The sequence below is a fragment of the Rhodamnia argentea genome, chromosome 10 (assembly GCF_020921035.1).
Source record: "Rhodamnia argentea isolate NSW1041297 chromosome 10, ASM2092103v1, whole genome shotgun sequence".
Lineage (NCBI taxonomy): Eukaryota > Viridiplantae > Streptophyta > Magnoliopsida > Myrtales > Myrtaceae > Rhodamnia > Rhodamnia argentea.
The window spans coordinates 13552289-13613236 of NC_063159.1; the positions used below are offsets into that span (position 1 = coordinate 13552289).

The 60948-nt window shown below is 41.6% G+C and overlaps 8 protein-coding genes and 1 long non-coding RNA gene across 16 annotated transcripts in view; 4 read left to right on the top strand and 5 right to left on the bottom strand.

Annotated features, from left to right (window-relative positions):
* LOC115732988 (metal tolerance protein C2) overlaps positions 1–2574 on the bottom strand; it is a 7300-nt gene extending 4726 nt beyond the window's left edge. For all 4 annotated transcript variants that reach the window (XR_004014436.2, XM_030663672.2, XM_030663675.2 and 1 more), the window contains exons 1-5: positions 1904–2574; positions 1462–1570; positions 1117–1156; positions 653–729; positions 83–171 (exon numbers count right to left, since the gene is read on the bottom strand). Coding sequence is in view for 3 of the 4 variants with exons in the window: in XM_030663672.2 (XP_030519532.1) it covers positions 83–171; positions 653–729; positions 1117–1156; positions 1462–1570; positions 1904–2300 (712 nt within the window). In the remaining variant the exon portion in view is untranslated. The remainder of the gene's footprint in view (positions 1–82; positions 172–652; positions 730–1116; positions 1157–1461; positions 1571–1903) is intronic.
* A 1499-nt stretch (positions 2575–4073) lies between these two features.
* Positions 4074–9042, bottom strand: LOC115731345 (probable protein phosphatase 2C 25). The gene is made up of 4 exons (XM_030662003.2): positions 8245–9042; positions 6903–7267; positions 4683–4919; positions 4074–4593 (listed from the first exon to the last, which is right to left on the bottom strand). Exons 1-4 carry the CDS (start codon positions 8561–8563, stop codon positions 4324–4326), a joined length of 1191 nt encoding a protein of 396 aa, XP_030517863.1. The 5' UTR covers positions 8564–9042; the 3' UTR covers positions 4074–4323.
* Positions 9043–12243: 3201 nt separating this feature from the next.
* Positions 12244–13017, bottom strand: LOC115732336. The gene is made up of 2 exons (XM_030662975.2): positions 12570–13017; positions 12244–12455 (listed from the first exon to the last, which is right to left on the bottom strand). Exons 1-2 carry the CDS (start codon positions 12885–12887, stop codon positions 12357–12359), a joined length of 417 nt encoding a protein of 138 aa, XP_030518835.2. The 5' UTR covers positions 12888–13017; the 3' UTR covers positions 12244–12356.
* Positions 13018–17035: 4018 nt separating this feature from the next.
* LOC115732691 (probable plastid-lipid-associated protein 13, chloroplastic) lies at positions 17036–22265 on the top strand. Of its 4 annotated transcripts, none has more exons than XM_030663378.2 (8): positions 17036–17390; positions 18394–18515; positions 18589–18672; positions 18840–18936; positions 20390–20639; positions 21378–21430; positions 21813–21908; positions 21996–22265. In XM_030663378.2, the coding sequence occupies exons 1-7, from the start codon at positions 17145–17147 to the stop codon at positions 21903–21905; spliced, it is 945 nt and encodes a 314-aa protein (XP_030519238.2). In that variant the 5' UTR covers positions 17036–17144; the 3' UTR covers positions 21906–21908; positions 21996–22265. The 4 variants fall into 4 exon arrangements, with proteins under 4 accessions (XP_030519238.2, XP_048142093.1, XP_030519241.2 ...); XM_048286136.1 differs by having other exon boundaries at positions 22011–22265; XM_030663381.2 differs by having other exon boundaries at positions 22026–22265.
* Positions 22266–25242: 2977 nt separating this feature from the next.
* Positions 25243–26378, bottom strand: LOC115732711 (VQ motif-containing protein 18-like). Its single transcript, XM_048270953.1, has 2 exons — positions 25765–26378; positions 25243–25282 (listed from the first exon to the last, which is right to left on the bottom strand). Exon 1 carries the CDS (start codon positions 26341–26343, stop codon positions 25807–25809), a length of 537 nt encoding a protein of 178 aa, XP_048126910.1. The 5' UTR covers positions 26344–26378; the 3' UTR covers positions 25243–25282; positions 25765–25806.
* Positions 26379–32633: 6255 nt separating this feature from the next.
* On the top strand, positions 32634–33263 carry LOC125312584. Its single transcript, XR_007196623.1, has 2 exons — positions 32634–32827; positions 32976–33263. It is a non-coding gene; the product is annotated as an uncharacterized LOC125312584 (long non-coding RNA).
* Positions 32960–37269, bottom strand: LOC115731216 (delta(12)-fatty-acid desaturase FAD2-like). The gene is made up of 2 exons (XM_030661858.2): positions 37134–37269; positions 32960–34429 (listed from the first exon to the last, which is right to left on the bottom strand). Exon 2 carries the CDS (start codon positions 34416–34418, stop codon positions 33267–33269), a length of 1152 nt encoding a protein of 383 aa, XP_030517718.1. The 5' UTR covers positions 34419–34429; positions 37134–37269; the 3' UTR covers positions 32960–33266.
* A 9418-nt stretch (positions 37270–46687) lies between these two features.
* On the top strand, positions 46688–50430 carry LOC115731058 (enoyl-[acyl-carrier-protein] reductase [NADH], chloroplastic-like). 2 transcript variants are annotated; one of them, XM_030661682.2, is made up of 13 exons: positions 46688–46964; positions 47132–47449; positions 47644–47753; positions 47851–47906; positions 47991–48075; positions 48161–48208; positions 48798–48872; positions 48959–49070; positions 49219–49270; positions 49347–49398; positions 49535–49592; positions 49682–49780; positions 49971–50430. In XM_030661682.2, exons 2-13 carry the CDS (start codon positions 47173–47175, stop codon positions 50120–50122), a joined length of 1176 nt encoding a protein of 391 aa, XP_030517542.1. In that variant the 5' UTR covers positions 46688–46964; positions 47132–47172; the 3' UTR covers positions 50123–50430. The 2 variants fall into 2 exon arrangements, with proteins under 2 accessions (XP_030517542.1, XP_030517547.1); XM_030661687.2 differs by having other exon boundaries at positions 46689–46880.
* A 2010-nt stretch (positions 50431–52440) lies between these two features.
* Positions 52441–54081, top strand: LOC115731070. Its single transcript, XM_048286127.1, has 2 exons — positions 52441–53807; positions 53858–54081. The coding sequence occupies exon 1, from the start codon at positions 52684–52686 to the stop codon at positions 53788–53790; it is 1107 nt and encodes a 368-aa protein (XP_048142084.1). The 5' UTR covers positions 52441–52683; the 3' UTR covers positions 53791–53807; positions 53858–54081.
* The last annotated feature ends 6867 nt before the right edge of the window (positions 54082–60948 follow it).

Here is a 60948-nt window from a genome sequence, read left to right on the forward strand (position 1 = left end):
TCATGCATACTAGATAAGCATTTCCATTCAAATTATAAAAGTGAAAGGGAAAAAAACCAGTATAGCGACTAAGCAGACTCACCTATATTAATACGAGCATAGTTTCTGAAAAACCATACGCCAATAAGATTCACTGATAAGTTGGTAACCGCCGAAACTATCAAGTAGTGCCTACAACCACAAGCAAGACAGAAGATAGATGATGCCATTAGAAAAGAGTATGTATAACATTACAATTTCAGTTGCACTTTAGTCAGTATGAAGAGATCACAAAAGGATGTATGCATATTTGATAATATTAAACTGTGACATATGACAAGGGAAAAGCTGAACCCAATCCAGGCGATCAAATTTCAGTCATGCACCCACAAGACGGACAAACTGAGCACCAATGATAAATAGAACCTAAATGACCTTTCAGCCTTTCTCCATATATCTTACTCTTAGTTAATACTTGAATGAGGGAGACTTCAACAGAAACATCAGCTATAATTAAGGAATTTGAGTTTGAACTAAATCACACTGTAACGACCTCTTTTTGTCTTCTCTTCCTGTGTATTTTTTCAATTTAAATATTCAGCAATTGCAACAAGAAGGTTCTGTCCAATTACGCTATCAGATTTCCCAAAAAAAAATAAAATAGAGAACTCACTTGTGCTCAGATTCATCTTGGATGAAGGCATGAAGGGCTTCCACAGCAAGGGAAAATGACATGAACAAAAGAAAGAGCTGTCTAAACAAGCAGCAGAAATCACATGTTAGTTTATCTAACATAATCAGCTCCAGGAAATGGTAGATGATGTGATAGAAGATGATTGCAGTAAGATCAGGGAAAGAAAGGGAAGAACAATCACATAAAAGGGCAAACCAGAACAGGCCGCATTTTCTAGTATAGACAAGTGGTTACACCTAAGGGTGCTTAACAGGAAATACGTTCTCTCACATGTTCTCCAAAACTGGTTGTTCAGATAGCAAAGTTATGGTGTCGGATATCTTCTCTCCTTCATTGAAGGGGAGAAGGGTGGCTGGCAACTTCAGCTTAAAATAGGTTCCCAGAAGAAGGGCTAAACTAGCTACACAACATGAACTTTAGTAAGGAAATGGTGGCAAACTTACGGCATTAGTAAATGCAGACAAAACTTCTAGCCTCTTGTACCTGCAAGAAGCAAAACAATGATCAGTCAAGCCCGTACATTTTTTTAAAAACATGAAAGGTTTATCTAATTGATTTCTCAATCGGGAAGAAAAACATGAGGCTGAGAAAGAAACCAAAGGGCCTCACACTCGAGAATTTTTGGTAAATAATCATTTCATCAATTCATCCAGAATTACGTCGAAGTAACCTTCACATTGTGAAGTGAACTCAGCCCGCTCACTAATAACATAGAAGACACGAATTCAGCCAGCTCTAGGGGTTTTAGATACATCTAGTCAGTGACGGTAAAGTCCAACATTACTCACCCATAAGTGTAATATCGGTCAGGCTTCTTGCGAGATGCAGCCATTGCAAACAACGAAAAGGTTAAGAGTCCACAGCCAAACGTCAGATGAAATGCATCGGAAACCAAACCTGAGAAATTATCAAAGACACAATTGAAGAAGCAAAATCTGTATTCGAAAATTAGCTTCCTAAATCATCAAACTAGTGTTCTAAATAGGCACACTTGCATAACATGAAGTCTTAATACATTGCACGGAGCTTCAATCAGGAACTAAAAATCGAATCAATCAAAATAAGAACATGGCTAGATAGTTAAAAGATAAGTGATGAAAAAAGAAAGCAGTGAGCAAAATAACCAAATCATTTCTAAGTATTGATCAAAGTAAAGCAAACATATCGCCATGTCAAACAATTTTTAGGTATATACTCAAAGCAGATGTCAACAAGAGACAATGCCATTACCTACGTGGCCTGTGAAAAGGCCGATAGCCAATTCGGCCGTCGAATACGCCACATTAAGCGAAATCAACCAAAACGTCCTCTTCATGTGCCTATTTCCAGACCTTACAACGTTGAAGAAGGACACCACCGAAAGCAACCCGCTCGTCCGCCTACTCGACCCCTTCCCCTCTCCTCCTACCTCGCCCTCGCCCAACGAATGAAACCCCGCGGGTATCTCGACGCTCGATGCGCTCCGCGCAAGCAGGGGCTTCGCCGAATCGTCGTGATGGATGGAGATTGGGGTGTGGGGCTCCCAGGACTGGCGGAACGAGGGCTGGCGCGAGTAGGCGAGCCTGCGATCGCTCGCGCCTAGTCCGAACTCGCCATTCCGCTCATTCTGACGCCTGTTTCCCTCCATATCCTACGCAAGTCCTGAGATCGGCCGTCCCCGAGGACCGGTGGATTCCGAAACCCCGGCTCTTAAAGGCTTCCAGATTTCATTGGCGGATGATGATGACCACGGAAGCGCGAAAACCCTAAGAGTTCCCCGAGCATAGAGCGATGCCTGGAGCTTTCGCGTGTGTGAGTTACGCTCAGCGGAAGGGACGAAAGAGAAGAGGGGACGTCATCGTAGACTTCGAGTCAAAGTAAACGCCGGGCTCTGCTCTGCTCTGCTCCGCTCTGCGACCTCTCTCTCTCTTCCCTCGTTTTGTTTTCGTTTCTACCTTGTTCCTAATAAACGGCGGGCTAATGGTTTTATTTTTTGTTTCATAATTGAATGGTTATATAGAAAACACAAACAAACACAATTTATCATCTTGAAAGCATACCACTTTCCTTTTCTTTCATTATTCGAAATCTTGGAGTTATAAGATCACAAATCTCGTCAATTTAAGAACTTTCTTTAGATTCGATAACGTCGCATATCACTACCGCTTATAATGATCTCCTCAGATTTTTTTTAATTTCATAATGTGCTTACTTTTGATAAACAATAAGACTATTGTTTTGAGCAGAGAAATATGAGTAGGTTTTTGTATTATATCATACAAAAAATGCATTGTTTCTTTCTTTCAGTAATGTATAACTATTAGGTTTCCTGTTGATTTTAGAAAAATAGATAATGAATAAATACAAATGAAATGATGAGCTGCAACCAATTATTAATTTCACGTCTAACTAAACTACAAACTCATCAAATTATTATGATGCTTATAAGTGAGAAAGGAATGACTATAATGAAATCATCATCCTGTTTGTTTAGGATTGAGAAAATATCTTCACTTGATATCGAAGTTTGTAATTATCTAATGAAACCTTTACATTTGGTTTGGTAGGGTAAATTCCCTGACTAAAGCCTTGGCAGAACGCCAGAAAAATCAACCTCGACAAGTTATCCTAATAGCACGATTTTAAATGAGAGAAAGAAGTGAGGGATCCTCTTTTCAGATTCTGACTAGGGTTCACATATTGAACAACATCAGTTTTACCACGCACGTCAGAACCCAGCTCCCAAATTCAAAGCACAAAGTCACAAACCCTACATGCTGGAATTCGAACCCACCTTAGCCATTGGCATGGTAAATCAGGCACAAACCAGAAGACCAGAAGGCATGCTTGCTGCAATATGAGGATGGACCCAAGGGTGGATGAAGTGTAAAAGTTGAGTCAAACCCCTCGGGTGCAGCTAACGATGCCATCGAGCCCGTGTCACTGACCTATTACTACAGGATCCATTCAATCAATCAAGACAACATATGTTCACAAACTTAGTTGCTGACCAACCCAGCCATTCGCTTAGTTGGCTGGCAGAGAGGGAGCAGCGCATTGCCAACGCAACCAAGGCCAGCCATATAAACAAACATGAGATCTAGGAGTCAAAATGAGAACTGGGCTCTAACTTGACAATAGAGAGGCAAAAGCAATGTAACTTGACTTTTAACTGCTGACCAGCAGAAAGGATGAGGGCTGAAACGTCAAACCTCAAGGCACGACTATCTTTGGTTACCTATGATTACAAATGGGTAAGGTAAATAGCCCACCGAGAACTTGAAATTTCTGCAGGGTTCAACTTTTTATTGAAAGGAAAACCCTGAAAATTGGCTATCTTGACTTGAAATGAGATACAGGAGTGCAAACTGATAGTGGTCACATGCAACTTTTGAAGGATTTCAATAGCAAGAAAGGACAATTTAAAACAATGTAGACTGAAGAACTTCAGTTATGTAAAGATCAATTTATGAGAGTGGACTTAGAAGTAGCTTGCTCACAAGTATCAACATAATCCCATACATGCATAGTGACCGAATCCATCTCAAATAAGCTTGAAAGGAAGAGTAAAACAGACAGAGAGATCTCATTGTTGAAAAAACATGGGATTTATTCAAAATGAAGAACATGCCTTCAACCAGCTTGACCATGCAAGTTAACTTATAAAACCTTCAGATAATGGACCTCGCATTTGCATCAATCCCTTGGAGGATATTGAAATTTGATGGTCCGACAGTGTCGAGAAAGCCCCTGACTGACAGCTCTGGAACTGATACCTTTTGCCCTAGCATCTCATGATCCAGGAAGATGACAACAACAGTAATGTCATCGTGAAAAAAGCGTCTGATTCCCTTTTCGACCTTCTTAAGATCAGCATATCTCATCTCCCTCTTCCTGGCTGCTTCATTTAAAGCGGCTTTTAAAAGTCTTCGAGCAATTCCCTATAATAACAAGAAGAGCAAAGGAAGGTGACAATGTCAATATGGGTGTAAATCTTAAAATGAAGAACCATAATAGATAATCAACATACTGCTCTAGGGTTATTATGCACAATCTCAACAGCTTCCTGATTGGAAAGGTGTTCCCAGAGACCATCAGATGCAAATATGAGAAATTTGTCACTAGGTCTTAGAGTTCTCAAACATAAGGTCGGTTCTGCTGTAAGCACGGGCCTACGAAGGGGCTCAGCAAGGTGAAACCGTGGAAATGAAGGATCAAGAGAGAACTCGGGCCTCTTCAAGTACGCATCTCCTATAGATCTGGATACCTGACAAAATTTCACAGAAAATAAGAGACGTGAACTCTTGAAACAAAAGTGATAATCAGCACTTAATTAAGTGCACATACATAATGAGTATACTATAAACAGAATTCCTTCAAAAGAAAAAAAAATCGAGCCAGATGCCACTGCAAGAAAGTTCATTCGTTATGCTGAGGAAGAGAGAGGCGCGAGAAAAAAACCAAAAAATAGATGGCATTTCCATTTCAACAAGACTAAACGGATACTCATGCTATTTCATTTATATAAATCTATTACATGCCTAAAAAAAAAAGAAAAGTATTAAAACAACCTATTTTAGAAGCAATGATGTTTCTACCCGGTGAATCTTTTGACTGTCTCTATTATAGAAACTTTAGCCCAAGACTCCATCATTACCAGAAGATAAAGAGGCAGCCTGAGTACATCGATGATAATTTGCTTAATTTAGTCAAAGAAAGCCATTAGTCATTTTTCTATCGTCTGTCATCTTTTAAACAATATGCAGAACCCAAAACCACATATTGCTATTAAGAATGACACTTGATAGATGACGATAGTCATCATCATTGAAATATCCTATGGTAGCCAAGCAACAAATATGGTTAGAAGGAAGCTATTGAGCAAATTTATGCATCATTAAAGCTTTTGTGAAGCTGTTTTAGGCTGGCTACTAGCTAAAAAGTTTAATCTAGTTTCAACTGGATACTTTGTTGGGATTTCAATATTAAGGAGGTCAAATTTGTCTCCATTTGCAAACCTCCACTTGGCCCTTTGCCACCAAGTACAGCAACACATTAAAAAAAAAATTGAATAAGTAAACTGAGGAATGCAACCAAACTCTTTTTTTCTCTAGTCAAAGGGGGGAAAACAGAGAAAGGAGCATGGTAATGCCCTCTTCCAATGAAACCTCCTCAAGAGAGAATGTTCAATGTATAACCAAAAATTCCAAAGAGAAACTTGTCTTCCAAATAAACCTATCTACCTCAATCACCAACACATACTTCATCACATCTAGCAGCCAAATTTTTAATGCCATCAGGCAACAGTGAACATCAAATGCAAATCTCATGCCAATCACTCTCTTCAAATGAATCACGGTCAGGTTCATGCAATTGTACAATCTTTGTCCAGTACATTAGTTGCTATTCAATTCCAAACCACAGCGACCATGCACTGTGAAACAATAACTGCAAATGATCACGACCACTTTTGTCAATCTGCCATCACTTCAGAAAAACACACCCCAAGTTTCCCTCACCGTACTTCCCTAAGCACTATACGTCACATTAATCACGTTCACACAAGAAATCCCTCCAGAAGAGAATACCCAGTATTTCAGTTGAAACACTCCAAGAATGTTTTCCTTTCTTCTGATAAGTAAGAATGTTAAAGTACAAAACGTCCTTACCCTTGACAATACACCTCAAGATCATCACCACAAGGACAAGAAAAGGACAATAACAGAAAGATTTTATCATGTGAGTTCTAAATTCCAATTTTATTGGTCCTTAAAATCATTGGGTTAGTATCCCATCCCTATAGACCACAGCAATCATCTACTTATTCTCTTCAAGTAGTTAGGTTGCCCACCATGACATACAATTGAATGCTGCTACTTGAATTCAACCACTTCAATCCTTGGACAGTTACGAACAGTAGAGACACGATAGAAGAGTTTGGGGAAAAGGAAGAGAGGAGGGGGGTAAGGCGACCAGTGAAATGGGACAAAAATGAACAGAAGATGCCGCCAGGAAAAATTTATAAAAAAAAAGGGTACGAGGGCCCACAACAACATGCATGCAGAATGATCCAGTGTCAATCAAAAAACTGCTAAGTTGAATTTCAAATCTTTCACATAATTAAGAGGAACATGTCCTTCAAAGAGAATATGAGATTGCTAATTCCTACACCCAATAATTCTGTATGATCACGCACAGCTCTCTGGATAGCGTTTTGCATAATACACTATATAGTACACAAGAAGCAAACCTGAATAATGCCTTTGATACGCCATACCCCATGCTTCATGACTACAATGTGTGAATCATCTGGATGCAAGGATCTGAGTTCTTGTCTAACTTCCTCCATACTAGCATTATGGTCTCTAGTCAATTGCTCGGCCACTATCTTATTTGACCTACCTAAGGAACCTACTACTGCACGAGAATCACCGACATTAGCAACATATAACGTCCCCTGCCATATGACTCCAACAAGACAGCAAGACCCAGTTGCTGCAATTAAAGGTTTTATTCCACATGTCCTGCGCACTAGAGTAAGGAATCCTTCTTCAGTGGCAGAGAAAGCACTTCTAATCAAATCTTCAGACATGGATCCACGTTCACGAGCAAGTCCTGTAAGTAAGTGGCATGCAATGTGATGCTAGCATAGACTCGTAATCACTGGAATACAGTCATTAGCCTAAATGAAATTCGATGCCCAATATATGAGCCAGAGAATAGCTGTGCTTTGAACTCTTTTTGGTGTGTCACGATTGCTAAACAACCCGAGCTTACAAGAAACTTATACCCAACCCTGGGATTTGAGATCAAAGTCAATTTCGAGCTGAAACTCGGCTTTTAAATGCTATGTACTCCAACCATAAATCGAGAATAACTAAAATGCAAAATATAAGTTTTCAGAAGCTATTTGTCCAAGGAAAGAGTCCACACTCCAATCAACAGAACATCGTGCAGTCATGCTAGAGCCAAGATGAAGGTGAATGGATTCAATTCATTGTAAATATCCAGTTTGGATTCGTCATTTTCACCAAAGCGGCAATTCAAAAGTAAAAGCAAATGGAATTCCACTTTAGACCAGAAGAAGGCTAGTGACAAAAAAGCTAAACTAACCTCCGTCTAGTTTTTTGACTATCCAGTGATTTCAATGACAACAGTTTTTCCTCCAACCTAGAGAAAAGGATTCCCATTCCTACCCTCAAACACACTCTATAGGATTTGCGAGCTGGTGAAACTGCATCATCTTTCACCAGCGTGACTTGCCAAGATTTCTATATCTATTCCATCGATTGATTGAAAACACAATCATAGCTTTAGCAAGATTAGTGCCAGATATAAACAGGAAATATGAAAACAACGACATAGAAAAGCCGCTGCTACCAAGATTGGCAAATCGAAAACAAGCTAACCAATAGCATCCAAAATTACTAGAATATTGCGCAGCGCTGATTCCTAAAACGAACGATTCACCACAAATCCCCGGAAGTTATTGATTGATTTTTCTCTTAAAAAGACCTTCAAATTCGTCAAACGCGCAAACTCAATCCCCATGCCACACGACCAAGAAACCGAAAAAGAAGGAAAACACTAACTCATCAGGTGGAGGAAGAGATGATCACAGATGAACCGTGAAGCGTCGGGGCCACCATGCCCATCGTAGACTCCCACAAAAGTGGCGTGGCGGCCAGTCTCCACCTGGCTTTGGTCTTCGAGCACTTCATTGGCCTGGACAACCGCGAAGGAGAACTCTCCGCAGGAGTGCTTCTCCAGGTCCTTGCACCAAAGCAAAGAGTCTTGGAGCGTGGGGTCGGCCTTCTCGTCATCGCCGCCGCAATCATCCTTGTTCATACGGACATATCGACTGACCGGTCTCCAGCAAGCAGACGCTATCCTTCCCAGCCACGAGAACATCCCTCATTTCCCTCTCGAAAACCCTAAAAACCTCAAAACGGGCGGGTAACGGGGAAGATTTTCCGCGAGCGGATCCGAACCGGAGCGAGGAATCAAGCCGTCCAGGAGGATTCCGGAGGAGCGGGGAAGGTCCGGGAAATCGAACCGGAGCGACGTTCCGGAGAAGGAAGAGAGAATCGCCGAACCGGAAGCCCAGAAGGACGGCTAGCGAGGCGAGAGTTGACTCTGCAACCGATGCATCGGAGGAAAAGAGAGAGAGAGACAGAGAGAGAGTGCGGATCGAATTGACGGTCGGTGCAGTATCGAGAGGAGGTGAAGGTGATGAAGAAGAGAACAGAGGACGCGAGAATGGAGAGAGGTGTGCCCTGCAGAGTCCAGAGAGAAAAACTGGAGTGGCTGCGAACTTTCAGTGGAGAGAGATTTTGCAATGGCGCGGGTAGAGAGAGAGAGAGAGAGAAAGGGGGGAAGAGGTGGGAAGGGGAAAGAAAAGTTGACGAAGCGCGTGAGCGATGCTCGCCTTTTTTTTTTTTTTTTTTGGCCTTTCTTTTGGGAGGAGCAGAATTACGGGAGTGCCATTAATATCGGCGGATGACGTCACGTGTTCAGATCTGGGGCAGGCGTTGAATTTTCAGACAAGTCCCAGTCCATTACAGGCTTTTACTCACGTGGATTGATTTATTCAGCTGGTGAATTCGGCAAGGCCAAAAAAAAAAAAAAAAAAAAAAAAAAGGGGCTTCAAGAAAATGAGAGGGGAAAAATATAATCTATAGTGCTTGTAAATACTATTGTACTAACCAAGCGTGTCATGCAGAAGGACGACGACAATTAGAAATTTGCAACTTCTATCCACCTCATGTTTTACATTGATGGATAATAAGGATTAAGAATTCCACTTTTATCTTGTTCGGAAGATTATAATTTATGGATACTGTCGGACGAACAAACCACCTCAAAATATAGATTTCGATTTTGCATAGATTGAACAAATCCATACTCCCATGGATGCTGCTAAGTGCTAGTTTCTTTACCATTCAGTAAGGATCGAGTTTGGTCCATCTCTCTTCTTCAAGCCACGCTTGCTTGCCCGAACCGAAGCTTGAAAAATTCAACATCTATTCCGGCGAATGGAAAAACAAGTGTCGAAAATTCAATTATCAAATGTTAATTGCCAATTTTATTAAGTGTTGAAGATGGAATTATCAATTGAAAATCGATAGTTAAATATTATTGATCTCCTATCAAAGATAGAGAATGACCACTCTTGGCTGGCGGACTTAACAAATTCGTTCAAAGAAACACAAAGTTCTGTTGACTTTTTAAAGTTGAAGCACACCAAAATTTTGTATTCTACTCCAGAGCATTACATTAATTACAGTCCCCCCAGGAATTTGGAGATTATCTCAATCTACCCCCCAAAGTTTCATTCTTTCCCAGATTGGCCCCGGATCATGAATTTCTTGGGGGTGAAGAACTTTAAAGAAAAGACTTTTTCTTTTCTTTTGTTTATATTTTCTATCTCGGAACCACAGAATTATTCTCCCTTAAACAACCAACACAGCAAGAATCCATAAAAGCCGAAAAATAACATCTCTTACCTCACCAAGATCCGATCTACCATTCTAAACTCACAATGCTAGACGATAGCAACGGACATTTATCATCTCGATATGTCGAGTTCGTTACTTCTCCGATTGAGTGTGGAATCTGCACCGGCATCGCTCTTGCCATTGTTCATTAGTATAGTGGGTGATGAAGTTGGGTTTGGCTTTTGCAATGTGGGAAAGTGACTTGGCTCGAGGCCTCTAAAGTCAAAGACTCCTTTTAGGTGGACTAAAGTGCAAAAAGTGCAGAAAATTTCTTCGACTTGGGTCAAAAGTGCGGTGTCTTTAGCACGTGAGGAATGGTCTTTTTCTTTCACCTAAGTCGTGAACTTTTTCGGGTGTGTCCCGGAGGATCATCGGGCCAACGTTGCTTTGGAGATGAGCCAACGCATGGGACACACGTGAAAGAACCTCCGAAAAGTTTGCCCCTTTGAATAAACATAATTGATCCATTATCTTCTTCGTATTTACATTTTTAATCTAGTCGGTTATCAACGAATATGGCTACTAGTAAGAAATAGTATCGTGAACGTGTGCTTCGCAGCACTAATTAACCGAAAGATTTTCATTTTCAGTGTATTCGGATTGTACGTGACATATATAAGAAAAATAATTTTTTGAAAATGTCGGACGATTTTTTTCTGCGTATCTGGCCAAAGTTTGCTCGTGAAAAAAATGATGTTGTAGTTGGCAAAAACGATTCGTGATGGAGTATAATAGCACCTCACTTGATAGTTTAATTTTATCATCCGGCTTCTTCTTTGCATTTATATCATCGTGTCCTTGGATATCTACAATGGGTTGCGTGTGGGCGAGGATGCGAATTGATGCGAATTGATGCGAATTTTTTTCTTCTAACCTTTAATGCCACCCGTGATTTGAGAAAATATTTAAATCATGCGGTAGAGATAACGTCGTATAATCAATCAATCAATCAATCATGATTATCTGTCGCAACCATCGCATAAAAAGGTTTTTTTTTTTCTCTAACTCAAATGGGTGATCCAATACCACCGACTCTCCAAATTTTGAAAATGTGATTGTCAATAGCGTGTCGGATCGAAGGTGTCGAGTTCGGTGTCGAGTGGGTGCAAAAAATGAATGAATGAATACTTCTAAAAATTTTGGAGACATTGGCCTTGTTTGGTTCAACATTGGAAATGAGCATTGGGGCTCTAAAGTCTCTTGGCCAAATTACAAATGGTGTTTGGCTACTTTTTTATCTCACTTTGAGAAGATGTAATTGCATCTCAAATGCTCTCTAAAGTCCTTTTAATATAAAGTATTTTTAGAGGTACTTTGAGTTAAATGACTTTTGCGAAATGCAACAATTTTTTTTTATTTTAATTTTGTCGCATTCTTTGCCGCCGGCTGCCCGCCGGACCTCCGCCCACCGCCACCCGCCGAGACCGCTGGCGATCGACGCCCGCCGGACCGCTACCTCCGCCGCCCGCCCACCAAACCGCTACCGCCCACCAAACCGCCCCCTGCCAAACCGCCGGACCTCCGCCCGCCGAACCGCCGCCAATCGCCGCCACTGTCGCCTGCGGTCATTCGCCGATCGCCACTTTTTTTTTTTTTCAAAAAGTAAAAACACTTTACAAAGTTCATTTTTCACTAAATAACATTTACGTCAAAGTTGCTTTTCAAATGTGTTTTTAAAATACATTTTAGCAAACACTACTTGCAATTTAAAAAAAGCCTTTAGCCCAAAGATATTTGCATTTTTTCAAAGTCTTTTGGCCAAATGTTGAATTAAACAAGGCCATTATATGTTTTCCTTTAAGTTGGCTTACAAAAATGATTTATACAAATAACGCGATAGATTTAAACGATATATAAAAATTTCACTCTCTCTCTTCTTTCTTTTTTTCCAAGCGTTGAAATGTCGATTTGCAATTTACCAAATCGGTGTATAAATGATCTCCATCTTCTATGCAATTTAGTTTCCAACATTGCTGATCCTTTCAGACCATATGAAGGAACTAATTAGTAATTACAACTGCCAAAATCGAGAAAATAAAAAAATAGAATTTTATTCCGAATTATTCCTCCCATTGGACAACTTGCTAACAAAGTTCAGGAAAATTTGACAAAACAAAAAAAAAACAGAAAATGACGTTAAAAATTTACAGTTTACAACCATGTCTCCATCTGCCAAACCTGGTCTAAATAAAATAATTTAATCATGATTAAGAAACTTCAACGGCGTCGCTAATCAAGCGCTTGTGACGATTGTAATGCTTCTCCACGAACACTCGCGACGCTCCCTCCACCGTCCTCCTCCATGTCTGCACTATGACATCAGCACCAGTCAATCTCAGTTCCGAGAACTTGAAAGATTTTGCAATGCGCCGACTACATGTGAATCGAGAAACAGTCAATGGAATAGGTGGTGCAATTACCTTCTCAATAGCTCCCAACAGCGACTTGTTCCTGACGTTCCGCGTGCCCGGCTGCACCCGCCTGATTGCCCCGAGCTTCCAGAGCAAGGCCGACCTCCGCTCCACCGGCGGGAGCAGCGATCGCCTCTCTCCCAGTGCCTGGGATTCGCACAGGTCCGCGCTGGCCGCTACCCGCCGGTCCCTCCTCCGGCGCTTTGGGGCCCTCGGATCTTTTCTCTCGTGCTCGCCAGAGTCAGCAAACTTGCTGAGGAGCTGGTCCGAACGCTTCCTATCGACGTGCTGGACCGTGGCGGAGGCATCAGAACTGGGTGCCTGCATGGAGAAGAGAGAGAAAGAGCCGATGATTGGTTCAGAGAGAGAGAGAGAGAGAGTAAGGTAAGAGAGCGTGAACGCTAAGTTCAGGGAATGAAGTTTGCGTTATAATTGTGGAGGGAAATGGACCGTTGGGAATCGGGATGGGCAATTGCGGCATTTTGGGGGGAAATATAGCCGTTGAGATCAAGAAGGAAAAAAATTAGACCCGAACAGCGGAGAGGGAGACCCACATGGGTTGTGGCAGTGAACGTGTTGTTCCGACCAAGCCTTCAACGATCGTTTTCCAGATTTCCCGAGGGACCGTCGTCTCTCACCTGACGAGGCCCACGGGTCGCGAGCTTAATCATACCTGGCACTGGTACTCCTATCACCGTCAATTAGATCCGGAGACACTAAACCCGGATCTACAATAGTTGATTCGACCAAAAGCGGTGGGCGACCAATTCAAAATGGACGTTTAAAAGTTTAGCTAACCATGTTTCAAAATGTCCGATGAGATTGAATTCGTGCATCACGTCGCTCTATAAAAGTGACTCTATTCTTGACAGAAAGCTGCTTGTCTTTAAATGCGTTCTTTCTTGAATTGTCGTCCGTGTATTCAAGCACCCGAGCTTAGCTATCTTAATTCAACGCGTTCTTTCTTGAATTGTCGTCCGTGCATTCGAGCACCCGAGCTTAGCTATCTTAATTCAACGGTAGTTGTATCTCGAAAGAAAAAGTAATCCGAGGGTGTCGTGGAAGATCCTAAGCGCGGGTCAAACTTTGATGGTAGAGCTCAACCCTTGATAAGTATATACAAGTATGTGTCAAACTCGTAAGTCTACTGAGTAACTGAATCTAGGGAGGATGCACGAGAACAATTTCGTGAGGCTTTGAATCCATGTAAACATGTTATTTGGCGAAACATAAAAGAGCGAATCGTTATTAAGATCAATTACATGATCAAATAGACCTCATCACGAACTTAAAGTGCCACTGGCTCGAGAGCCATGCCCATCTTTTCGAGTGGGCGCCGAGTGAGATTATCGCCCTGCCTGCATCCAGCTCAAACATATGTTAACATGGCTTGGATGAACTTTAGGTAAATAGCCTCACTTAAAATATTCAACTTGACGAATATCGATCAAGCACTATGATCTGCATGAACAATGTAATGGAGACGTTTGGGCAAGGTTTCCCTAGACCATTAGGTCGACAAGTTTCAAGGAGGCTCAAGCCGAGACTCGTCTTGGTGTGCCAGTGGATCCTATTGCGAACCAGAATCGATTGTTGCTACCCGTTCAGAATTCCGATAGCGAACCGAATGTTCAAAGGCGATGATCCACAGAGAATCGAGAAAAATTGAAAGTGCGAGATTATGTTCCAAATTAGGGTATCCCAAAGATTTTCCTATATTTTTCGTTACCCATACATGATAAAAGAAATGCCGAATGCTCAAAACGTTGAAAAATTTTTTCCAACCACTGGCGTCGCCGGGAATCTCCAAGTATTCGCCAACTCCAACACAAACGATGAAGAAATGTTTTCTCCAGCCACCTCCTTCACATCCTGCACCGCCTCCACGTCTCCAATAACAGTTCCTCCTCCGGTTTCGACTAATCAACTATTCAATGACCGTTCAAAAGATCCGCTCCTCATACTCCTGCCGACTCCCCTCGGTCTTCGGTCTAATACCACAGTACCTGGGGACGGTACCGGAGCTCCACAAGAAGCACCTCCAAGTTGATCGTTAAATTCTCGAGCCGCTGTTGCCCTTCCCCAATTCTTGGCAAACCTCCTTCACAGTAATTGGAACCAAACCGCAGGCTCCCCTCCGCGTCCTCGACACTAGCTTGGGCTACTGATCGGAGCCAACTCTCGGCCCCAACTTCGACACTTCCCCAAGCAGCTTATGTTAGGAACCCCACCATAAATATCCAAGCCCAGGGCGCTGCCCTTGACAAGAGCTTTCTCCCATATAATCTCGGGCCTCAAGTCCTTAATGGACAGCCTCACCGTATCATCTAGTCTTGCCACGTGCCTTCATCTTCACCAGCTGTCTTGCTTTGTCCCTTTGTCTTGCAGCTAGGGTTTTCCAGCTAGCTTGACGAGAAACAACGCCGGCAAGAGCTTCAATGCACGTATACGTTTGCACGGACCTTGCCATGCAAGTGTGCGAGGCCTTCGGTTGGACGACGTCCAGCTTTCGTGGCCGGACCGTTCGTTTTGGGCGTGGCCCTGAAACTTGAAAGGAGAAGATGAAAAATCAGTCTGTACGCCAACCGGAACTTATGTTTTTTCCGTGCACTACGATAAAATTTACATGACCACGACTGGCGCATGGTGGTTCATAGGGGACTACTCCCTCTCAACGATGTATTTTTTTTATTGGGGCTTAATAACTAAAAGACCTCTAATTTTAACTCTTGTCACAATTTTATCTTTTATTTCATAAAAAAACCTCCAACCCTAGGTGCACTCGTCATTCTACCCAAAACTGTCTTTTTCTCTTATGAAAAGTCACTACGGGCAATTTTGATTGAGGGTAGATTGAGGCAGATTTAGGAGTCGAGTAAAACTCGGTGATCTTCTATGAGACGAAAAAAATAGTAAAATTGAAACTTAACCTAAAGCTGAGATTTTTTATAAAAAAAAAAAAATTTATGGTAGAATTGATTCTGAAGGAAAAATTAAGAGGCTTTTATGTGACAAAAAAAAATAGGATAAAATTAGGACTGCACCTAAAGATGAAAAGTTTTTATGAGACAAAAAAATAAAATTGGGACAAGAGGGAAATTCTTTAGGATATTACGCAATTTGAAATGATCTTATAGTCCAATGAAATGTTCATGCCAAAGTTGAAATAGATCATAACCTCATAATTCATGATAATCAAGATAAAATCAAATAGTTTATATGTCGAGATATAAGTTAAATATGAAAGCTCATAGTGCTATTACTTTTCTTCTGCTTCATTTATGTAAAATTGAAATAACAAAAAGAGAAAAACCCTCTCCGCCATAAATAAAACAAGAACTTAGATCGATACAACGCTTGCACGTTTGATGGTTTTCGCAAAATTATATTGGCAGGCGGGAATTCTATTATATTCCCTAGCCATGTCTAAGTACTCATTTAAAATAAATCAAAAATAAAGAAATGAGTGTAACAACGGAATTAATTTGATTTAGCCAACGAAGTTTAGAGAGATTAAGTAACGGTCGGGGACAATTGCATAGATTTTCCCTAAACTTAGACTCAATGTGCTTTGTCATCCTTAAACTTTTAATTGGTTTAATGTGATTCCTGAACTTTTACAACATCTTCAATTTAATTTATGGATTGTATGAAAATGTTTAGCGTTGTTCCTGAATTTAAATTAATGGAAGGAGGAAAAATGTATAAGAATCACATTACGTAAAGTGAAAGTTGAAGGCCGACTTTACATACTTTGCTAAAGATAAAATATGGTATTCGATGAATTAAAAGTTTATGGATGATATTAGATGTTATGTTAAAGTGAGGGATTAATTGTGTCATTTTTCTAAACGCTTTATTAGGGTGCGCATGGTAACACTTGGGATCAATTTCTCAACTTCCGACCGGAAGTTGATTTCTCAACTTCTCCTTCAAAGCAGAAGCTGATTTTTTTACTTTTACTTCGGATTAACTTCTGATCGGAAAAATTCGTTTGATTATGGTTGAAAATTTCTACTTCTAGAACATTATTAACAAAATCTTCAACGGCCGGCCGGCGGCAGGGGGCGGCCGGCGGCGGGGGGCGACCGGCGGCTAGCAATGGGAGGTCGGTGGAGGTCAATGTGATCGAAGAAATGATTCTAAGGTGGAGAAGTAAAAAAAAATTACTTCTCAAAGTTGGCAAAAAATCTTGCCGGAAGTTAAAAATTCTACTAGAAGTTGAAAATCCTACCAGAAGTCAATTTTTTTACCAAACGGATTTCTAATTCGGTAAGATTTTTACCAAACGGATTTTCCTGCCAAATTGACTTTTGGCAGAGAAATCCAGAAGTAGAAGTGTTACCAACTTACCATGCGCCCTTAATAGCCAATCAAAAAGCAGGGGACCGGAAAGTGCTCTCTTCTCCTTGCCTCCTGACTTGACTTATCCATGTTTTCGGACGAAACTACCCCTCTTGGTGGGACCCGGTCAAAACAGTCGCGCACTTCCCTCCTCTGAATCTCTCCCGGTCACCGGCTTCTTGCCTTTCACAGTCTCTGTCTTATCAAGCTCGATCTCCCTCTCAATCTCTCTCTCCAACAATGACTGCAATCCAAGCCATTCTTCCTTCAGCTGTCTCCCTCCGTTATCGCTCTTCCTCCACTCCCTCTCTCCCTTGGCGTCCGTCCAAGCTCTCGTCCGTCGTCGGCCGGAAAATGCCCCGCGGCCGGAGGCTTTCTGGCCGGCCCCCCTGCGTGGCGATGGTCCAGCAGGCGGTGCAGGGAGCTCCGGCGACCTACGCCAAGGCGATGGAGAGGCTCTCAGCCAAGGAATCGCTCCTCCTCGCTGTGAGTCAATGGACGTTGAGTTGATTGGCTCGATGTGATTGATTAGATGTTGATTGCCGTAACTGTACTTCTTAAATCCGAAGCCGCTTGGAATTATTGAATCGAGTTGATTTCTCGTCTTCCGTTCTGTTTTGTTGAGTTCTCTGTGATGTGATTTGTTAGCTTACGTGCTCGTCAATTGTTGATTTGTTTTTTCGTTTTGTGAAGATTTTGAGTTGATTGCTCGCTTCCAGCTTCACTGTCTACTTAGCTTCAGGCTCTCACCGTCGTCCTTTCTCTTTATCTGTCTGTGGAGGCTCACACAATGCATAATTTTCGACAGCATTCTTGGTGTATCTTTACTGTCAAATAATATCTTCTGCGCTCTTTAAATAATGCATTTGATAGGGAAGTGGCACACTGGAGATTCCCTGAACTGCGTCGACATTCAGAGTTTCTTCTAGTTTGTTTGATTCCAGCAGACTTGTTCGAAATTGTTTGTTAGTCATAATTCTATTTTGTTTAGGATGTACTTACTTTTAGCCTGGCCGTCCAAGGATGTCATTACTTTTTGTTTCTTTAATCAGAATTTTCTGTTCCATATGCACAACCTTTGGAAATCTATCCGTCCAAGATGAAAATTTAGTTGTCCTGCTCTGTGCTCAAAATTTTCCAGCACCATTCATGTTTGCAGGAATCTGTGAGTTTGCATGCAGAATGAGAAGTACGTGTGCACTGTTTTATAGTCAAAACCTTCCCTTGTGTCATAGCGTTATGGTGGTATAAGCATGATGTTCAGTGGAGTCATGGATTGCTACTTCACATCAAATGCTTCCTCATCTCTAGAACCCTCGTTCTCACAAATGTAGTTATCGTTTGGATATCAGCCTTGCTCACTCATATTATGAGCTGGAAATGGATGTCAGGACGTGTGATATTTAGTTAGTAGCTAGTTGGGACTTCACGGCTCCAATCCTGCAGCACAAACTTTTCCTGTATAGTCACTTTGTTACCGTATTGTCAGTTCAAAGATTCCGGAGGCTTTGAGGCTTTGATCAGTGGCAAGATGACTGATATGCAACAAATTGACGTGAATGAGAGGATAATTGGTCTTGAGCGACTTAATCCGACGCCTAGGCCGACAACGTAGGTGCTTCATTCAAACATTTAAAATATTGCATGTTTCTTGTGAATCTTACTTGTTTGTTCAGCAACCCAGGTCTCCCTTTTTAGAAGGCCGATGGAACTTTGAATGGTTTGGCCCTGGAAGCCCTGGGCTGACTGCTGCTAGAGTGATATTCGAGTAAGTTTTGAGTTATCACCTCTCTCTCTCTCTCTCTCTCTCTCTTTGAAGCAATCCCTACATTTATCAGTTGCTTTTTGCTTGATATGGGTAAGCTTTCCCTGCTAATCTCAAAATCAGTCTCCATATATAGCTTCTAATTTTAATGATCTAATCTCTTAATGCAGGAGATTTCCGGCAACTTTGGCCAATCTGTCAAAAATGGATATCATGATTAAAGATGGGTATGCTAGAATTACAGCTAATCTGAAGTTACTGAACTTGGTAATTCCAGGCTTTTTGCTTATATAGTTTTTGTTTCTCTAATTGAAGTGAAGATGCTTGTTGACTCTCATCTTCTCCAAGTCAGTCTTTCTGGAAGGCCAACGGGCACTTGTTCGCTGCTCAACTTTGCATGAATTTCTTGGTGATGATGGACTGTGAGATTGCATGCAGGCTAATATTCCTTTATGCTATGTTTATGTTTATTTAAATATCTGAATTTATTAAGGTGAAAATTCTTAATCTGGAATAGAGATTTGAGTTATTAGTTCTTGGTCCTTATTAGTTATTATGACTTCCATACACGCAAATGAGTGTAGATGGGGTCAAAATTGTATATGTGCTCTCAATGGCACCATTACCTTTTCCTTCTTGCTTTGAAAGAGAGATATAAATCAGTGCTGCTGTTTACATTGAAATGGAATATGTTTACTTGGTTCCCCTATATGGGATGCTATTGCTATCAAGGTGCCCCTTCACTTCATGTGTCTTTTATCTCATTCACTGCCTTTAATCCCCTTATGCCAATTATGTATGTGCATATGCTCAGTGGCTGTAGAGCTGAACAATTCCGTGCTCATAAATCTCCGATGTATTTCCTTCATATCTCAATGACAAGAGCAACAACAACAACAGCTGAAAATCTTTTCTCATTAAGTGGGTTGGCTATGTATTCATTATACGCACTGTGCTCAATTTTATGTCAAGTCTTCTGTAAGATCCAAGCATTCCATATATTTTCTTGTCGTCTCCTTCCGTGTGTCTTTAGGTCTTTTGTGTGCCCCTTTTGAGCCTAGTCTCCCAAAACCACATTTCCTCACCTGAGCATCTGAAGACCTTTGTCTCACATGTTCAAATCACCTCAGAGAAGCCCCTTTTCTGTTCCTGTGTATCCCAATATCATTTTAAATCATGTGGTAAGACTTCATTCTGTGATCGACAGGAGTACTATTCTTCTCTTCAAATCTTGGATGTCCAGACTGGTACTAGTGGAAGGGGAAAAGACCAAGTAATAGGAGTACTTTGGACATGCTCCCATGTTAATGTGTTCACATTGGATGAGTTTTTAGTTGTCATCTTCTACTCTGTCTTCTTCCTCTTATATGTCTCTTTTTTCGAACTTACCGAGCGGGATCCTTGTTCTTTTTATAATTGACAATTCTAAAACGAACTACACTCTTTCGAGATCCATTTTTCATTCTACATGACTAAAATCGATCGTTTCTTCTTTGATGGGCACTCTTTCCTCCTCCAGGGAATGAAATCATGACACTGGGTTTCCTTCAAAATGAATGTAGTCTTATGGACTATGTCAAATAACTTGTGGAAATTCTATTTGGAATTTGTGTCTTCGTAGGCAATGTACAAGCAAATGGTGATATAGATATACCAATGTGGTTGCTTTTATTGTTGACTTGCATTTTGATACGTCTAAGACTGGACAATCATGTTTGAGGGTTTTAATAGTAAGGGATTTTCTCTAATGAAGCTAGAAAGCAAATTCATCTTGTCCACCAAGTTATCTGTGGAGGGCCCGCTTCGGATGAAGGAGGAATATGTAGAAGGGACATTCGAAACACCAACTGTTATTGAAGAAACTGTACCGGACCAGCTAAAAGGTGCACTTGGCCAAGCCGTTAGCACAGTACAGCAACTTCCTGTTCCAATTAGAGATGCCATCACCAGTGGATTAAAAGTACCTCTAAGTAAGCAATCCAGTGAAAGTAACCATTTTATTTACTTAGAGTTTCTTTTATCCTTCATAATTTGATCTTCTTACTTTTCCCTGTGTTCTATTTTGTTCTTTGGCATGATTGAACTCCAAAAGTACTGCTGCCTATCAATTATTTATGTTGGCTGAGACTTCAACTCTGATTTCAGGCATAAAAAGGATGACGTTAACACCTTTAAAAATAAATTGTTCTTCCTGACTTATGCTACCAAAACCATTCTGTCCTTTAGTCAAAAGTATGATGTCAAACCATACATGGCTCACAGAAAATCATGGGTGAGATCAACCAAGCTAAAAGAAAGGGAAGATGTGTGTGGTTCACATGATTTACTAGCTGGGAAGATATTATTCAGGATGTGGCAGTAGAAGTAGGGGTATTCAGCTTGGATGACATTTTATGACTTTCTAGGGGTAGTCTTTTTGCTTCAGTGTTGGAAATCTCTTTGGAGCGACACCTGCTATTTCTTGTCATTGCCCAGTTAATTTGATAAGTGTAATGATGACAACTCTGAGAGAGTAAACGAATGCTGAAGGTTGTCCTGGTATATTGGACAGCAATGGGATGTACCCACCTGGTGCTTGCTCGTTACTGAACTTGTACTTATGCCAAAAAAAGGAAAAATATGTCCTTCTAATGCTTTTATGAACATTTGCATTCTATGACTTCATGTGTCCGTATTCCTCACTAAACTCTTTCTTCTAATGCCTTCAGGTGGGACTTTCCAGAGGCTTTTCATGATATCTTACCTCGACGAAGAGATACTAGTGAGTTTTTACTGGCATTATCTACCTAAAGTGAAATAAGAATAAGTATCGAAGCGGGTTTTGTACTATCATGGTAACACTCAGAAGGATTAGTCACGATGGTTGCCCTTCCCTGCCCTTTTTATGAGTTAAAATATATAGAAAAATATGGTTCTTTGTTATCTTCCTACTGCCTTTATCAAGCTATCGTGTCTGGACCTGATTTCCTAATTAGTAACCTAATTGAATGTCCGTTCTAAGAAAGGTTTAACACGTTCATCTATGTTTAGCTATAAATGGACTGAAAAGCTGGGGACCAATCCTACCAAGGTTCCTTTGTGGATTTGAAATGTGATTGCTACAAGAGCATTGGCAGTCATTAGAGTTCTGTATTTGGTTGCAGATAATAAGGAGTACCGATGGAGTACCTGAAGTCCTCACAAGATTGGAGGTGCCACCTACAATGGCCGAGCCAATCGAGGAGTATGAGAGCTAGAAAGTATGTCATTGACATTGACAACAATAAATTACTTTTCAAAGCATACGCGCAGAAGCTTCACAGTTTTCCTCTTTCGCTGTGCTTCGGCTTCTTTCTTCTCAGTTGCACTCCACGCAGATGGAATACCTCTCGGTCACAGAATCCACTCAAGAGTCCCAGTGTCTGGGTAAACATTAGTCGATTCACTAGCATAATTAGCGAAAGCGATAATCTTTTGCAAGGTCTTGCCAGAGGTCAACTATCCTGTTTCTGGTATGCTTTCGTGCTATAGTGAGAAAACGTGCTTTGCAACTAGATAATATTGTAGCATATTTCAGCCATTGATGATGACGCATTTTGAATTTTTTGTTAGAAAAAGATGCAAAAGAGTTGATAATTGGGAGTTGGTGGGAAGTATGAGCTCACTGGAAAAGGAATGCAATCCACGTTTTTTTTATTTTATTATTATTATTATTTTGTTCGTTTTTTTTTTTTTTTTTGGGGTGGGTGGGGTTGTCAAGGAATGCAACCCACGTCGATTGATCAACATTATCTCCTCTTCTGGGTTTGCAAGATAATCAAAACGACTCCAATTTGACGTCGTTTTTCTGATTATGGAGCCATAGACTCACCCTCTCTCAAATCTTGCCTTTACGTCATACTCACTGACAAAATCACTCTTTTTTCCTCCTTTATATTTTTTTTTTCGGATGAAGGGACAACATTGTTCTTATCATCCTAAAAATCTTAGCTCGCTGATATTTTGTCCGTGATACCTGTCAATTCATTTATAATCTCATGATTTCTAGAATCATAACGGAGCTCAAATTGACTAATGGAAGCATAACGATCATCCCACCGTTCATGGACTCGTAAATGGCGGCCAGACTCTCTAGTGTCGAAGTTGCTTTACAATTTTGAGAGATGGCGATTGCTGACATGACATGAGAACGCGACTTTTATATTTTACGAAATTTATCGAGAAATTCGAATCGGAGAAATTAAACTTTAGAACGGAAATACCATTAAATAGTGCTCGGGTGTATTGACATCTAATCAACAACGCGAAACAGCTTAGAAAGCTAAACATTGCGGAATTATTGAGAATATTGCAGCTGAATGGTTAGATTCTTTTGTCATCTCAGAAAAGATTACCCTACCTGCTCTTTGAGATTCAACTTAACCACAGATCAAAGGAAAGAAGTCCATCAAAAGTAAAGCTTTTCCACGATCTTAAATATCGACGGGTGTCCGATAAAGTTTTTATGGGGACATAGGGAATTTCCGGTGGAGCGGTGAAATGCGTAAAGATCGAAAAGAACACTAATGAAGAAAATACTAACTATGACCTTTATTGTCAAAATTGATGTGTTTTATACATTTGAAGTGTTCAATATCAAATAAAAGTTGAATACCAATCGCTAGAGTTCAAACATACACAAATGAATTAAAAACCACAGGGTTTAAGTCTTGTATGATAAAGTCATCATTAGTTTTCACTTGCGAAAAATTTCAAATCTTCTCTAGGGACGAATGCCCAACCAATCATAAACTTACGAATGCCAAATTCAATGTTAAAATTTTCTAACTTTATTAATTTATTCATGAATTTTTGTGTAAATTTTCAATATAGTTCCGTCCCGCCCTTTTTAAAAGAAATTGCTGATGTGATGGCGTACCATATAGGATGATTGGCGATGATCGAACCGCCATATCAGTAATTTACAGGTGATAACCGAACTGCCATGTCGGTAATTTTCGGCGATGACAAAAAGGATTACATTGGAATTTCATGCAAAGGCTTAAGGAAAAATTGACAAAATTAAAAAGTTTATTATTAAATTAATATATGCACGATAAGTTTAAGACCGTTCGGACAATTTCCTCCCATTCGAGTCCCTTATTAGCTTAGCTCCACCTTTTTAACAGTTTTATTATAAATTAGGGAAATTTTCAAAAAAGGACTCCAAATACTCTCATTTTCTCAAATAATAGCTTGAAGTGGTTATTGTTTCAAATAAAAGCATGAAGTGACCATGACCGTTTCAAATAAGAGCCTCACCTCATCGGTCGGCTAAAAATTCTAGCTAATTAGGGGTATTTTTGTCAAAACACACTTTTAACATAATTTTTAGTTAAATTAAAAAAAAACTTAAAAAAAAAAGAAGGAACAAGAAAAACACAGGCAAGAGGAGGCTGCCCTCCCTCCTATGGCCACCACTTCGATGAGGGCCTCGACTCTCTCCCAAATCTAGGAGAAGGTCGCCGGCCCTTGCCCAAGTCCGGGGGACATGGCCCTCGACCGGTCCAAGGCGACGATCGGCAAAGGGTTGGCCATTGTCGCCCTAGATTGGTAGAGGGCCGACAACCCTCGCTCAGATTTGGGAGAGGGTCGGGCCTTCTCCTCGCTAAGGCGAGGGCCTGCCACCCCTCACCTCAAGTCGGCAGAGGTCGTCGGCAACCCCTTGACCAAAGTCGCCGCCCAACCGGCTTTGGGGCGGCGGCCACGAGCAAGAAGACAACCCCATCCCACTTGTGTTTTCATCCTCCTTTTTTTCAGTTTTATTTTTTTTATTTTTGAAAAACTGAAAAAAGGAAAAAACAAATAACAAAAAGTTATTGAATGACTAAAGTGCCCCAACTAATTGGTGACTTGGGTCTTTTTTTTTTTTTTTGATTAGGTCACTTCAAGCCTTATTTGAAATAATATCCGCTTCATGCCTTTATTTGAGACAATGATGGCACTTCAGGTCCTTATTTGAAATAAGATCAACTTCAAGCGCTTATTAGAGAAAATAAAGACACTTCGAGCCATTTTTTGAAATTTTCCTTATAAACTACAAAGTCATAAAAAGGAATTGAATGAAACTCCTTTTTCGCCCCTCATATGCCGGACAAATATATCTCCGCGAATTAGGTGTACGGTCCAATCAAACTACGGAAGACCCAGACAGCAAGTTGAAGGGCACCGTCAAATCATGGGTCCTCTCTCCCTGTCATTTTTTAATTTTGTAATAATGACTGATTAAACTTGATCATACGACTCATATCCACACGTTAGCCCTCCAAAATTCTATTGCAATTTGCACACCTATCCGTAGAGTTTACCAGGAAGTTGACTTTGGATTTCAAGTCAAAGACCAACCCTCAATGGGGATTATCTTATGCATCAAAAGAATATTATCATAACCCTAAAACAGCCTTCATCCTCCATGGCTGTCGCTCTGGTTCCGCCCAAGGTACATTTATCGACCATTTCCCGTTGCCGTCAACACATGTCATCCCGAAACAGTTGGAGAAATGCGCGCTCAATCATGTGTCCACACGCAAGATGGCATCTGAATAAACTCAAGATGATGCGAAAAGTGTGTACCAAGAGTTCAAACTATTACTGCCTAATGGAGTACCAGGAAGAATTCCTTAGTCAAATTAACCATAGTTAAATCAAATTTAAACAAACAAATTATGGTCGAGAACTATTTGGGTTACATCGAAAATTACACATTTGATAAAGTATATAGAGTCTTGCAAGCAAAGTCGTTCGTCAATCAAATTTTCTCTACAGTCTTGCACAGCAATGTTCATCAATAAACAATGGTTTAGCTCAGAAAGAGAGGGAGATCACACCGGCCCAACCACAGAAGGATACAAGAACCAGCTCTTCATCAAAATGAAGCAAACCGAATCATTCTAAAAACTGAGCAGATATTTCCAGGAGATGACATTAGCAGCATCAAAGTTCCAAATGGTGGGAAGGAGGAACAGAAGAAGCATGGTCCGCAGAAGAAAGTACTGTATTTACAGTAAACAATAATGGAAATCGATGGAGACAAAATTCTGAGAAGGGGAATCATCGAAATTAGTCCGAGGATAATACCTAGAAACTAAATGACTAATTCTGCAGACACGATTGAACTGGTCAGGCAAGTTGAGCAGCTTCAAAGGCATGCATGCGAGAAACATCCACGGCTATCAAAGGGAACTCTTCTTCATAGCAACCCAATTCCTCGTACGGGCGACCAAACAGTTCGCCGCCGCCACCACCACGCATTTCCTCCTCGACCTTCATCCTCGCTCTGCAGTCCAAGCCACCGCCACGACCCTGCGCTTCCTCTTCTTGATCCTCCGCGTCCCAGCTGACTCTGGCGGCGATCGGCGGTGACGGTGAGTACTTCTCCGCCATCGCCATTCTCAGCCTGGCCCTCTTGGCGGCAATTCTTCTTTGCTTGTCCTTCACGCTGTCTCGCTCGGAGGGAGGCTTCCCAGTGAGCCGCTGGACAAGCTCGCGGAAGTTCTCCACGTCGGTCTTTATGATCTCCGGCGCGAAGATGTGGATGACGCGTATCTTGGGCTTGCTGTTCACCTTGGAGATGGCGTGCGAGTGCCTGTGCATGGCGGGTGGTGAAGGGCTAGGGTTCGGGATGTATGCTTCTTTCCTGAAGATCATCTCTTCCATGGCTCAGTTACAGAGAGAGAGGGAGAGAGAGAGAGAGAGGGTGGACTTGTTTGCGAGGAAGGAGGAGTCTGCTTATGTACATGGTTGAGCACAATATAGAGATTTTCTTTTAAGGCAAAAGAAAATTGGAGGATAAAATATCAGCATTTTTTTTTTTATAAAAAGGAGAGAAACAACCTGTCTTTAAAACAGGAAATCGTATGATCCTTTGTCTCTTGAAATGCAAGCAAAAAAAAAAAAAACAAAAAAAAATTCATGCAAGAAGTTTGACAAAAGTAACAAGACCACACCTTGGTCCCCCACAATTCCCAAATTAAAAACGCCCTACGCTATGATTGATCACAAAATAATACCTCCACTTAAAAATAGGTCCACAAGATTGATTTATATCGGAATTTTCTTAATTAGTTATCGAGCCATTTTTTTCCTAATAGCAAAAGACAAAAAAAAAAATGAGAATGGAAGAAAAACGCGCAAGACTATACAACATAATGGGGTTCTGCTAGTATAGCATTTTTTTTTATGATGAGTGAGAGTAACAACATGTTGTAGGCTGCAAATTCTTGAAATAGTAGACCACACAATAATATTTCTCCTATGTTTTTTTTGTTTCAGAATAGATTGTTAAACTCATGGTGGATTAAAGACGGTCACATAATCATTTCTCTAGCATAGTATGGTATTCAAAATAGAAGAAGAAGTCCATACCTTTAGGGTGTGTTAGTTTCTTGAAATACTCAAGATTTGAAAAATATTTTTTCGAAAAATAATTGTCATATCTCTTTTACAATAAGTCAGCGGGAAATATTTTCATCATCATAAAAAATACTTTGCATTAATTCATTTCTGTAAGCGATATAAACGGTGATTTTTTTTTTTTCAGAATTTTTTTTAAAATCTTGAGCTTTTCGTGAGACAAATGCACTCATAATAGAGTCCAGCGTTCTTTCTATTGATGATCACTTTGACCAAATCGACCCTCTTCTCCGGAAATTAAAACCTTCCCTTACCAAATTCCTGTTCTATTTTCACTTTGGTTAACCTTCTAGAGTAAGGATCTAGTCAATTAACTTTGACTTGCTAACGGCTTAATTTTATAATCATCGTATGGAACTTCTGCCGGCATTTCATTAGCTTTTTGAAACTCTAGTCGGCTTCAATGGTGGGAATTATTTCAAAGCTAAATCAGTGAAAAAAAATCGAATGAACATGGCCTGGCTCACCTTTCTATATTATATATATATAATGTTCCGCGGATGTTGATCCTAGACAGCCTTCGACATGATGTAACCTTGAATCCGAGGATCACAATTGACCCAAAGTAGTTATGACTTAAACTCGATATTCTATAAGGAGTGCACAAGACCGCAGGATTGAGTAATTGTGCTGTCCTCGCCTTCCTTGTAATATTCCATCGTCCGTCGTTAGCCCGTTCAAATTCCAACGACCACGCGCAAAATGTTATGGGCCGGGGCCATCGGCGCAGAGCTAGAAGCTGGAACTTAATCGGTTAACGGGGGCGGCACGTGCGACGTTCTAAGAACCTCTAGAAGGTCGAGTCTCGACGCCTCGTGCCCCCGAATTACGGAGAAACAGATCGTGCTCCGTTTACGTTCACACGTGAGCTTCCACAGGCTTCGGTTTGTTTCATAGGGTGGCGAAATGGGGTGTCATACTAGACTCGTGCGGGTACGTACGTGACTAAGATCCTCAACCCTCCTTACATATGAAACCGCGTAGTGGTTGTGGAACCATGTGTCGTGTGTCATATTTTCTTTTGTTGAACTCCTCAACCTTGTAAGTTAAAGCTTTCACACACATATATGTCTCTATATATATAATCGTAGAAAAAGTGGACCACGGTTTTGTTACATACAAAAACTTTTTTAGCAGACTTCCTTTTTTATAAAATTCATTTACTTGAAGACACCTCCCCTGTGGGTTATAGACTTTTTTTCGTTTGAACAGACTCATAATGACTTCCTAGATGTATAAACAAAATTTAATTGGTATTAAAACCTTTAAGTGTCATATTTGATTTGCTAGAAATCTTTTATGGCTTCTGCCGGTATTGCGGACAAACATAAATTTTTTAATTTTTTGTGAATTTTTAAATATTTTCCAACACTGCCGCTTGAGGTGGGGGAGCCCGGCTCTTGCCTGATATTGGTGGGGCCCGATGCCCTTGATGTGGCCCATAGTTGGGAAAGGAAGAAAGGAAAGGAAGAAGAAAAAAAGATTTACCCATGTCGGTGTTGCCACGTATGATGCAGAATTTTTTAGAATGGTGATTGGATGTAAGATTTGGCCAATTGATCCTGGGGTTTATTGTTGTCTATGATGCTTTATTTTAGTCTTTCTCCTCCCTTCTCGACAGTCCTGCGAATACATTGCGGAACTATCCGGCCGGATGTGATTCGACAATTAATCCACAAGGAATAATGGGAAAGCGGGAGAACTCGGGTCTGAAACCAAATCCTCCTTTATTTACACTTTCAATCTTCAACAATACATTATAAACCCGCAAATCCCAAAAGGAGGGCGAGATTATTTCTACAGAAACCCCCAAATCCGAATCCAAATTGAGCTGTCATGAATGGAACAATTGCAAAATCGTTCCAAACTCAAAAGAGCAAAAGAGCGCAGGATCATGGCCGGCGAGGGAAACATCGACTTTGGTACTACTACATGCGTACCACATCGACGCGTACGAGCGCATGTGAGATGAAACCGTAACCGCTCGATCCGCACGCGAACATCGGATCGTCTGCTGCCATCACGATCTACGCAACGCACGGTCTTGAGCCATTCTCTGTAGAATGATTCTAGAGGCCGGATGCTACTCTACAAACAGGAGATTATATTCGTCCGTGTTAAATTTTCAAATCTCATTTTAATTTTCTTTAAAGTTAAAAAGTCTAACCACCCACCTGGGTGGCGCAGCTGGCTTGCGCACTCTTCCTCTCGCAAAAGGTCGAGTGTTCAAATCCCGGAGGCGTTAGGGTGACTTACCCGGTGATACGTGTGTGGTGGCTAGCACGTGTTGCCCCCAGGGTTTACCCCCCAGGTGCCGGCCGTGCGGGGGTTCCCTGGGTCATCATAAAAAATAAAAAAAAAAGTCTACGTGGACTTAATCTTTTTAAAAGAATTGAGATTTTATTTTATTTTTATTCTCAAAAGTATTTTTTTTTAATCAATTTTTTTTATCATTATTTTTGCTTCAAAATTGTTTCGAGAATAGAATCAGTATCGTAATCATTTACGCTATCAAACGTACTTTTTATTATTTTTTTTATTTCGAACAAATAAAATCCGGCAGTGCCAATATCTTTGGGCAGGTGCCGATTTCGCGTCATCATCTATTGGGAATCACACGAGTCTCGTGCCGGTCCCACGTTGTTGGGTCATTTTATTTATTTATTTATTTATTTTGGGGGTACGGGGTACGGGGGGGCTCATTGTAACCGCCACGTGGCTACGTGGAGGCCCTGACGGAAGTGGGGCCCGATCAAAGAAGTGCTGACGTGGTTCCGATTTTGGGTGCACGACTTTGCACAACTATGAGCTGGATTCCTGCAGTCTCGTGGGCTTCTTCTTTTTTCTTGCTTTTTTTGGTACTTTTTTTGGCTAAAAGTTCTGTTTGGAAATAATTATGCAAATAGCCCATAAATACTATCGTAATATACATTGAGATATTTAAAATTTTAATTTATTTAATACGATACTTAAATTTTTAATTTGTTCGATGTAATACTTAAATTTTTTTATAAACGATCAATCTAGTCCCTAAAACTATATAAAAATGCTCGATATTATATTTCTATTAATTCATGTTCAGAGATAATATCATGTACTCGGGAACTAAACTGAACATATATCAAAATTTCAGAAATTATATTAAATCAATTAAAATTTTATGGACGATATCGCATATTGTGCTAATGTTCGGGAGCCACATTAAACAAGTTAAAAATTTAAGGATAGTATTACACATTGAGTCAAAATTCACGGACCATTTCTATTATTTTTCCTTTTCTTTTTCAGGTAGTAGGAAATGGTAGAGATATCAATATTTTCTCCATTAAAAAAAATCTTCAGGAGAAGATTTTGAAATTGAACCCTACCGTAAATATTAGGGGTGAGGATGATTTCAAACCGCTAGGATTTGGCATAATCTTCTTTTCTCGGATTTGTAAATTTTCGACTTCTTTGCCTTTTCACTTTTTGTTTAAAATATTTTTTGGGAAAATATTTTTCTAATTTTCAGGCATTTGGATCGCTCGGGAATATGAGTTAACGAAAAATCCATGCTTAAATATAGAAAAATGATTTTTGATTTTTTGAAAATCAATTTTCAAAATATGACGAGATACCAATGCATGAATCAGAAACTCTACGCTGGCACATGAACACTAACTTTTGTTGCCGAACCTTGACAATGGGCCCAAGGCCACGACCACCCAGGGTCCATCGAGGCCAAACTTGAGTCTAAAGAGGCCGTGTCTGAGTTCACATAGGTTGGATTGGGGACACCAATGCTATGGCAAGCCCTAGGACTCCGGTATTGTTGCCCTACTCTTGTCGCTTAGGCCCATAGAAGCCAGGCTCGAAATCCCGATACTCATGCCCGGATCCCTAACGCCCGAGCTCGGGTCCATTAAGGCTAGGCTCAAGTCCATAACACCCGAGACCTCACGCATGGGACCAAGTCCATGAAGGATGTGTTCGTGACCCTAGTGCTAGTATCCAAGTTCTCGTTGCTCGAGCTCGAGGACTCAACACTAGGGCCAACGACACCAATGCCCATGCGTGGGTGACACCGGGGTCCGAAATAGAATTCATTTAAGACCTGTCCCCAACTCCTAGGGCCAGGTCCATTGAGATAGGTTTCGGGACCCCGGCGCCTACACCCTGTTCAATCAAGGCTACGAGAGACCCCATCACCCACCTAGGTCCATTGAGGCTGAATCCGAGTACATTAAGGTTGCGCTCGGGATATCGATGCCGGAGCCCTAATTCATGGTATTTGTACTCGAGGCATGTGCCCTAATCCTCGACGCTCGAGTTCATTGAGGCTAGACCAGGGTCCTCGGCGTCTACTCCCGAGTCCATCGAGGTCGAGCCTGGGACCCTAGAGCCCTTGCACTGATCCCCAATGCAAGGGTCCATTGAGGTCAAACCTGAGATCAATGATCGTGCCTAGGTCTTTGCCGCTCGGGTCAACGTCCATCGAGGCCGGTCCTGAGACTCTGATACCCATACTCGGTTCCCCTGCTGCGCAAGTGCAGGTCACTAGCACCCAAGTAATAGTTGTTTATTTAGGAAAATCAATTTTCTTTCCCAAACATCAAACAAACGGAGCCTTTGTGTTATCATTTTCTCTGAATTGTTTATTGAATACAGTTGTTTTTCCAATACTACCAAAATACCAATACAACATTGTTGACGGGCAAATTTTTGACACCATGGTCCACAAAAGGAAGAACGAGAGAGACAGCACGATGTTAATCGATTCCACGAGAACCACATACATAATTAGTGACGAGAAAATAATTCTTTTTAATAAAAGTAGGCCTAAATAAGTCCAAGCCCGAGAAAAACTCCGATTGTTCGGACCCATCCAAATTTTTCCTTGGGCCTAGGGGGTTTGGATGGGCCGAGCGGGTCCACCCGTCCATGTTCATGTCCACGGGAAATTGTCTCCTAAAAAAGAGTCGTCACCGAAGGAAAGATAGTTCATTCATGTCTGGGTTTCAGCATGGTTTGATAACCCCCCTGTAACTCGCGGGAGGAGTCCTCAAAACCACATAAGATGAAAGTGAAACGATGCAACAGATTGCATAGAAATGAGATCCCAATGAAGGCAGAACTAAGCCCAACCGGTGCATTTCCAATCCCAATTTCATGTAATCCATGGAATGAACTCGTACATGTACAAGGTAAATGCCCCGAGTCTCTCGTAGTACTAGATTACCAACTCATTGTGATTGGCGAATGGCGATGCTTACACCCTAATAAAGTCATTTACATTTTTGTTCAATAAGAATCGATCAGCCTTCATCTCCATTTTGACTTCGATTGCTCTGTTCCAATCTTTTACTTTGGCCATGTTTGGTCTGTACATTCGAAACAGTGATACGTGTGCACAAACGTGCTTCCGTGTATAGTTTTAGAAAGCTTTTGTAATTAGCCTTAACCTTCTAGGAATTAAACTCTGTGATGGACTCTCTCTATAATCCAGGTGAACCGTCCTTTCCCGCCATCGTTTTTCTTGTTTCCCTAGGAAACCGCCCAGGCAAAATCGTACAAGCTTTTACAAAATCAGTCAAAAGATGGACTGCACTTACTAATGCAGCTAGAGAAGGATTCATCAGAACCATAGCCAATTTGTCAATCAAGCTATTTGCACATCACAACTGTTGTCTAGACGCCGATGTCAGATCCATTTGTATGTCTAAAGCTCTGATCCTAGGAAATTCAGCTGGTCAAATTAGGTTTCTAGATTCACCGAAACATAGACCAGTGCTCAGTCGAGGACTTGTCGGGTTTTGATTTCATTGGCATCAGCATAATTGTTGGTATGAACGGTTGGCAAATGCAGAGAAGTGGATAGAGCTGGCACACGAAATTAGTTCCCCATCATCATTCAAACATGTGATTCCACCACAACAGCATTCAGAATTTTGTCAAAAAGAAAGAGACTAGGAAGACTCTAAAAGTTAACCTTGACTGCTTAAGCAATTTCCTTCTCGAATGAATTGGGTTTTTGGGGGGGTCAACAAAATTATTGAAGCGAAGCAGAACTAAAAGTCGAATTCCAAATGGAAGCGCCACATCCAAAATTACCAGAATACAAATCTAGAGTGCGGAGGAGGGAAGCGATTACCGAACTGCAGATCCTGAAACCGAGCTCTTGATTGTCATCATAATTGGTTCCTGTACCAGAATACGCCTTTGTTCTGGTCGCCTTCATCGGGCGCAACATAAATACACTCCTTAGCCTCCCTCCACGCCGCCTTGTAAACTGGAGTCCTGTCAAACTGATAATAATCTCCCAAAATCGGCTTTATCGCCTTGGTGGCCTCCATTGCGTGGTAGTGAGGCATTGTAGAGAACAAGTGATGCGCTACGTGAGTGTCTGTAATATTGTGGAGGACCTTGTTCAAGATGCCATAGTCCCGATCAACAGTTGCTAAAGCTCCTCTGAGCCAATCCCACTCGGAAGAATCGTAATGAGGTAGTGATGCATGAGTATGCTGCAAATAAGTGATCAACACTAGAAACGCGTTCACGACAAGCAAGGGTCCTCCATAGACGCACAGAACCCATGCAAGTCCTTTGGCTGCAGCAAGATGGTAAAGCCCATAAAAGACCGCGAGAACACCAGCATCAGCTATGTAAATCTGCAGCCGCTCACGATCAGTGTAGATGGGCCCGTAGGGATCATAGTGACAGGCAAATCGATTATAAGGCCTACCGGAAACATTAAACAACAAGTACAAGGGCCAACCAAGGGTGAGTGTGATGGTGAGGGTCATCACTCGGCCTGGTGGGTTGTTTAGGTACTTTGAGAACCATGGGATCTGGGACTTCTGCTTCGGAACGAAAACTTCATCGCGCTCAAGGGAGCCTGTATTGGAATGGTGGCGCCGATGACTATATTTCCAAGAAAAGTAAGGAACGAGGAGGCATGAGTGCAGAACGAGGCCAACCAGGTCATCCAACCATTGGTAATTGCTGAAGGCGTGGTGGCCACATTCATGGGCTATGACCCAGACACCGGTCAGAATGCAGCCTTGCAAGAACCCATAGATGGGCCAAGCTAGGTACGAGTAAGGGGAGGGAAGGAGATGGAAATACGTGGTAGCAATGTAGAACAAGATGTAGGCCATGGTTAAATCAAAGACCACGTACGAAAATGAGCGAAGAACAGATCGCTGGAAACAATGAGGCGGGATGGCTTTCTTGAGCTCACCCAGCGTGAATGGAGGTTTTGAAGAAGGAACTCGGTTGTGAAGCTTGGTTTCTGACTTCTTCACCGCCGGGCGAACAGACATATTGCCACCTGCACCCATCGTTCCACGACCTGCATACACAAAAGTACCAAACAATAAAAAAAGAGTAAATAAACCTCAATATAAATGTCTTCAACTGTACTGGAGTTTCTTTTAATAGCCACAAACTGTCTAATCGAGAGAAATTGCTACCTGTTTGCACTATCAAGCAAAGATGCAGCTGCAATTTCTCAAACGACTTATAATAATTTAATGCAACAACAATAAGGTCTCCAACTGTAACTGGGTCTATGAGACGAATACTTTAATAAATAACAAGATGTGATCACACCAGAGGCACCCATTTTCGGGCTCAATCAATGTAAGCATCTGAAAATTTTTTGTTTCTCACAGTTCATCTCCTTTGTTCCCTCGCACCAAGAGAAAGCAAAGAAGCACTGCTAATACAAAGGCTTGCACAGGCCCAACAGCTAAGCAAGTCCTTGCCTTTGTGCCAGAAGATTCATGCATTATCATCTGTTCTCCAATTGAGAAGGAAATAAGCCAAAGCAGCTCTTAAGTTTCTATGAACCAACCTTTCTATGCTAAACCATCGTATATTTGCCTAGTAGCACATTCTTGCCCTCCATGCCAGAACAACGTGGGGGAGAAGCACCATTTTAAAACGCTAGAATCCAAGACCTTTACCTCATCTAAATACTACACCATAAGGAAAACTATTTTTCACTCACAACTCGCATGCCCACACCCCCCCAGCCACTCGTAAAGGAAAAGAATCTCAACCACAGCTACCCTGTGACGTGTCCGACCTCAAAGAAAGAAGCTGATGATTGGCAAGGTATGCCCTAGGAGATGGACATGGGCTACGCTCAGGGCATGAAATGAGTCAATCCTTGCTTAGGAATGCAGCAATTAGTTTCATTTCCTTAGTAAGGTGGGATAAAGCTTCCTTCTGATGTAAACTCCTACTAAGCAACTAATGGGTTCGACATAACACGAAATTCAGGTTATCATATCTCTTCATCCCGTCAACTTCGGGAAGCAGCACTTGCCTAGCATTATAGGTGGGAGACGCAAGTGCCGTCTACTGCTGGTCACCATCACAGAACGTCATCACTCTACCCAACTTGACAAAATCAGCAATGACGTTTATCACGCCACTAAAGAACGGCAGTTAGAACAGAAACATGCCGTGCAGAAGTTGGGACGCCCCATGTAGCAAAATGAGCATGCTTTTTAGCCTTTGGGCGAGCCCACTCGACTTGTCTACGCAGACATGTCACAATCAAGGTCCTCCCACCTCAGCTAATCGAAAATTTGAAATCAGTCAACTAAATGATGCCCGAGATCTAGGCACGTTGATTAACCCCCCCTCGAGAGGAAAATACTACTTCATCCCCTCAAAAGAATGAATATATGATTAAAAAAAAAATCAAAACATGGTGCAACTCAGAGCCAAAAATCTTGACCATGGTCTCATCAGCAACAGTATCAATACCTACCCACTTGAGCACGACAGATTAGAATCAAAGCAGACGTTTGACCATTTCAAATACTAGGTTAAGTCGGGATCTAACATCCCTCGGGATTGGAGGCAGACCATAAATAGTAAAAGGATAAAAAAAAAATATTCGTGTGTGACCAACACCATTTTTCGGGGAAAAACAAAATATCTGTGTCGGCCATTAAAATCCGCGAGACAAAACCAAAAGCTAGCCAGGAAATTTGGCGTCTCCTTGCAGGAAAACTGTGAACCGCCCAATCAGACTCTGCCCATTCCAAAGCTTCAAGATATTTTTTCTTTTCCTCCCAACAAAAAGGAAAATTTTTTTAAAAAAGGGCCCATTTCTCGCTTTGAGCGAAAAGACAGGCTAAACGTAAGACCAGACACCCGCATTAACGAGATGGAATCAGGTAGCTGAACTTGAATCGAAGCAGAGAATAAACAAGCGAAAACAGGAAATTAAACAAAAGCGAGAAAAGGGCCATAAGGCAACGATACCGTACCCGAATTGATTTTTTAATTATCAGACGGGATTAATTTAAAAAAAAAAGTGCACGATGATGCAAATATGCGACTGGGGAGAGAGTCAAATGGACGTACGCTACCGGGCGAATCAGTTCAATGAAAACGAATATAAATGAATAGAACCGACAAAGAGCGTGCGTTCCGATGCGACAAAAGCAATCCGAGCCTCGTAAAATATCTCAACCTCAGGAATAGACTAATGCTGTGTGCGCTTCAGAAAAGAGACGATGAGTTGAGTTCACGTGAAGACGCAAAAAAGGGAAAGACGAAAGGGGACCCGAAGAAATTAAAGGTATCCAGGGGAAAAGCATAAGATCCGGAAAAAACAGCCTCGAAATCTATGATCTAAAAGCTCCAAAACAAGAAGACCGAAACAAAGGAAATTGCAAATGGCGAGCTGATGCATTCACACGAAGTTCAGTCGCGGGAAACCGCATCGGACACTCGCGGGCTGAAAATGACGCCATCGGCTTCAAGTTCAGCCCGAGCGCACATATAATCACACGGAAAACGAAAGCTCGGAGCGGGAAAGCTGGAAATCCACATTCATCGATCCGAAGAACGCCGCAATGCGACCTAGATCTCGCCTAACCCGCGCCATTTGAGCTCTCGTCTGTTCAGCTCTCGACGGCGGCGCGCAAATAAGGCGACGTTGCATCGCAGTCACGCAAAAAACAACAAACCGAAATGCAAAAGCGCGACGAAAAGAGATCGAGCCGATTCGGAGAGCGAAGAAGACGAAGTACCTGAACAGACGAAGCTCTTCGCCTCTCCCCACGATCTCTCTCCTCCTCTCTATGGGCCGTTCAAAAAAAGCCGGCCTCTCTCTCCCTCTCTGTTTTCGTGAGGGAATGGCTCTGCTGCAAAGGCGACGCGCCGTATTTATGGTGGCCTTTGGGGTCCGCAAAAGAGGCTCTGAGGGCCCCGATCGTCTGTAGCCACTTGCGACGTTTGGGAGGCTTGCGGCTACGCTTTGTCGGCTCTGAGCGACACGTGGCGAGCATCCGTTGAGCGCACCGCAAATCTGATCTTGGCTAGCCAATCACCAGCGCCCCTGCGCTGGGCCTCGTCCCATGCACTCGTCCCGTGAGTGGGGGTATGTGGGTTGACGCAAACGCCCTCGAGGGCGAGGGACGCCGAGAGGGATAGCCGTGAGCATGGCCGGATGGGTAGATTTCGGATATAGAAACTGAAACTGGTCCTGTTATAACTGGTTCCAAATTTTTTTATTCCTATTTTTTAGGTTCAATTCCAAGGTCAGCTCGAGAACCTGTTTTTTTTTTTCCAGCGAAATAATATGAGTACAAATGAAACGATTCAAAGTAAAAGATAAAAAATTCATTACCCACCAAAGTAACAATCCCTAATATGAGTAATATAAATTACAATCCACAAAAAACGGAGGAAGTGAAGCGAGTAAAACTAGAGTTTTTTTTTTTAACAATTGCTAAAAATCGATCCCAAAATTCAAAATTTAGAACCGATTTGTGGACCGGTTTGAATGGGAATCGATTCATGGACCGGTTTTTCGGGTGGTCCAATCCGTTTGCACACTCCCTAAAGAGAGAGGCTCGTGTGGATTCGCAAGGGTTGAGTCCAGGCACAGCAATCAACGGTTGGGTCACAGCATGGTGTGCAGTTGCGGCTTGTAATGCAATTGGAAATGGAATTTTAGGAAATTTGGTATATTATCTTTTCATTTTCGCATAAAAGAAATCAACGATGAGACTATGGCTCTGTTTATGTCATGAAAAATGAAGGATTTACAAATCATTTTTATGAAAATGATCGCTCGTATAACTTATAAGACTACATAAACAAAAAATACTTTTACCATTTGCATAAATATTTAGACATAAGTTGTCGTTAATAATGACAATACATTTTATCGACGTGTTATTTCAAGCGGTGCAAGCAATCATTTTTAGGAAAAGAAATTTCAAATTATTTATTTTTCGCGAAATAAACTGAGCTTATAAGTCTGGAGAATTCGGAAGCCAAAAAAAAAAAAAAAACCGAGATAGAATCTAACTCTTAGGTGATTGAATAACCAAGTACACATCTCTGCACATTTATTCATGTAGCAACGTCAAATGTCACGTGGTATCTCTTTCTTAATTTCTTCGTTGCAAATGATGTACTATGGACGGCCGATGTTGCAGGTGGACGGCGAAGATCGATCGTGCACGGTCCCAGAACGCACGAGCAGTTCAATGGCTGTCAACCTCTGCAGAAGTACGTCTTGTCTGACCATTCTAGTTCCTAGGAGGCGTCACCGTGAGGGATTTCATATAGCGGTAGGTATCAAGTTGATGCTATCAACCGATGCCTGGTCCAAGGCACATGCCGATCGAGCAACGGGGTCGCTTTCCCAATTAATTAATCATTTCCACCTAAAGATTAGTTTAATTCCGCAACTTAATTAACCCTGGATCGGGGATTCTGCTGAGATATTTTTGTTGCCCTACGTCTTAATTAATCTGCCGCAACCGGAGTCATCCTCAGCTTTCACCTATCACGCGACACTTTTGGATTGCGAGAAATTCCCAATTCACGCGGTTGGCCACATCTTCCACGATTATCGAAGGCATCGCAATGCCTAATAATAAGCACGGTCCTTCCTATATATATTTTGGATAAAGGTCAGATGTCCAATTGTGCCCGCCGGATTGCGTACGTGAAAATGAATGCGATGCTCTCTCACACTTAGCATAGCTTAATGCTCGGCAATATCTAAACACATGAATGCGAAATATAGGAACGCGCTCTTTTGACGCGCTCATGTGATTCGGTAACATGAAAACGACCTAAACGATCGAACTTATGGCTATCATAACTCCATCGAACGAGGACCCTCTTGTAACTACACACAGTTATCGATAACCACAGAAAATACATTATTTTTCGTTAATTCCACGGTAGATGCCTAGCATTCAAAATCCTTTCGAGCATCAGCAAGGGGATATGGCATATTGGGTCATGACATGGGCTTTCTTTTGCTTTACGAGCTGTCTTTCACAAAAGAGCAAAAAGAGAGAGAGAGAGAGAGAGAGCCATCGATCCGACATCGCATGTGTTCCTTAATTTCCGCAAAGGCGAGACGCTTTGCTCGGTATGAACGAAGGTTTACAGCTGGTTCACGCGCATACATGGGCCAAACCATCGTTTTGTGTTTGATCAAAGCTTTATATCAAATTGGCCGACCGTCGCACAACTTGTACGCTCCTCTTTTAACACAGCGAGAGTGAATTCAAACCGCCTAATAAATTGATCGTGCCGCGAAGACTTTCGGAGCAATTTAAGAAATTTTTGTTGTTGTTTGTTCATTTCATTCGACCCGCTTGTGAATTTTTCACGAGGCGATTAGTCTTAGGTTAACTACGCGGCCAATCGCGACTTAGCTGCAAATCGGAGCCAATGGTTGAATTTTTTTTCCTACGATCTGCGGAAAAATGTCAATCGAGCCATCAGTTTTCCTCGGCTGCTAGCTAGCTGGTCAAAGAAATAATCGCCGCCTTTACGAAACTACGTGGGATCTGCGAAGACTTCTTGAGACATTGTTTAACTATTATAGTTATGTTTATTAAAAGGTTAACTTGTAAGCCGTGGACTCCCGTATTAAAGTCCACCGGTCTTTATAACTACAGCATTTCCCCTGGCCTCTTCAGCCTAACATTATTGATCGAAAATCAAAATCACTCGTTTGAAATGTGGCTGGGATTCATCAGGTCAATGGAAAAATAAATAAAGTCTGACAAATTTAATGAGGTAGGATGTGATTTTCGACCACATTTTCAATGGTCATCTTTGACATTTGGTGCCCACGAGGAGCAGACTTGGTCCACGTGCTCGGCCAGACATCACTGCATGAAGATATTCGTAGCTCTTTGACGACCGCAGTATAGCGTATTGGTCCCTTGAAATCTGGTACGACGTAGTTAATTCTTAGTCGAGAGAGGCTCCATCTTCTCAACTCGAATTGATATTTGCTCTCCTAATTTGAGCCGTGAGTATTTTATTGTTTAGTTTTTTTTTTTTTTTTCTTTGCTTGCTGCCGATGCTCTTCTCTGTTTGCTGGGCGTATCTTCCCGACGTATCTTCTGCTTCCATCGTTAGGAATCAACCCGCTGCTTCATATGATCCATACCAAAAAAGTCTGACTAGATCAAGAAGGAATAGGTGAGTTCATACTGCATTGGAAGTGGTTATACGACTTCTCTCAATTGGAGAGCTCTCATTTTATGATCTAAATTTATATATGGGAGTTCCGTAGAGGCGTTTCTGTGCCCGTTCAATTTCTCCCGATCTAGATCTTGATTTGGGAGCATGTTCAACGTGTTTTTGGTGTCTCCGTGCAGTGGTTGTGTTGTGAATGCTGAACTTAAGCGTGCACTGCCCAGCGCAAGCTGTAGCTATTGGAGAAATAAATGACAGAGTGTGCTCATCACTTATGATATGTGAGATTTGGTGATCGGCCATTTTTTGTTCTACTTTGATGTTGAGACAGATCTATTCTTGTGAAATGAGAGTGTGCTTATCACAATAATTTGTGCTTTATTGTTCTACTTTGTTGTTTGGCATTTGATTTGGTCTGAACCTCCCGTGTATCATCTTGATATTTTGAGATCTGAATAAAATGTTTGCTTTCGAAAAAAAGAAATCTTTTCGAGTCCCTTATTTGCCGTTTCCACACGCTTTGGTCTCAGACCAAGTCCTCCTAATTTACAAACGAGGCAGAGAGTCACAACATTGAGATGTTAGGGCGCGCCTTCATTTAACACGGCTTAAACTTTCATAAACGGTTTGGAAATCATCTCATGTACGAAAAAAAAAAAGGCAAGAAAAACGTGGGTTGGTCTGAGCTTGCTTGCCTATGAAGTTCCCTCACCATACCTGCATGATGCACCTGTACATTGATTAGGCGAACGACACATGTTCGATTTTCTCTACCATAACAATCTCATGTTTAATCATTATTAATATGGACTTCGGCTCGAGTATTCCCCAAAATGATTTCCCATAGAAAGAAGGTAAGTAGTTGTTTTCGGGATAATTATCGAAAAAGTCCTAAACCTATTGTAATTATTTCAATCCGGTCTTAAACCTTTTTTTTTTTGTGCCAATTCAGCTCTGAAATTTTTGCATGCGTGTCAATTCGATCTGTTCGGCCAATTTTGGCCGAAATCACTAACGTGGCCATTATAATAATATTTTAATATTTTAAATTTATTTTTTTATTTTCTTCTTCCTTGGCTGGTTGCCAGCAAGAGGTGTGGGCCGATGAGGTCCGGCCTCGCCGTTGCTTGAGCAAGGCTCGCCCTTGTTGCCCCTCGCGAGTTCGACCTCGCCGTGGGGCGGCTCAATCTCATTCCAGTCGAACGACCGGCTAGGGCATAGAATTCGATTTTCTTGCTCTTGTAGAGGATCATGACAGACTCGATAGAGAACTCTCTTGGACCTCCTAGAGGTCGAGGATAGTCGCCGAAGGAGGCCGGCCAGGAGGTTCGATTTCGAGAGGTTGTTGCAGAGGAGGTGGAACATGAGTTTGGTGGGCAGGTGGGTCTTGATGGAGAGCGAATTGGGACTCGCCGTGGCCAGTGATTGGCGAGGCTAACGTCATCGGTCCACACCTCTGGCCGATTGCCGGTCGGCGACAAACTAAGGAAGGAGAGAAGAAAATAAAAGAAAGAGAGAGAAAAGAATAAAAAGAATAAAAATAAAATAAAAAATAAAAAATTTATTAAAATTTATAAAAAGTTTAGAAGGTGTATTTCGTGCAAAGCTGGAACTAAAACAGACGAAGAGGGACGCATTGGAATACGAGGTACTGCTAAAGGAAGTTCCTCAAAAGCTAATAGCAATAAGAAAACTCAAAGAAAATATGCCATAATTGATCCGCACAAGCCTTCATTTTCTTCGGAGGACGGTCAGGATGAGAATTAGCACAGACAAAGATGAAATTCACCATCAGAGGAAAAGATCATCTCCACCTGGTAATTGGTAACAGATGAAGGAAGCTCGCGTGAGTTCACTTTGCTTGGCAACAACATCAACCCAGAAAAGATTTGTCGAGAAGAAGATCTCCCCAAGCAACCAACAATAAGCAAACCGTGTCAGCACGAAGCTATTGACGGCCCAGCACTAGCAAAAGATAAGGACGAGAGAGGACGTACTGGGAATGCATTCCCAAAAGGTTATGTCGATCGACAGGATGATTTCCCGTGTGGAACATTTCAAAGAAGTTAGGTGGCGAGCTCCTCACCTAGTCCGTGGATTGAAGACGACCACGCGGAGGAGGAAGCTGGCAATTTTGCGCAAGTAAAAGGAATTTTTGACGTGGAAGGCATCTTCAGCTTCAAGAGTTTCCATTCGAGGAGGGTGGATCTAGAGTGCATTGCCGTTGTCCACAGGAGGTCACTCGCGTGGTGGGTGGCACATCCACCGTCCGGTTTATATCCGGACATTCACCAAACATATGATGGGAATTTTCACAATCCGAAGAATTTTTAATCCCTTCTTATCCTATCTTATCTCAATCCATATCCGGACAACCAAACGTCTTTCTCGTGATCGTAAAACCTTTAAATTTTGGCATGTTACAGTATTTTACGTAAGAAAAGGACGAAAAAATACAATGAGTTACGACGCGTTGTGATCCTAGAATCCGTCTATCATAAGATCACGGGACTGTCCTTTACATCTTAACGCATGAAGAGCAAGGGTAAAGGGGACAAAAAGCTTCCAAAACGAGATGGACGGTTGCGGGCTAAAGTCGATCGACAAATGGGATAAAGCTAAGGTTCGCGATGAGCCTAAGTGGAATAAGGTTCTTTGTGGATAAGCTTGGATCGCAACAATTATGTGCTTTGGAATAACAAGAATCTCAATTTGGTGTGTCGTCCAAACCATCTCATGCGCAGAGAAAAACCCTTAAAGAGGGGATGAAATGAAGCTTTTGACATGTTTTAGCATCACTTTTTGGACAATACTGTAATGCATTTGCTTACTCTATATCCTTAGACATGTCCTGCATCACTCTTCCCTTGTTCATGGACGTGAGTATTGGAAAATTCTCTCGAGGTCGAGCCTAAAAGAGGGCTTCCTTTTATTTGGGAAAAATTTCCAAAAATCTTCTAAATTTATTGCAATTTTAACAATTCAACTCTAAATTTTTTTTTTTAGCCAATTGAGTCCTAAATCTTTTGTATTTATGTTAATTTAGTCCTCCGGCCAATTTTGACATGCCGATGTTAACGTGGATAATTTTTAATAATTATAATTTTTATTTTCTTCTCCTTTTACTTCTATCCAGTAGTTGGATCGGTAATCCGGCATTGGCGAGGGAAAGGTCGACCTCGTCTAGCCATGATGAGGCTCGACCTCGCCAACCTTGATCTATGGCTGATCGCCGAGAGGAAGAAAGAAAAAAAATTAAATAATTAAAATTTTTAATAAAGTTAAGTACTATTAAGAATTTTCACGTAAGTGCGGCTGGCCAAAGTTGGCCGGATGGATTGTATCGGCACATGCAAAAGATTTAAGACTCAGTTGACAAAAAAAAATTCAAGACTGAATTGTAACAACCGCAATAAATTTAGGACTTTTTAAATAATTTTTCATTTTATTTGTAACTCGTAATTCTCTATAGTCCATCAAAGGCTCGAGCTGACTTAGAGGAGCCCAGGGAAAAATCACACATTGTCGCCATGGATCGGTGAAGGAAGGCCATCAGAATACGTGATTCTCTCGATCATAATTTTCCTTTCTAGATCTTTAGACGTTAGGACAAAACGAGACAAAGGTACTCCTGTTACTCTAAGATGAAGAAATGTCGTTGCATTATAGAAGTATAAAGTGAATTTAGATACATTGCAAAACATGTGGGTGATCGGTTTCTAGTTTGGTTCAATCCCATCCCACCCAAGAACCGGGAATCAGACCAGATGATCTTGGGATTGAATTGTGCGGTCTAGCTACCAGTGGATTATTAATAGGGTGTGCAACACAAACTTAATTTTAATATATCAATTAACATTATGTTTAGATTGAGAAATAAAAAATAATCAATCCATTCCGCATAGTTCGGTTTCCCATGGAATCAAGAACCGGATCGAAAATCACCGGTTCCAATTTTATGGATCCAGGAACCGAACCGAACTAGATAGAAAATCACCCGTTCTAGTCTTATGGATCCAAGAATCGGACCGGACCGGTGCGGTCTGCTCTGGACGGCTCCCGATTTGGTTAATCTGCCTTTCTCACCCCTAGCAAAACAGAATCCCAAGGAAACTAAAACGGGCTGCGAAGTATACCCGCCAGTAGACCTAAGAGGCTCAAATCAGGCCTTGTGAAATTTCTGGGCCCAAGTAATTGGGCTGAACCCAAGAGCAAACCACATCCATCAAATCTAACGGAAGTGGAATGTCGGGCCTTCACAGCTAGGAATAGGATGCGTAGGAGCCGGTTTTTTTTTTTTTTTTGGTCGGAGTAGGAGCCGTTCGACTGCCCAAATATTTGGAACGAAAGAATTCAAATGAAAAAAACCCATCTAAAAAGAAAGAGGGCCGAGTCAAGACCGAACCTCGTCTTCGACTAATTCCATGAATTCTTACGAAGCGTTTGATCAATGGTCGTGAAATACGTTACACTCAATCCGACATTTTAATCGCTCAATTATCCCCAAAAAAACTTGCGAACCGAGTAGATCCAAGATCTGAAATAAGACCATCTGAAATAGGTGAGATGTCTGGTTGGCATAGGGGTAGATCCCTGAGGCTCAATGGAGGGGGGAGGAGTTAACCAAATTACCAAGGCCAGGGGTTGAGCTGAGGGAGACTTTGAAAATTCAGCCCTTTTTGGCCTTTTCTTCTTTTTGTTTTAATTTTCTCAAAACCACCTCTTAACTACATTTAGGCCACGTTTGGTCTTCTGAAGTTTTAGCCAGGATATTATTGAATAGGATATGATATGAAATCCAGGGATTTTGCCACATCCTATTTATTATTTGATAAATCACAGTAATAAATCTGAAAATGTTCACATCATATCATGTTCATTATTTAGTATTTCTACACATCAATGTAAATGAACTCGAAAATGCATAAATTGAGACTATAAGAATCTCTTTATAATTCACTATCAACTCTATTAAGAGAGAGAAAATATGATCACTCACATTTATAATTAGGAAAAGTTTAGCCTCTCCGGCTACTTTTGTTAAATTTCAAAATGAACTACAAAACTACGGAGGAGAATGAGTTTTGACTCTCTTTCATATTATGTTATGTTTATTATTTGGTATTTCTACATGTCAATGTAAATGAACTCGAAAATGCAGAAATTGAAACTATAAGAATCTCTTTATAATTCATTGCCAACTCTATTAAGAGAGAGAAAATATGATCACTCACGTTTATAACTAAGAAAAGTTTAGGCTCTCTCGCTACTTTTGTTAAATTTCAAAATGAACTACAAAACTACGGAAGAGAATGAGTTTTGACTCTCTTTCTTTGTTCATAAACTTTTGAAGTGAACCAGAAACCTACGAATGAGAAGGAGTTTTTGCTCTCTCGTCATTTTCATAGAGTTTTGACGTGGAATAAAAAACTATAAAAGAGTGGTGAAATTTTAACATGAATCGGAGATACATAGGAGAATGAGATGGAGGTTTCTTGATTTATTTAATTTTAGAAATTTCATTGGCCCACATCATTCGAGAACTAGAAAGATCATTTTCAAGTTCGAATTTGTTCACTTAAAATATGGGTTATTCTACTTCGTTCTTATTTACTTATTTTCTATATTTTTATATCTCCTGTTCATAGACCTTCTTAATAAAATTTTTATTAAATAATAAACTATTCTACCGTACCTAAAATATGTAATGATATAGATATTATATATGTGTATATGCACAAAATATATATTATAACGTAGAAAGAAACTACAATTTATAGAAACATATAGGAATAAAGTAAAAAAAAAAAAAATTTATGTTTCATTTTATTTTTAACATTAGAATTCACATATAATTTATATTTAATTATTATTTTAGTTTATTACATGAGAAGTTTGTTATTTGAGAAAAAAATAGTTTTTATATCATAAACATAAGAAATTCTATAAATCTTTATCTCACCTCTCCATGGGATAATTATATTTAGGCTATATTTTTTTATATTTTATTTTATTCTGTTCTGAATTAGAGCTGCGTTTGGTAGTCAGGATAAAAATCAGAATATGATGGAGACGAAACGCAGCTCATTACTTCTTAATTTTTTGTTTAGGCTTTTCTAATGGACTCTGTTTTGTCTTGGCCGTTCGGCGATTACAAAGTTTCCCAACAGACCCGAACCACCGCCAAAGAACCCAGCTTCGATTTCATCGAAACCTCTTCGCTCTCCCTCTATTTACTCCCCGTCGCTGGCCGACCCGCCTTTTCCACCCCTCTCTCGGACATTGTTCTCTCCGGCTCTGATCTCGCCATCCCTCAGGTGAGTCTCCCATCTCCCAATCGAAGCTCCGCTAGCTCACTGATTTTACGGGGTCTGATCCGTGCTGTCGTCGCCCGGGCACTGGTGAGATGCGATGGCATTGCGCGCGTCTTGAAATTGGTAACTTAGGACGGCCTGTAGTGGGTGTCTCGTGTTGGGATTTCTCGGCTGCATGCCAGGTGCTTGTGTTTTTTACGCTACTAACTGGTGGAAAGATGTCATTTTGAATGAATCTCGCCAAATATATACAGGAAATTCGCTCGATTTGTTGTTAGTTTGATTTGCCGGAGATATGGCCGCCACTGCGACTCCTGGGACGCACATGGCTTCGCCGAAGCCGGACGTCGCTCTCCGTCGATCATCAGTCAAGCCATGTGTAGCATTTTTGGGTGCAGAACAGAGAGAAGCGTCTTGGGCGAAGCTCGCAAGCTCTTCTCGCATCTCCTCCAGGGACTCGTTCTTACCAAAGCACTCGTCGAAGGCTGTAACCGTCAGGGGGGTCGTCACAAGAGCAATGTGCAGTGCAAATGGAAGCACCCCTTTACCGGGATTGCCTATTGACTTAAGAGGTCTTGCATCTTTTTCTCCGCTCCTTTTCGTTTTTATGTGAAAGTAAAACCCGAGACCAGGTGAATTGTGGGCTTAGTACGAACAGACAACCATCAACTTCAAGTGCTTGGCTTCTGGCCACAAAGAAAATAAAAAAAAATAAAAAGGAGTGTAGGTACTAGAGGCTTTCCTAATGGCATTGTTACTTTTGCAGGAAAGAGAGCTTTCATTGCCGGTGTTGCCGATGACAATGGATATGGTTGGGCAATAGCAAAATCTCTTGCCGCTGCTGGTGCTGAAATTCTTCTCGGTACATGGGTTCCGGTATGTGGATTTTATACGTAGATCAAGTTTCCATGCCATCATTCCCTATTTTGTTCCAAACTCTTAAGTACCCGAACTTGATGATGCGTATTTGCAGGCACTTAATATTTTTGAGAGCAGCCTAAGGCGTGGCAAATTTGATGAATCACGAGTGTAAGCGAACCTTTTGTGCTTTCAGTATTATTTTCTCTTCAGTCGTATCTGATTAAGTTTATTTATTGTATTGTTACTTTTCAGATTGCCAGATGGTTCCTTAATGGAAATCACCAAAGTTTATCCATTGGACGCAGTTTTTGACTGTCCTGAGGATGTTCCTGAAGATGTAATTGCTGATTTGGAGTTTCCACAAATTACATACGTATGTGAAATTGTGCCATTTATATGCTCTTTTTTGTGATGATCCCCAGATTAGGACGAATAAGCGCTACGCAGGTTCTGCAAAATGGACTGTCCAGGTATGTCCTCTTCCAAGTTCCAGTTCTAGTTGGATCCTGTAACATAAAGCTGTAAAGTATTTTTCTGCTTGTTGACATGCTATTTGAGGGGGGAAAAAACAAACATTCTAGTGCTTTGAGATAGGGAAGAATCGAACTGCTCTAACTGATAACAGTTTCCGGAGATAACTCCAGGAACGATTTAGATTATGACCTTCTCTTCTCCTAAAGAGTAGGATGTCTCCCTTAATTTTTGTCTCATGTCTCATCAATATTTTAGAAATTGAGTGATTCCTTGGCGGGAAACTTCTTGGAGACTGAACTGGTAATGGCTTTCTAGGTAAACAGGGACTTTTTCCAATCAACCCATCTAACGAACATGTTGAGGCCTATCTCCGAGCATCTAGCTATATGCTGATTTATCTAATTTTTCAGGGTGATGGACCTCCAATTTGAAATTAATACAAGGCTTATTTTGCTTTTAGTACTCTCGTGAACATCTTTCCTGTTCACCTATCAACAAAATGGAACATCTTTCCTGTTAAATTCAGATCCATCTAGTTGCGTTCCGGCATTAACCATTCCAACTCATTTGGTAATGTTCTCTCAGGAAGTTGCTGAATCTGTCAAGCAGGATTTTGGAAGTATTGACATCTTTGTGCACTCACTTGCTAATGGGCCAGAGGTTAAGCTTTTTTAATCTCATTTTTTCCTATTCCCCGCTACTGCTTACTCATGACTATGGTTAAATGCTATGTTCCTCTATTTCAGGTCAGTAAACCTCTGCTGCAAACATCAAGATATGGTTATCTTCAAGCTATTTCTGCATCGAGCTACTCTTTTATATCTTTGCTCCAGCACTTTGTTCCAATTATGAATCCAGGCAACTTTCTTACCTTGCATTTGTACTGTTTTGCTCCTTTAAATTTTTGGGCCTGCTTTCCTGATAAGACCACCAGTCATCACCATCATACTTATATCTCCTATAAATGCACCAGTCAGTCTTGCTAACTTATAGGTTTAACTTACAGGTGGTTGTTCCATCTCTTTGACATACATTGCATCAGAGAGGATCATTCCTGGGTATATGTTCTTCTTTTGCTTCATTTGGGTGCAGTCCTGTCAATGAGATTTCTAGCTGACTTATTTACTATTGCAGGTATGGAGGAGGGATGAGTTCAGCAAAAGCTGCTCTAGAGAGTGACACACGAGTAGGTCCTTTTTCTCCTTTTGTCGTTTTCCCACATGACGTGCTTCTTCTCCTCACCCTCCTTGATGGATCTATACTGGGATCTGCAGATTTTGGATCAATAGCTTATCATATGACTCCCTGCTTGATTACTGCAGGTGCTGGCATTTGAAGCGGGGAGAAAACATAAAGTAAGAGTGAACACAATTTCTGCAGGTACAGTTTGTAGCTTTTCCAGCAGATCTCACTTTCTTTGTTCCCGGTAATATTATCTCAATGATGATCGCGGTGCGAAATATCAACAGGTCCATTGAGAAGTCGTGCTGCAAAAGCAATTGGTTTTATTGACATGATGATCAATTACTCTATAGAAAATGCACCCTTGCAGAAAGAACTATCTGCTGGTGAGTCATGCACTGCTACCATAGTTGGTATCTTTTTGTTCGTGCTACACTGATATTAACAATGTTCACGAAGCAATCGAGCATTTTATCCATTTTTTAATTAACATTTCTTAAATGCAAGTATGGCCTAGAAAACCGGTCTGACTGCAATTTCTAATTCCTGTTCCTCGGCTTCTTTCAATGAACACAGAGGAGGTGGGAAATGCTGCTGCATTCCTGGCATCGCCTTTGGCATCTGCCATCACCGGCACTGTCCTTTATGTGGATAACGGTCTCCAAGCGATGGGAGTCGGAGTTGACAGCCCAATATTTGAGGACCTTGATATTCCAAAAGCTAAGTAAGGCTGGTGTTTGAAACATGCATTGTTTGGTGGGTTCTGCGGTAAATTTTGGAGTAGCAAAAATAAGAGCTTCTAGTATTTTCCTTTCTTTCTTTCCCCCCCTGCGGCTCCAATTCTGGCATCAATTCACAAGACCAGGATCATCTGCATGTTTCACCTGGTTCATTCTGTTGTAGTTGGTTTTAACATGCTCAAACCAAGAAAATATCGTTTGACAGAGAGGATGTTTTGAGACCCTTTTCTCCGGGCATGTATCATTGTGACCTTTCACTCTTTCTTTTGGAATGGATTCATCCATTTGGTCTCAAAGTTTCTTCAAAAGTTTGGTTGAAACGGGCTGCTTGTGATCAGTCTGGGCGAGACTGCTCTGTAGTCATCCAGCATTGTTGCTTTTGTGGAAAGTATAAAGCCAACTGCGTGCTCTATTGGGCAAGAAGTTAAAATAGTGTGGTCCTGGGTGAGACGGGAAACACGTAATGAAATGAAGCCTGTGGACGAGGAAAACTGGAACCACCACCGTCAACGTGGTGTTGGTAGTCGCCACGCTGCTACATGTTACATTAACTGTCCTTGATTGCATGTAGCTAACTATTGTAGTGCCAAGCTTTGCTAGATCTTACTCGGAAAACAGAAATATTGTGCATTGACAATCGAGTTGAGTCGGAGCATCTGCTTAAACACGGTGTTCGGAAGCAGGGTTTCGCGTGCTTCTAAATTCGAATGCACCACGAAAGTTAAGTAGCATTTGAGCTTGAGGAGCAATGAGCTTCCAGTATGAAAAAAAACCCTACTTTCTTCGTCATGCTTTTGGATCTGGTGGGCATCGATAACGGCTGTGGCGAGTAACATTTCATCAACGCTTTCTTGACAAATGTAAGGTGAAATTAGAGAATGCGAAGACGACTTTTCTTCGCGCGTGTAAAAATCGATTCTTTGTGCATCAGAATCGGATTGATTTGGTGAAGACGATAGACGGATGGACACTATAGTCGCCACTCCCACTGCTACAGTATCTTGAACAGTGAACACTATGTATGTGCTGTTGCACATTATGGGTATTTAAATTTGTCGTCTTGGAGACTTTTCTTTCAGAAATTTCAGAAGATGTTCAGAAATCTCCGAAAGTGGAAGAAATTGATTTCAAAGGAGAGTTTTGTTGTTAAATATTCGAGAGAAATTATCAAAAAAATATTAAATTTAGTGTGATTGCGTCACTTTAGTTCTAAACTTTTTTTTTTGTGTCAATTTAATCCTTAACTTTTTGTATTTATACCAGTTGAGTCCGTCCGGCCAATTTTGGCCTGAAATTACTAGCTTGGATGCCGGCTGTCCTACATGGTACGACTAAACATGGACAAATTTAATGATATTATGAGTATTATGCTATTTTTTTTTTCTTTTTTATTATTTTTTTTATCCTTGGCTTAGTGTTAGGACACCCTCACCGGCCTCGCTTGCCGGCGTTCACGTTAGCTATTTTAAATCAAAATTGGATGGACGGATTGAATTGAGAAAAAAAAAGTTTTAAGATTGAATTAGCACAATTGCAAATAGTTTTAGGATTTTTTTGGTTATTTTTCCTAGATATTTGGGATAATGACATAAATTGCTCTCGAATTTTAGCTCAACATGCAATGTGATATCTAAAAAATTTTAATTTGTTCAATGTAATTCTTGAATTTTAGCTAAATATGCAATCTCGTCCTTAAAATTTTCCTTTGTTCGATATAGTCCCCTTGATTTTTGGTACATGTGTAATACGGTCTATGAGCTATATAAATATGTTCAATGTCGTCATTTCATTAATTCCATTTTTCAAAAAATATTGAGCATTTTCATATAATTCAATGACTACATTGAATACGTACCAAAAATTTATTGACCATATCGAATATTTTTATATAGTCCAATTACCATGTTGAACATGTACAAAAAATTAATGAAATATATTGACCAAATTAAAAGTTTAGAACCACGTGTGAAAGTTCAAATATCATTAATCTCGTTTTTCCTTATATGTTCATACGCTCCAAATGCACATTTGAAGAAAAGGATTCAAAAATCGAGAGCACATTTTTGGAAAGAGAAAAGGAGGGGAAGAAAATCTCTCAAATCCCTAACTGTAAGGCCTCCACTCCATATTGCGAATGATTGTCAACGGCTGCAAACGTGCCACGTTTCCCATCCTACCTCATCCAACCGTTCCTTCTCTCCGTCTCAAATAGAGATCGTAACGAAGCTAGAACAGTAAGAGGAAACACTCGACAGTGGACCGTGGGACCCACAAAGCAGGCCACGTAAGCTTCACTCTCCCCTGTGAGCTGAGCCGCTCGCAGTTAGACTCCCAAAATTTGGCGGATTCTCCTCCGCGCTAGTCCCTCTTCTTCTTCTTCTTCTGCTTCCTCCTAATTCAAACCTCCCATAAAAATCAAATCTTTTTCCGATTCGAATTTGAAATCGAAACTCTTTTAAGTCTGAAACCGAATTCCCAATTGCAGAACTGTCACCATTTGATCTTCTTCCTCTTCCTCACCTCCTCCTCTTCTGCGAAACCCTAGAAAGATGAAGGCTTCCCTCAAGTTCCGCGAGGACCAGAAGCCGCTGATCCGGGCCAAAGTCCCCCTCAACATCCTCGGCCTCCCCTTCCAGTCCGGCGTCGTCGCCGGCGAGTCCAAGGAGCTCGCCCTCAACCTCGGCACCTTCTTCGACTCCGGACCCGCCCTCCGCGTCTCCTACCGCCCCAACGACTCCTTCAACCCCTTCTCGCTCGTCGTCAAGACCGGCACCGGGCCGTTCGGCTCCCCGATCGGCAGCTCCATGTCCATGTCCGCTGAATTCGACCTCGTCCACCGAGGAAACCCCCGGTTCATGCTCCACTTCAGGCCCGCCTTCGGGGACTTCTCCATCAAGAAGTTGCAGTCCTCGGATAAGTTCGCGAAGCCGGGGTTCCGGAACGGCGCCGTCGCGGACGACGATTCGACGATCGAGGTAGTGGAGGCGCCGGCTGCGGCAAATGGCAGTTTTGTGCCGGAGAACGTCACGTTCTTCGGGAAGAGGATAACGGCTCTGACGCCGGACTCCCCAGCGGGGATCTTATCGAGCGTGCTGTCTGGAATGGAGGTGGCGGCCAGGACTGCGGTGCCGGTGAGGAGGAACACCGCTGTCAGCTTCCGCTGGGGAGTTAGGGTTCCGATGGAGATGGAGGCCGGGGGCGTTCGTCCGGGGTCGGGTATTAAGCTGATGAAGATTCCGTTCCTGGTGATGAACAAGATCGGGATTGAGCACGTGGAGGGTACAGATTCCAAGGAGGCTGCTAAGGTGGCCCCGGAACTGAAATTTGCCAGCAGGGTGGACGTAGCAGAGGCTTGCTTCTCGATGAAGCACCAGCTGGAGATGTTGCAAGCCGAGAATGGGTCCCTGAAGAAGGCCATAGAGGATCTCCGGCAGGAGTTCTCGGCGAGGAAGTTGCATTCACCAGCTGCTGGGTTGGATTCAGGGAAGTACAGGGAGCTTGATAGGAATGGAAACAAGCATTCCACTGGTAAAGTTGATAGTAGAGGCAATGGGAAGAAACCATCAATGGATTCAAGTGCTTATTCTGGGAAATCAATGGAAGCAGACGTGGGTGAGGAATTGAAGAAGGCAGTAAGGGCAGCTTCTGGCGCTTGAATTCGTCGACATATATGGGATTCGTAGCGCAAGTCGCATTATGGCTGGCATGGAAAAGAATAGGCTCAGTGATTATATATCTGCAGTTTTCAGGACTTTGTTCTTTTTGAAGATTTCTTTGAATTAGCTTTTGGCATTTTGGTTTTCCGGGAAGTGTCTATTGTAAATAGGTTTAGAATAATGTTCTTTTTGGCTATTGAATTGGATAGATGTTTTCTGGTTCTTCAGGTTGCTTCTTTCATGGTTCGCTCGTGGGGAATAAATAGTAATCACCCATTTTCTTTCCTGTAAGGAGTTGGGATGTGTACAGATGATGCACAATCGCTCCTTTAGTAAATTAGTGTTTCCTTTGGGTCTATCCAAGGCTTCCAAGCCATTTCCGCCTATTTCGTCTGAATAGTCGCCGTACATGCTATGCTGCACATATATTGTTAAGAAGCAACACTATTTGCTCTGTTGGTAATTCAAACATTATGATATCCAGCACTAGGATGAAACTTTTAAGGATTTTAAGCGAGTGCATCTGAGATGCTCTTCTTTTTTGGCTGCCTGCTCTTCACTTGCGATGCATTGTTTGCTTTCTTTCCTGTCAATTTGTGTTCGTAGTAGATTATGTCGCAGGAGGCTGAAAGCAATCTGCATCCTCACATATTTTTGCTGATTTCTTCTAGTGTCTTTTCCTCTGTCACGTTCACAGAACCAACATCTTCAGCTGTAGTTCTTGGTACAGCAGTATTTTGAGATGGAGGAGCTTAAGCTAATTCTTGAGACAGCTTCTCTCTTGATGGTTAAATCTGTGTTCCTTGGCTCCTCCCAAGTTCCTCATGCTGGCCAGTCGGTACCTTGTTTGTCTTGTACAAAGCGTGCATTCTTCTTGAGATCCTGTGAAGTATGATCTGCATAACTGAAGAACATGAAGCCGATTCATTTAATTTATTGGCACGAGGAAAGTGACCGCCATCGTTTGTATCATTGTGGTTACTGATGGTGACCCTGGGATCCTGTGTAGGGGCCGATGCAAGCCAAGAATTTAGGATTCAATTCACAAAATGGCGGCTGAATCCCTTCCCTTCCCCTTTCCTGGTAATATTGTTCTTTAAATTGTTCTCCATTGTGCTTCCTTCTTTCAAAGCAAGTATAGACACGGTGTCGTGCTGTTTCATAAGAACAAAGCTCCTGCATATCTGTTGGTGTTTTGGTGATGATCAAAATTCATAGATGAAAATATTGGCCAAACCTTTGGGCTCCATACTAGTGCTCTGCAAGTCACTTTAGTCTTTGACAGTCATGGTTTTAAACGTTTTAGAGTGTTCATTTTTAGAGTTGCTGATACAGTCGCTATCTCTGCCTATCTGCTTGCTGCCATCCGGTTTTAAGTTGTTGTAAGAAACTTACAAAGGAAAGCCTTTTCCATTTCTGAAACTCGTTTGTGGAGGCTTTAGGATTATGCCATCGTGGGTCATCCTAGATCTGGGGATTTTTCTGGAATCAAAAGCCATTATTATTCAACTTGGACTCCAGTTGTTTGTACAAGTTCAGCTCAAATGCAAACTTAGCATGGCCAACTTAGGTTTATTTCCTGTCTCTGTTGATGGAAGTGCTGCGTATGGATTCAGGCCTGAAGGTAAAAGGAAGCCATCTTTCTCATGCGGGATTCCTTAGAGCCGAATGCTCGGAATGAAGCGAAAGCAAATAGACGCGTGCAGATTAGATCATTTCGCCAATACATGTGGAAACCGGTCATGTTTTCATCTCTCGTCTGTGCTAGATTAGACTCTTCGAGTCATATATAGCTCAAAATGAAGATGCTGATAATAAACTGGTTGGCGATTGGAAACATTATTGCAGTTTGCAAAGGTAGGACTCTTCCAGTGACTGGACCGGCAGCGACGCCCACTAGGCGACCGGCCTGGACTGCTGAATCAGCACACGGTTAAATCGGGTTGAACTGGCCAAAACCGAATTGATCCAGAAAAAAGAGGGGCCAAAGAACCACACTGGGGAGCCAGATGAATTTGGTTGAATGGGCCGGTTACGTATGTTTCCCTAAAACATCTTGCAAGTTGCAATGGCCCTGTTTGGTTTAGCATTTGGCTAATGGACTTTGAGAAAATACAAATACCTTTAGGCTAAAGGTCTTTTTCAAAATACAAGTAGTGTTCGGTAAAGTGTTTTTAAAAACACATTTGGAAAGCAACTTTGGCGTAAATGTTGTTTGGTGAAAAATGAACTTTGTAAAATATTTTTTCTTTCGATAAAAAGGTCTGCGAGCGGCGGCGGTGGCAAACGAAGGTGACAAAATTAAAATAATAAAAAAATTAATTCCATTTCGTAAAAGTCTTTTAGCCCAAAATACTTCAAAGTTGCTTTCCAAAGTACTTTGGGCTAAAGGACTTTGGAGATCATTTGAGATGCAATTGCATCTCCCCAAAATAAGCCAAAAAATGAACCAAACACCATTTGTATTTGGCTAAATGACTTTAGAGCTTCAATGCTCATTTGGAATGTTGAACCAAACAAGGCCAATGACATGTCTTGTGACGTCACTTTATCATCACGAGCAACATTTCTCTTGAACTCGCGATTAAAATACTGCCTGACCTGGGGATGGGGGATCTTGGCATTGTCAGTATCTCTTGGCAATGAAAATTCAACAATTTGCCATATATATATTCCAGGGAAAACAAATCAGGGCATCCGAGGAAGTGGTCAGTTTTAGAAAGTACGTCACGCGAAAAATGAGGTCCGAATTTTTGCTGACAAAGCCAGCTAACATTAGCTGGAGAACTATAATCCTAAAGATGCGGAGTTAGATTCGAAACGATTTTTAGTGACAGTTTTGTAAAAAGGTCCCAAATCCTATAGGTGGTTTCATAATGAGAATCGAGCCCCCAAAACTCGTTTATGACCTAATGAGATATCGAGACAGGTAGGGAAGGCTCTTAAGATAAGACTTGCGCCATGTTTGAAAAAGGAAAAAGCGGCAATCGACTTTAGTAACCCCTAAGGCTAAGCTATCGCAAGGGTTCCGAATGCATTGTACATGTTTGATGTGCTCCATTAGCATTCAAAGCTTGTCGGTGACCTTTCTCGTTAAGTTCGTCCCCCTTGCGAGGTTAAAGCTTTGCTTCCGCAAAAGACAGAAGAATGTACGATAAATAAACGAGCGAGCGAGGAGGGTAGACCCACGCTAGAGATCCCTTTTGAGCGTGGCATAAGGGTTTTACACCCACTGTGAAATGTTCAGATTGATCCACAACCGGTCCGCGCGGCCCATGTCTCGTAGATTTTAGGTTGGCACGTCCGTCACCGCGGCTCCACCAGGATGCTCGCCGCCATAAGCCTCTTTGCATGAAATGTGCCTCAGCCAGGCAACGCAGCACTAACTGTTCGGAGATTCGCACACGACATGAATCGTACTCATGATCCGTGGAAAAACAAAACTTCCTTTTATCAACAGTTAACCACGTCAGTGGTGAATCCCCTTTGATGGGTTAATCCTACAGTGGCAAGAGGGATCAGAGGTATCAATCAGGCAGATGCAGACCCCAACAGCGGCGAACAACAATATAAAAAGGCGCTTCGACTTATCAAAACAGAAGGAAGATGACACAAAAGGTGCTTCCACTTTCTACATTCGAATTATAAAGTATAGAGTGTCATGTGCTAAGGTCACATGGTGCTGGTAAGTTCGGTCCAACCTTGACCGTGGCATTCAATTCAGGATCAGAAAAAGCAGTGCCAATTTGGCAATATTCAATTCGCCCCGTCACGTGATCAGCGGCGTCCTCACCTCCAATCGATCAACAAAGTCGTGGTACGAAATGACCAAAAAAAAAAAAAAAAAGGCATTTCAAATGGAGAGAAAACTGGAAGAGACTTCCATCCATTCCCGGAAGCTAATCAGAGATTAGAAGCACACTGGTTTTTGGATTAATTAAGCCCTGGGCTTATGGGTTTAATCACGTGAAGCCCCTACTAAGCACTGCCCTATTGCCTCCACCTTCTTGATATATAAAATGCGATACCCCATCACCGTCCCACTTTTCAGCCATCTTTGTATTCTGCTTCCTGCGCTCGCTCACTCATACGCTATGCTAAGAATGAAGTTCGGCCGCAGAGCTCATCTCCTTCTTCCTCTCGTCGCCTTGCTCTTCGTCTGCATTCTCATCTCACGCTGCGCATCGCCCGCTTGCCGTAAAGAGGGAAGTGGTTCCGGTGCCTCGGAGAAGGGCTCGAACATGGTGAGCTCGAGGAAGCTCTTGGCCATGAGGGCCTCCGTCTCGACGGGGTCCAGCCGGTCGGCGACGAACCGCGAGAGCCTTCAGCCCGAGAAAGCTGTGGAGCCGAGCCTCAGGCGGGCACCGAAGAGTGGGCCGAACCCTACCCAGAACAAGTAAACCGTTAGCTCCGACCACCTTCCTCAGAGGGATTCTTTGCTCTTTTTTCTTTCTTTCAGATCAATTTTGGGTTCTCCTGTAATCTTTCTTTCTTATTCCTCGTGTATATACATCACATCTGAAGCAAATTTCCATGCTTGATTAGAGAAACTATCTACTTTCCAACATTATTGTAGATTTGGAATCCTTCGGCCAGCTTTAGGACGAAGGCGTGTGTTTTGCTTAACGGGGAGAAAAAAAAAATTATTGCACGGTCTATAGATCACGTAGATCAAACTCATTATTAGTTCACATACATTATGAAACATGCAATAACTGGTAGATAGAAAGTCCGGGAAAATTATGCAAAACGACGGTCAATTTAATCTTAAATCTTTTAGTCGTGCCAATTTAATCTTAAATTTTTTGAAAATTTATTAGTTTAATCCTAAACCTTTTATAAATTTTATCAATTTAGTTATAAACTTTATAATGATTTGTTCATTGTCAATATAGTCCTTTCTGTTAATCACCAAAATAATATATTTAATATTAAATTGGAAAAAATTTAAAAGATTAAGAACTAAATTGATAAATTATTGAAAGATTTATGACTGAATTGACATAATAAATATGTTTAAGACCGTGTCGATTACCACCGTACAATAGATTTAGAACTTTTTGGATGATATGTCCGAAAAGTGACCTTAACCAAGAACAGTTCCATCAGGAAAAAATCTCAAATCAGCGTTGGGCTTAAACGAATGAAAACATGGCCAATTTGCAAGTCTCCATCTTCCAGGCCCATGGATCCGACACGATGAGGCCTCGCGAGCCATTTGCGTGAGGACAATCACGAGTCACGAGCACGCCGGCTCGATCAGATTAGGTTTTTGCATATGTTAACGTCAGAAGTACATCAACCATCGAACAGAAGTGACATGTGCAGTAGTTGTTGATCATAATGATACGTGAATCAATCAAATCAATTTTGGTCGTCGCTTTTGCGTATTAGCCCATCTTGCCTTCGATTGGGCTCTATCGTCTTCGGTCTACGTCGCACGAGTTCTTCGGAAGGCTACTACTTCGTCTTTCCGTCTTTGGTTGCTTTGCAATCTGTTTGATTTAGACAAGAAATTGGGGACAAAAGTCGAAGACTACTAGGCATAATCGACCGACCAAATCGGAAATTGCCAAGATTGGTTGGTTTGATCTGATTTTCGATTTCATAAAATTGAAATTGATTACGGTTGATCCGTTCTTGATTCGAGAGAGAACTAGACCGGACATAATAATATAATTTTAATTTTTTTTTCTAAATTTTAACCTAAACCTAAACCTAAACCCAAGATGGTTAGGATGTGAGCTAGTATGACTTTTAAGTTTAGTGAAAATGCGACACTATTAACTAGAGACGGTTTGGTGAATATATTGTTAAAGAGAAAAATTTAATGACAACTCACAAAAAAATACGACCAATCCAATAATTAGATCACCCAAGAACCTGATCGGACTAATCCAATCTCAAAATCGTCCGATCGGGTTCCTCATCCTTGAAATCGAAAATTGATCCTCTGGTCTAGTTCCCAGTTTTAGGATAGGATAGGACTGGATTGAGAACCGATCACCCCCTACTACATAACGAAGAAGATAGAACAGGCCGAACAGTTTGGGAAGCATGGATTTCGTGCAAGGTATATTTCACCCGCTCAGGTAGTACATGCCATTTTCTCAGGCTGGGAATGAGCACAAGGTCCGAGTTCTTCTCAGACTAGGAAAAGAAAATTAGGGAACAGCCTCGGCTCCATTCTATCCGACGTGGATAGAAAAGTTTCAAGCTTCTTGGACTACAAGTGGAGGCCGGAGATCTCTCTAAATCTAGAGTCACTTGCACTTAGGCAGTGTTGGCCCACATAATAAAATCCTACATTAATTTGTTAATTGTGCAGCTCTAGGAGCCGGCAGCATTTGGATACTCGAAACCAGCAACATGGAATCTAGAGATGTCATGTCTTGTGTCGTCTGCAACAGTTGCTACCGTTCTCCCGTTCGTACGTATCTTCCGTTCCTACGCACCAGGTCAATAGTACACGAGATGTTGACTTGAAGGATGATTGATCACACGATCCATTGGAAAATCTTGTACCCAATAGCGACAGTTGATTCGCTCCATAGTTCACGGCGTCCAGTATTTTTATCTTGAAAGTTTGAAAAGGGGGGACTTTACTTTGTATTACCGCTTTTCAGGGTTCATTTTTATGGCATAAGTGCCATTTTTGGAAAGCTTTATATTCAGTTTGCCAAAATCCCACAATTCAGTCGTCTGGTCGGAGGCTCCGTTGCTCTACTGTTACCTTAGCTCCGGTCTATTCTCTGCTGGACAGTGGAGTTCTATGAGCTTGTCGGACTGCAAGAGCACCTCAAAACATGTCTCGGATCAAAGATCGGAGAGGTGAACTCGGTTTGAATGTGCACGTAAGAGTTTCGACTCGGAGATACCGTTTGACATGATACCGAAGAACAGACGAGAACAACAATAAGGATGGGAACCTAAGTACCTAATGCCCCATCTTTACATTCGGTCTACACGGAGGATCAAACCTCTGTTGTGAGGTTTGCATCTTGACATTTGTATAAGCTCTCTAAATTTACAAAAGAAAATTTAGAGGCTCCTAGCCATCATTTCTTTGAAACTCCTATCAGACTCTTGCTTCTCCAACACGAACTTCTCGTGGCCCATCTCGATGAACATCTCAGCTAGTTTATCTATATTAGTGAT

Excerpts from the sequence above, each read along its gene's own strand:
- LOC115731345 (XM_030662003.2), bottom strand. The coding sequence starts at position 8,563 with ATGTTCTCGTGGCTGGGAAGGATAGCGTCTGCTTGCTGGAGACCGGTC. Across the intron at positions 4,920-6,902 it reads GTATCAAAGGCATTATTCAG|GTATCCAGATCTATAGGAGA; the intron begins GTTTGCTTCTTG and ends AAATTTTGTCAG. Across the intron at positions 4,594-4,682 it reads TGCATAATAACCCTAGAGCA|GGAATTGCTCGAAGACTTTT; the intron begins GTATGTTGATTA and ends TTGTTATTATAG.
- LOC115732336 (XM_030662975.2), bottom strand. The coding sequence starts at position 12,887 with ATGCAGGCACCCAGTTCTGATGCCTCCGCCACGGTCCAGCACGTCGAT. Across the intron at positions 12,456-12,569 it reads TGTTGGGAGCTATTGAGAAG|ACATGGAGGAGGACGGTGGA; the intron begins GTAATTGCACCA and ends GTCATAGTGCAG.
- LOC115732691 (XM_030663378.2), top strand. The coding sequence starts at position 17,145 with ATGACTGCAATCCAAGCCATTCTTCCTTCAGCTGTCTCCCTCCGTTAT. Across the intron at positions 18,516-18,588 it reads CCGACGCCTAGGCCGACAAC|GTCTCCCTTTTTAGAAGGCC; the intron begins GTAGGTGCTTCA and ends TCAGCAACCCAG. Across the intron at positions 18,673-18,839 it reads GCTGCTAGAGTGATATTCGA|GAGATTTCCGGCAACTTTGG; the intron begins GTAAGTTTTGAG and ends CTCTTAATGCAG.
- LOC115732711 (XM_048270953.1), bottom strand. The coding sequence starts at position 26,343 with ATGGAAGAGATGATCTTCAGGAAAGAAGCATACATCCCGAACCCTAGC.
- LOC115731216 (XM_030661858.2), bottom strand. The coding sequence starts at position 34,418 with ATGGGTGCAGGTGGCAATATGTCTGTTCGCCCGGCGGTGAAGAAGTCA.
- LOC115731058 (XM_030661682.2), top strand. The coding sequence starts at position 47,173 with ATGGCCGCCACTGCGACTCCTGGGACGCACATGGCTTCGCCGAAGCCG. Across the intron at positions 47,754-47,850 it reads TTCTCGGTACATGGGTTCCG|GCACTTAATATTTTTGAGAG; the intron begins GTATGTGGATTT and ends GCGTATTTGCAG. Across the intron at positions 48,076-48,160 it reads CTGAGGATGTTCCTGAAGAT|ATTAGGACGAATAAGCGCTA; the intron begins GTAATTGCTGAT and ends GATGATCCCCAG.
- LOC115731070 (XM_048286127.1), top strand. The coding sequence starts at position 52,684 with ATGAAGGCTTCCCTCAAGTTCCGCGAGGACCAGAAGCCGCTGATCCGG.